Source organism: Tursiops truncatus, chromosome 11, assembly GCF_011762595.2.
Source record: "Tursiops truncatus isolate mTurTru1 chromosome 11, mTurTru1.mat.Y, whole genome shotgun sequence".
In the NCBI taxonomy this organism is placed as follows: domain Eukaryota; kingdom Metazoa; phylum Chordata; class Mammalia; order Artiodactyla; family Delphinidae; genus Tursiops; species Tursiops truncatus.
In genome coordinates this window covers 10,511,816-10,581,461 of record NC_047044.1, presented here as the reverse complement: position 1 = coordinate 10,581,461, position 69,646 = coordinate 10,511,816, and the positions used below count along the sequence as shown (strand labels likewise).

The 69,646-nt window shown below is 55.2% G+C and overlaps 2 protein-coding genes and 1 pseudogene across 10 annotated transcripts; 1 reads left to right on the top strand and 2 right to left on the bottom strand.

Annotated features, from left to right (window-relative positions):
- Positions 1-14,391: 14,391 nt before the first annotated feature.
- LOC117314378 (small nucleolar RNA SNORA11) lies at positions 14,392-14,484 on the top strand (annotated as a pseudogene).
- Positions 14,485-18,255: 3,771 nt separating this feature from the next.
- Positions 18,256-33,548, bottom strand: MFNG (MFNG O-fucosylpeptide 3-beta-N-acetylglucosaminyltransferase). 7 transcript variants are annotated; one of them, XM_033866102.2, is made up of 9 exons: positions 33,060-33,546; positions 28,456-28,504; positions 27,944-28,046; positions 27,377-27,530; positions 24,513-24,598; positions 22,992-23,074; positions 22,478-22,643; positions 20,674-20,759; positions 18,256-19,212 (listed from the first exon to the last, which is right to left on the bottom strand). In XM_033866102.2, the coding sequence occupies exons 1-9, from the start codon at positions 33,312-33,314 to the stop codon at positions 19,139-19,141; spliced, it is 1,056 nt and encodes a 351-aa protein (XP_033721993.1). In that variant the 5' UTR covers positions 33,315-33,546; the 3' UTR covers positions 18,256-19,138. The 7 variants fall into 7 exon arrangements, with proteins under 7 accessions (XP_033721993.1, XP_033721997.1, XP_073644303.1 ...); XM_033866106.2 differs by having other exon boundaries at positions 28,446-28,504; positions 33,060-33,291; XM_073788202.1 differs by lacking the exon at positions 33,060-33,546 and adding an exon at positions 31,303-32,463 and having other exon boundaries at positions 28,446-28,504.
- Positions 33,549-36,413: 2,865 nt separating this feature from the next.
- CARD10 (caspase recruitment domain family member 10) lies at positions 36,414-62,215 on the bottom strand. Of its 3 annotated transcripts, none has more exons than XM_033866101.2 (21): positions 62,115-62,215; positions 61,324-61,575; positions 60,330-60,467; positions 58,520-58,845; positions 54,633-54,824; positions 53,513-53,668; positions 52,660-52,785; positions 51,351-51,542; positions 50,043-50,177; positions 49,582-49,697; positions 48,761-48,789; positions 48,188-48,311; positions 42,682-42,841; positions 42,135-42,243; positions 41,217-41,460; positions 40,985-41,054; positions 39,852-39,954; positions 38,494-38,652; positions 38,285-38,400; positions 37,715-37,830; positions 36,414-37,460 (listed from the first exon to the last, which is right to left on the bottom strand). In XM_033866101.2, exons 2-21 carry the CDS (start codon positions 61,556-61,558, stop codon positions 37,223-37,225), a joined length of 3,084 nt encoding a protein of 1,027 aa, XP_033721992.1. In that variant the 5' UTR covers positions 61,559-61,575; positions 62,115-62,215; the 3' UTR covers positions 36,414-37,222. The 3 variants fall into 3 exon arrangements, with proteins under 3 accessions (XP_033721992.1, XP_033721990.2, XP_033721991.2); XM_033866099.2 differs by lacking the exon at positions 62,115-62,215 and adding an exon at positions 61,748-62,083; XM_033866100.2 differs by lacking the exon at positions 62,115-62,215 and adding an exon at positions 61,748-62,082 and having other exon boundaries at positions 37,715-37,827.
- Between the last annotated feature and the right edge of the window lie 7,431 nt (positions 62,216-69,646).

Below are 69,646 nucleotides of genomic sequence, written 5' to 3'. Positions count from 1 at the left end.
TGGGCTTTGGCACCATCCCTAGGGGCAGGAGGGGACTCGCAGGGAGAATCATAAAATTAACGGACGGGTTTCCTCTTCCCCTCTCCCTTCTCTCTGCCTCCAGCTTTCTGCCGGCCTCTACTTCACTCTGGTCGGGACCCCTTTATAAACACTGATTGAGGGAATGAACTGAGACACGAATGAATTTCTGAGACGTGGAGCCGTGGGTCCCCGTCTGTGGGTCTGGCTTACTGTGCAGCTGAGGTCAGCTCTCGGCACCCGCTTCCCTCAGCCTCAGCGGAGGGGGCTTCCAGCAGGAAGAGGAAGCAGGAAGGTGCCCTTTGTGGTCAGCGGGCCGTGGGGGAAGCTGGGAAAGGAACTCGCAAGCCAGGGGCCCCCAGGGGGTCAGCCTTTTGGAGCCACCACTCCCTAGAGCAGCTGACAAAAGCCGGGGACTTCTGAAAAGGCCAGGATGCACAGCACTGGTTAGTGGCTTGGCCTCTGGAGGCAGCCTCCTTGAGTTCGAGTCCAGGCTCAGCCATTTAGTAGCTGTGTGACCTCGGGCAAGCAGCTTCACCTCTCTGTGCTTCAGTTCCTTTTGTGTAAAGTCGGGTGAGTAATAGCACCATAAGTGAGTGGGTACATACTCTTTTAGAAGAGTCACCGGTGAGCACAGTTACATACCCTAAAAATTAGCAATTGTTACCATAAGTAAAGGCACTGGTGCTCAGACATTCATGTGCATCAGAATCCCCTGGAGGGCTTTTAAAACACAGATTGCTGTCCCCCCTCATCCCGCAGAGTTTCTGCCTCAGTAGGTGTGGGAAGGGGCCTGAATCTGCATTTCTAACACTTTACCAGCTGATGCTGGGACCGCTCGTCGGGGTCACGCTTTGAGGACTCACTAAAGCCCATGTTGGTGCTTAGTATCCGGCTCAGCCCCCCACCCCGTCTATAACTTGGGGACTGAGGCCCAGAGAGGTGAGCTAGTGCCCAAGGCCACACACGGTGAGAGTGGCCCAGGCTTCAGCCTTCCAGGGGTGCGGCTCTCAGCAGGAAGGGGATGGCCCTGGAGGTGAAGGCGGCTCCATTACTACCACCCCCCACCCACCCTAACTCTCCCCCCTCCCCCTCATGGCTCTAGGAGCAAAGAGGCAGAATTTGCCTTCCCTGCCAGAGGTAATCTTTTAATCTCTTTGGCTTTAATCTTGCAGCCCAGCATCAACCGAAATCCACACAGGGGAAGGAAGGGGTGGGAGACACAGATCTCTGTCCTGGGGAGGCTTTAACCCTGCTCCTCCCCACAGATCTCCCAGCCCATCTCTGCCTTCCTCACCCCTTGCTCCTGGGAGGCACTCCTAATAGAGGATGAGAAGGCAGAGAGAGTAGCCAGATGGGGCGGGGCCGGGTGGAGTCATATGTTAAAAAGACTCCTTTGGGAGGCAAAGCTTTCTTAAACAGGACGCAGAAAACATTAATCATAAAAGAAAACAATGTAAACTAGGCTTCATTATGATTAAGAACTTATATTCAGCAAAAGACACTGTTAAGAGAAGGGAAAGCCAATCCAAAGATGCATTAAAGGGCTTCCCTGGTGGCGCAGTGGTTGGGAGTCCGCCTGCCGATGCAGGGGATGCGGGTTCGTGCCCCGGTCCGGGAAGATCCCACATGCCGCAGAGCGGCTGGGCCCTTGAGCCATGGCCGCTGAGCCTGCGCGTCCAGAGCCTGTGCTCTGCAACGGGAGAGGCCACGACAGTGAGAGGCCCATGTACCGCAAAAAAAAAAAAAAAAAAAAAAAAAAAAAAACAAAGATGCAGAAAAGATAATTCAATACATATATCTGACATAGGACTAGTAACCAGCATATATAAAGAACTCCCACAAATCAATAAGAAAAAAACCCACACAAAACAATTTTTTAAATAGGCAAAGGATATGAACTGGCAGCTCACAAAAGGGAATATCAAAATGGCCAATATGCACATGCAAATATACTCCACATTAGCGACTATCAGAGATATGCAAACTGAAACCACAATAAGCTACCATTCACACTCACACAAATAGTCAAAATTAGAAAGACTGATAATAACTGAGACACAGATGTAGAGAACAAAATTAGTCATCTTATTGATGACTAATAAGAACCTGCTGTATAAAAAAAAAATTTAAAAAATTCAAAAATAATTAATTCATTAAAAAAAAAAGACTGATAATATCAAATATTGGAAGGAAGTGAGAATCAACTCTCCTACGTAGCCAGTGGGACTGTTAATCATTCAACCTCTTTGAAGAACTGTTTGGAGTTTCTTACAAAGTTACACCCATTGATCACCCACTTGTAGGGATTTACCCAAGAGAAGTGAAAGCATGTGTCTACACGGAGACTTGAACATGAATCCTCACTGCAGCTTTACTTATTACACTCTGAACAGAAAACAGCCCAAATGGTCATCAACAAATGAATGAAGAAGCAGATGGTGGTATATCCCCACAATAGAATATTACTCAGCAAGGAAAAAGAATCAACTACTGATACACATGCCACAACCTGGATGAATCTCACAGGCATCATGCTAAGTCCAAGAAGCCAAAAGAAAGAAAACACGCTCTATGACTCTGTTTAAATGAAGGGTAAGAACAGGCAAAACCAACCTCTAGTGATAGAGGTCAGGGTAGTAGCTGCCTTGGGGGAGGAGGGGTTAGTGACTGGGAGGGAACATGAAGGAGCCTTCTGGGGGGCTGAGAATATTTGATAAACATGTAAGTCCATCAAACTATACATTTAGAATCCAGGCACTTTCTTTCCTTTTCTGTATGTAAATTATACCTCAAGTTTCTCTTAATTTAAAATAAAAACGAAATGAGGGAATTCGCCCGGCAGTCCAGCAGTTAGGACTCAGTGCTTTCACTGCCGGGGGCCCGGGTTCAATCCCTGGTTGGGACAGCCAAAATAAATACATAAATAATAAAATAAAAAAGAAATGAAGAGATAGTACATTTGGAATATGTACTCAGACCATCTCTCACCCACTTCGGAATCAAAGAACCTGGGACCCATCCCAGCTTGACCACGGTGTGACTTTGAACCCATGGTTTAGCCTCTCTCAGCCTCAACTTCCACATCTGTAAAATGGGGGTGAGACTCTCTGTCAACCTCACCAATATGTGGAGAGGATCAGTGAGGAAATGGAGGAATGTGCCTTGAGCAGTTAAATGCTCCCTCGGATGGTCAGGGCCCAGCAGAGATGGAAGAGCATACACTTGGCCACTGGGTCTGGGTTGCGGGGGGCTGGCTGGGCCTGCTGGAGAGGGTCAGGGGGTCTTCCCAGACAGGGCACCCACATCCTCAAGACACCAGACTAGGGCTTCCCTGGTGGCGCAGTGGTTGAGAGTCCGCCTGCCGATGCAGGGGACACGGGTTCGTGCCCCGGTCCAGGAAGATCCCACGTGCCGCGGAGCAGCTGGGCCCGTGAGCCATGGCCGCTGGGCCTGCGCGTCCGGAGCCTGTGCTCCGCAACGGGAGAGGCCGCAACAGTGAGAGGCCCGCGTACCGCAAAAAAAAAAAAAAAGACTCCGGGCTACCCCATCCTGCCCTCCCAGGTGGATCACCTGGACCTCCCAACTCAGGGCCAAGCTGTACAATAACTGCTGCTTCACAGTTCCTTCTGGAACATACCTGCAAGGCACAGAGCCCCGAGCTTGGAAGCTTGCTCCCTCTCTCCCCCAAAGCCCTCCACGGTTGTCCAGCAGAATCTGCCTCTCCAAGGCTGGTACCACTACTGGATACTATAAAGGGGAAATAAACCCCCGAACTAGTAGGCCTCTGGAGGGCCTGGGAACTGGCACTCACTGCTGGGGCTCCTTCCCCTCACCCTGTCTGGCTGTTTGGTTTGAAACAGTCACAGAACCTGGAAAAAGAGATGGATTTCACCCTGGGGTGCACAGGACTCTGCTGTACCCTGTGGCAAAGACTTACAATATCCTGTCTCCCATTTACCTTAGTGACAAACACTCGCTTGGGCCCAGCCAGAAAATTCCATTTCCCAGCCTCCATTGCAGCTAGGAGAGGCCAGTGAGGGAGCGAGCCTAACTTGTTAGGTGGGACAGAGGGGGACATTCAGCCAGTCTGTGCGCACCACACCCAGATAGTAGATGTGATAGTGGAGATCCAGCAACCTTCTTGGAGCGTGAAGTGACCTTAAAGATGAAACCCACATGCTAAAGTTGGCGGGACTAAAAGAGAGACGGAGCCCAGGTTCCTGATGACACCGTTGAACCCCCCACTAGTCCTGGACGTTTTTCTCCTGACATCCTTTATGTAAGAGAGAGATAAGCCTAAATCTGGTTTAAGCCACTGTCGTTTCCAGTCTCTATTATCAGCAACAGGAAGCAATCCCAACTAAAAAACAAATGCCTTGTGAGGTAGATATTACTGTGCACCCTCATTTTCCAAGTGCACCCCCGGCCTCCCTGCCTCCCTCTCAGATTTCCATTATGCCCAAAAGACTAGCATTCAAATCCCAGCTCCCAGACACTGTGAATAAGCCTTGGCCTGGGGGCTTCCCTGGTGGTGCAGTGGTTGAGAATCCGCCTGCCAATGCAGGGGACATGGGTTCGATCCCTGGTCCGGGAAGATCCCACATGCCGCGGGGCAACTAAGCCCGTGCGCCACAACTACTGAGCCCGCGTGCCACAACTACTGAAGCCCGCACGCCTAGAGCCTGTGCTCTGCAACAAGGGAAGCCACCGCAATGAGAAGCCCACACACTGCCACGAAGAGCAGCCCCCCGCTCACCGCAGCTAGAGAAAGCCCGTGCGCAGCACCGAAGACCCAACACGGCCAAAAATAAATAAATTAAATAAATAATTTTTGTTTAAAAAAAAGCCTTGGCCTGACCTGGAGGGTGCCCCACAACTCAGGGTGAGTGGTGCTCCACGCTGGTCACTGCATCTGGAGCTGTCGAGACAAGTGTAGTTGAGAAAGCAAAGCACTGGGCTGAAACTCATGCCTGTTGTAGAAATAAAGGAGAAGCTGGAGGATATTCGCAAAGAGCAAACAAACAAAACGAATACTAGCCAGGTGGGGTAAAAGTCTCTTTTAAACTTGTCCTCCCCTGTCTTTGCCATGTGAAACTAAGGTCTGTGGGTCTCCTGCAAGAGGGGAAACCATTAAACTCACACCGAGACCACCTTACAGGGCTGTCCTACAATGCATGGCCTAGCGGCTGGGTACTAAGCAAGGGTACCAGCCAGCCTGGGCTCAAGTCCCTGCTCCATGAACTGTGTGATCTCAAGGCAAATTCCTTACCCTCTTTGTGCCTCATCTATAAAACGGGCACCATAGGTGGCTTTGAGGGTTTTAGCAGCTGACCTGGGAAGAGCTCAGTCCTGATATGTAGGAGGAGATATTAAGTATCAGTCACTGTTGACATGTTCGTGCTGAGAACTTTCTTTACCGTGTGTCTGTTACAGGAAACTGAATTTACTCATCAGTTTTGGAACATTTCATTCGCAGACTTCACACTCACTGCTCTGATCATAATTAACCCTGTGTAGAGTCTCCGGGCAGCAGGAAGAGCAACGCAAAGCTTTCCCTCTTGGTGAAGTTTATGCGAGTAAAACTAAGTGGTGGTTATACATGGTTCATTTGTCAAACACAGGGTCAAGAATCTCAACTTGTCCATGTTACTAAGGCAACACCAGGAAGCACCCTATGTCCCAAACCGTGGCCCCCTCTGACACTGACTGAAATGCCACCATGAGAGCCAGAGAACCCCTAGGAAGAGAAGCAATTTAGGAACAGAGCGTCTTGGAGTAAACACACATATCCAGGTCAGGGGGAGCGAATCACAGCAAGGAAAGGGAGGGAAGGAAACACCATGGGAACATTTTTGCAGCTTCTTTGGGGTGGGTGAGCTGTGAGCTCAGTCTCACCCACCTACCCAAGCGTGTGTGCGTGCGCGCGCACACACACACACATGCACACATACATGGATAATCGCTTTACCCCAGCAGCAGGGGCTTAAGCCGCTGTCTAGGCTAGCACCAACCCCCCAAGCTGCACCAGCCACCTCTGTCCCAAGGTGAGGTTCCCAGAGGTTCAGAAAGGAAACCCTGCAGGGCTGGAAGCTGAATCCCAGAGCCAGCAGCTACCGGTAGTAACAGACAACCTCACTCTCTGTCACACACACACACACACACACACACACACACACACTCACGCACAGACACACAGTCAGAGACAAAACCCCAGACACAGATGCACACTGAACTGTCCTCCCAAAGGCAAGACAAATCCAGAAAGACCACAGGGAATCGTCCTGTCTCAGAGAAAGCCACAACTGTGCACTCCCAGAAACAAGGTGGACACGCACCCTGAAACACACTCACCAACAGGCCTGCTCCCCTGGGGTGTCTCTGCCCTGTGCCCCCACTCCTACCCCTAACTAGCTCTGCCCCCCTAGTCTTCTACCCAGGAGTCAAACCCAATCAGGATTCCCTATCCTCACCCATCCCCTTTCCCAGATACGCAGGCCCCCTAGGAATATCCACCCTCCCACATGTCCTCCTTTAACGCAACTCCCAGGAACAGGGCTGCAGGCAGTAGGTGCTCGGCACACCTCCCCCTCCCCCTTGCCTGGGGCTCACTCTTCATCTCCCTTCCTCTGTGGAGCTGGCGACTCTTCTCATTTTCCAGCGAGTGCGTGAAAACATAGATTAGAGCAATGAGAGAAAAATCATCGGAGGGCAAAGCAGGAGCCACCACCGCACCTAATTACCAGCTCCAGCAAGGCGTGGTGAAGCGCAGACTCACTGGCACAGATTACAAATTGGCACAAATTCCAAACAGGAAGGGGTGGGGGGGGCGGGGAGGGGAGGCTCCAAGTTCCATCTTAGATCCTCTTGTTTCTGTTTAAACCTCTTCTTTGCTGTTTGCAGCAGTTTTCACAGCCGTGCTCCCAAGAGAGTCAGGCAGGGCAGAAATGATTTCAGCCCCATTTTACAGAAGGGAAAACTGAGACCCAGGGGAAGAACAGTTGTAGAAGGTCCACCTGGACTGGTCTTCCTGGCTGGAGGTGGGGATCAGTGTGGCCTCAGACCCCAGGAATGGCCTCAGACCCCAGGAAAGGCCCCCACTGACCCCCATCAGCTCTCTCCTCTCCCTGGAAAGAATCAGCAAAGGGTTGAGGTACAGGGCAGGTTCCGGATCGGCCACAGGCGTGCTGTCTGGCGCTCATGGTGGGCAGCGTCTGCACATGGGGTAGCCTTGCCCTTCACCAAATGGCAGGATTATTTAATTGATGGCTGCTGTCCCCAGGTGCTCCTGTGTAAAAAGACGTACTGTGTGCTCTTTTCCCCTGACGGGGAGGAGGGGAAACTTCCTAGAATCTGAGTGCAGGGGGCCCATTTCTATGCCTCCTTATCCCACAAGGCTCTTCCCAAGCCTGGCCTGGTCCCCGCCCCCAGCAGCATCCCAGGCATCCTAACCTTCCAGCTGGGGCCCACCTTGCCGGTCCCTGGCCTGGGGGAGAAGCCAGCAGTGAGGCAGGAGTGCCCCCTGGTGGTAACAGCCTACATTACCCACTGGGACTCCACCCCCAGGTCTAACATCTGGGCCTGAAGACATTGGGGATGGCTCCATTCCTGTTCCAGCCGCAGGGAGCTCGGGGGGCTCCTGGGTGGCAGATGGACACTAGGTATGGTCAAGAAAAAAGGCAGGGGAGGATGCCCGTATCAAGCATGACCCATCAGAGGAGCTCAGGCAACGTGGGATGGATGAATAAAAGAATGAGTGAACAAATGCGGAAATGAATTCATTGTTTCCTAAAAGGTGGTGTAAATATCACTAGTAATATACAAGATACCTTTTAGATAGTAGTGTACTTTTTAGATAATAATTCTTGTTTATTTTAAGAATTATGTACTTATTTTGATGTATGTTAGATATAATAGATCTGGCCCATCCAATCCATTATATAAACTTTCTGTTTAAAACAAAGGTCTTTAGGTACAAAAAGAAAACCATTAAGTAAGTAACATATGGGTATTCTCAGGACCTAGCACAGAAAGTGTTCAATTAATGCTAATAAATGAATGAGGAGATGACCAGCAGGTTATGATGCTCTTTGTAGAGCAGAAGGTAGACAGTCCCAAACTTTGCTGTAAACAGATCACCAGGGGAACTTTCTAAAAAGTATATGTCTGGGCAGGTATGTGTCTTTGAATCTCCGGCGGCTGAGGAAGAAGCCAGTGTGTCCTGGACAGCTCCCAGAGGAGACGAAAGACACGAACCACCCGATCTAGGTGACTTATAAGGAGCAGCATGGCTTCGCTACCATTTGAGATAGTAAAACTCATCACTGGAGGAAGAAAGCTCTGCTTGGGTGACCTGGGACTCCTTTGCTGAGTAAGAGATTGGACTGGATGAACTTGAAGTTATCGTGCAAGGAAAGAGAAGTGAGTTATTCTTTATGTGAACTAGCTTCTACATTGACACACAGTCCAAAGTTAATGTGTGTTCACTATGGTTTTAACATACTAATTAAGTATTTCTCATTTATTCACGCTGCACATCATGTTTTATTTGACATATGTCTTTATTATCAGTTAATATAAATATTACATTAGTTGCCGTACAGAGGATATAGAATTTGCTGTCCTGAGTTGATTTACAAGTTAGTTCATTTACGGGAGTTTTCTCTCCTGAAAAAAAAAAAAATCCCCTTCTTCTTGAAAACTGTGTCTAGTTAATTATGAACATATATTAATATAATGTAGTTAATGTGGCTACAGTCTGTTTATCTGTTTTAATTGGATCCCGGTTTGATCACAACATCTTTCAGTTACTTTCTTAATTAGAAGTTGGAGGAGTGAGGTGTTTGGCGTTGGCTTTGGAAAGGGATGCTGTTTGCTTCTAAATCCACACGTCATCTAAAAAGCGCAGGTTGAGTTAATATTTGGTGTGTGAGTTGTTCCATTATCTTGTTAGATACCACTGATAACACAAAAGAATTTCCCATCATGAATTTTCATGGCTATACCTCTGGGAAAATATTGATAAAAATAAATTGCATCCTATTTGGAAAGATTGGCATGCCTATTGAGATTGAGTCTATTTTTTTATATCATTTTAATAGTATTAAGGAGCAGCTTTTTAAATTTGAATAGATTTTGAAAACATAAAACATGAATAGGGCTTCCCTGGTGGCGCAGTGGTTGAGAGTCCTCCTGCCGATGCAGGGGACGCGGGTTTGTGTCCCGGTCCGGGAAGATCCCACATGCCGCGGAGCGGCTGCGCCCGTGAGCCATGGCCGCTGAGCCTGCGCGTCCGGAGCCTGTGCTCCGCAACGGGAGAGGCCGCAGCGGTGAGAGGCCCGCGTACCACACACACACACACACAGAAACCATGAACAGATTTGTCATAGCACAGGGTCAAAAATCAGTTCTGTTGTTGGCAAGTTATTCGATATTAATTCCATTTTATGAACAAATGCAATTGAGTTGCAAATCCCTTAACAGAGGGCAGCGTTAGGCCAATGTTTTAATCGGTATCAGGAAATGTCAGACTAGCATCCCCAAGGAAGAAGAAATCTTTGGCACAATGCCGAAAACATATGTGTTAGTTTTAAAGCTGCACCTTGCTCTCTTGCATAGCTACAGGGAATATAAATCCGCACATCCTCTCTCAAGGGCAATTGGACAGTATCTACCTAAACGATAAATGCAGCTTCTCTTCAATTCACCGATCCTACTGCTAGGAATTTATCTTTCAATATACTCACAATGAGCATAATAACATGTGTACAAGAAAATTCATTGTTGCATTGCTTGAACAGCATATGATTGGAAACAACCCGAATAGCCATCAGCAGAGGACTGGTTAGTAAAAGAATTTTATAACTCTTCTTTGAAATGCTACGTGGCTGCAAAAAAGAATGAGGGCTCATCTACAACAAAAAACAACCCAATTTAAAACGGGGCAAAGGACTTGAAAAGACATTTCTCCAAAGAAGACACACAAATGGCTAATAAGCACATGAAAAGATGCTCAAAATCACTAACCATCAGGGAAATGTAAATCAAAACCACAATGAGATGGTTCCCACCCATTGACGAGACCTCACATGCATTAGGTTGACTATTATTTTTTAAAAAAACAGAAAACAAGTGCTGGTGAGGATGTGGAAAAATTCGAACCCTTGTGCATTGCTGGTGGGAATGTAAAATGATGCAGCTGCTATGGAAAACAGTATGTCAGTTCCTCAAAAAAAATGTACACAGAATTACTATGTGATCCAGCAATTGCACTCCTGGGTATATTCCCAAAAGAATTGAAAGCAGGAATGCAAACAGATATTTGTACACCAGTGTTCATAGCAGCATTACTCACAATAGTCATAAGATGGAAGCAACCCAAGTGTCCACGGATGGATGAATGGCTAAACAAAATGTGACATATACAGACAATGGAATAGTATGCAGCCATGAAAAGGAATGGAGATCTGATCCATGTTACAACATGGATGAAACATTACAAAGAAGTTTTTGTGGTGATCGCACAACATTGCAAATACAATTAATGCCACTGAAGTACACTTAAAATGATTAAAATGGCAAATTTTATGTTTTATATATATTATAACACAATTTTTTAAATTAATAACGTAATTTCTTAAAGGCAAGGGTGGGAAGTCTAAATCCCCTCTTTGAATATGGGCTGGCTTTGGTTGATGCTGCTGGACTTCCTAAGCTGGGTCACAGGGGGCAACCCAGCTTATACCTGGGACCCTGAGCCAGCATGTAAGAAGTCCCTCTACCCCGCAATGTCATACCAGAGAGGCCTCATAGAATGAGAGCAGCAATCTGAGTCTTCCCCAGACAGGTGTCAGACACGAGGAAGAGCCTTCAGATAATCATAGCCCCAGCCGGAGCTGCCCCAGCTGACACCAAGTGCAGCAGAGACAAGCTTTCCCACAAAATCCTTCCCAAATCTCAGATTCATGAGCAAAATAAGTGGTGTCACTGTTCTAAGTCACAAGTTTTGGGGTAGTTTGTTATGCAGCGATGGGAAATGGAATGGTAAACATATTACTTATGTATTAGAATTTATTTCAATTTAATTTAAAAATAATCACATACAAATAAAACAGATTTGGACTACATAAATATCTCTTGCAAACCAACTGGTAAATTGGATGTTTTCACTCTCATGGTCTGTATCCTGCCTCTGTAAAGTCATTAAAGGTGCAGATATACTTTCTCCCAAATACTGAACAAAGCTGGGGTGGGGGGAGGCTCAGTGGGCTGGAGAGGTGGGAACACAGGTCCATCTGGAGACTCTTTTCCCAGAAGGCCAGGTTACGGGAGAGAGAAAGGTCACTGGAGCTATGTAGCATGAAGGGACAGGTTTCTGACCCAGCAGGGCCAGACTAAAGACAAAACTTGGTCAGCAGGTCCTTGAAATAAAATCCAGAAGGTGGAGTTATGAGTGACATACATCACACAAGATGGGGTTTCAGGAGGCTTGAGAAGGAAGTTATATAGCCAAAGCTAGAGAATTTCAGACCTGGACCATTGAGGGGCTAAAGGTTTATTTTTTAAGCTTAGAAGAACTTAAAAATATATCCATAATGTATCCTGCAAACATTCCCCCACTGTCTCCTTCCTGTGTGTGGCTCTCCTCACTCCATCAGCTTCTAGAACTCCTGCTCATTTGTTTACTTGTTTGCTGTATCTCCCTGTATTATTAGCCAGGGTAGGCTAAGTGCTGTAACAAACATCCCCAAACCCAAGGGCTCAACTCAACACCAGTTTGTTTCTGGTTCTTCTAACACTTCAGTGCATCTGTCTGATGGACAGACTCCCACGAAGAGATTCTGGGACCTGGGCTCCTCCCACCTCCAGGCTCCTACAACGCAAAGTCCTCCCCATCCAGCCAGTGATGAGGACAGAGAGAGATCATCTCGTGGGGGGCGGATTTTATGGGCCAGGCCTGCAAGTGGGGCGCATCCATCAGCCGGAACTCAGTCACATGGCCACCCTCTCACTGCAAGGGAGGCTGGAGGTGGCCCTACCCCCCAGTTTACTCCCCCTGTGTGCCAGTTCTCATGCCCCTTGTTCACAGTGACTGTCACCGTGCCTGGCATAAATGTGGAGTCTATGAGTGAATGAATGGTGCTGGGGCTGCACCGCTGGAACCGGGCTGAGTAGGCATGTTCCTTATAAATGCCCTGGGAGATGGAAGGACGTAGTCACTCCCATTTCTCAGATTAGGAAACTGAGGCTCTGGAAGCTAAACAGCAGGCACAAGGCCACACAGCTAGTCGGTGCGCCAGGGCCAGGTCTCAAATCCAGGAAGCCTCTTTTGCCACGTGTCTGTCCTCTCCACTCCCCTGGCAGCCTCTCCAGTAAGCATACTCACTGACTCCGGGCCTGGTTATCTTCAAGGCAGCTCTGCTTTCTAACAGTCAATGAACCGTATTTGGCAAGCTGCTGGCCCTGAGGCTGGCAGCTGTATCTCACCCATCCCTCTGCCCTCTGGCTACCAGCACAGCCCTTGAACACAGTAGGTGCTCAAACCACGGTTGGGGGATTAATTTGTTCACACCGGCTCAGGCTTCCTGCTTTGCCGCTTGCACAGTATGAGGGTCGCTTACAACTTACAAAAGAAATAGAGGGAATATTTATTATCCTGCCTCTCCCTGTGCAGTCAGAGCTGTCTCCCGCAGCAGGACCAGTGTCCACCCCGAAACGTGCTCCTGAAGCAAAGACAAGGGCTGTGTCACTTGAGGGCCAAGGCCACAGTTGTCTCACAGCCTCCATCAGGGTTAGACCATTAACTCCCGCCGCATACATACCTAGAATGCCCTCGCCCCATCTCGTCCCAGGAAGGAGAGTAGATAAAGGCAGCGGCGTGAGGTTCTGTCCATGGTGCTGAACGCGCCTCAAATCCTTGTTCTCTAACCCAGCAGCCGCTTAGATCCTCTTGGGAAACCAGGTAAAAATGCAGATTCCCTGGCCCCTTCTTTGGAGACTTGCATTCTGAGGATCTAAGATGGGGCCTTGGAATCTGTTTTTACCAAGCACCTGTGATTCTATTGGTACTAGCCTGAGGTTGACTCACCCACCTAAATAGTCATTGGTCTTCAGGAAGCACCTGCTATGCGCCCAGCACTGTGCCAGATACTATAAGGCACAGAGCTGCATCGAGCAAGGTCTCTGTTCTGGGGGGAATTTACAAAGTCATTCGGGAGGAGATGTAGGGAGGGAAGGAGGGAGAGAACTTGCTGTGTTTTACGTGGACACGGTGCCAGGTACGTACTTCATCTTTGTCCTGCAAAGTGAGATAAGTAGGCAGGTGAAAACAGTAATCATAACCGTAACTAACATTTGTCTTTCCTTAGGGTCTCCCTAGATCCATCTTCAAGGCAACATGTGATGCATTCCGTTCCTGCTCACCTCCTCATGGCTCAAGACCCAGACCTTCCTGATTCCTGCTGCCCCTCATACCCCCTAGAATTTAGTCCTCCCTTCTTCTGTCCCACGGTCACAGTTCCTCATCGATTACATGATACACCATGTTTTCAATATTGTCCCAACTGGGATTCGAGTTCCCTATTGAGGGTAGGGCTTACCCTTGACTCCCCTGTGTAGCCTCTAACACCGGGACCTCCCCATGCCCCCACCAGAGGAGGTGAACAGTAAATTCTTATTGGATGGATGACTAGGGGGAGTGGTAAGTGGGTGGAGGAATCTGCCCAGTGACTGTGCCCAAGGAAAGTGCTGCTGGGTTACGAAGCAGTTGGGACAAGTGCTCAGAACCAAAAGAAGTCAGGATGGGCCTCAAGGAAACCAGAAAACAGGCAAAATGCAAATCAGGCAGGGGTCAGCTTCTGGTCAAGGCCTGCCTCTCCTTTCTCTGGGTGTTTGGGGAGAACAGGAAGTAGACTCAGGACAGCAGTGTCTGATGAGAACAGATGTTCTCTGGGCCTGAATGTGGGGCATGGAGGAGGGGACAGGGGAGAGAGAAAGGGGAAAAGCAAAGGGGGAGGGCCATAGCTAGCAAAATGGAATATCCACAGGCCCTCTTATTTATTTAATTTTACTTTTTTTATGGAAAATTTCAAACACACACCAAAATAAAGGGAATAGGAATAATGAACCCCCATGTGCCCATCACCCCACTTCAACAACCGTCCCCATTTTGACATCCTTATTTAATTCCTTCCCCCAAGCATCTCTTTAAAGAAAATTCCAGACAATATATCATTTCAGAATATATTCAGAATGTATCTCTCACACATTAGAACATTTCTGAAAAAGTAACCTCATTATCACACCTAATAAAATGAACAATTTCTTAATACCATATAATGCAAAGTCCACATTCAAATTTCTTCATTTTTATCAAAAATGTCTTTTTAACACCCGACAGGAATCTGGGTTCATTGTGACAAGGGACACAAACCTTGTGGCCTTCCTATGAACAAATACCCAACACATATCCATCCCCCTGCACCTCCACGTGGCTGCTGGGCAGGACCAGTGAGACAGGGCTCAGTACTGGAAGGAAAGCTACAGTATTCAGTGGGGGAGTTTGCCACCTACAGCCTGTCCTGTCCACACGTGGGTGAGCCATGAGTGGTCTTATAGGCATATAGGCTTTGAACCCCTCCCTGCAAAGAAAAACGAAAAACAGATTCCAACTATATGCCATTCTGGAAAAGGCAAAACAATGGAGACAATGAAAAGATCAATGGTTTCCAGGAGTTTGAGGGGGGAGGGGAGATGAATACACAGAGTGCAGAAGTTTTTATGAGCAGTGAAAATACTTTGTATGACATCATAATGATTTTATGTCATCATACTTTTTTTTTTTTTTTTTTTGCCGTACACGGGCCTCTCACTGTTGTGGCCTCTGCCGTTGCGGAGCACAGGCTCCGGACGCGCAGGCTCAGTGGTCATGGCTCACGGGCCCAGCCGCTCCGCGGCATGTGGGATCTTCCCGGACCGGGGCACGAACCCGTGTCCCCTGCGTCGGCAGGCGGACTCTCAACCACTGCGCCACCAGGGAAGCCCTATGTCATCATACTTTTGTCCAAACCCACAGAACGTGCAACATTATTCACTTCATAAAGTGAACCCTAAGATGAACTAGGAACTTTGGTGATTATGATGTGTCAGTGCACTTCAGCCTTGGTTTAAAAAACAAAAAAAGTCTTAAAAAGAATTAACACTGAGGGTAGACGTTTTTGGCAAAACTTTTGTTTCACTTTTCTATATGTATACATATTATATATGTGTGTTTGCTGGATTGTGATGTAAAATGTACTTTTTAGATTAAAAAAGTTTGCAGGCTACTGTAGTTATACTGGCAAATAAAAGAACAAGTTAATTTAAAAAAAAAAAATGTCTTTTTAGGGTCCATTTTTATGAACCAGGATCTAAACAAGCTCCGTGCACTGCATTTTGTTGCTATGACTCTTAAATCCGTTTTAATCTCTAACAGTCCTTCCTCCTTCCCTTTTTTATGTCATTTTACCTGTTGAAGAAACCAGGCTCTTTGTCCTGGAGAATCGTCCTCATTGTTGATTTGGTGGATTGAGCCCTCCTGGTGTCCTTTCACATGTTCCACTGCCCGCGCCCCGCCCATTTCCTGGACACTGATATTTAGACCCAGAGGGTTGATCTGTGTAGAGTCAATTATTCTGGCAAGCAGACCTCCTGGGTGAAGCTGTGTCCTTCCTAGTGCACCATATCAGAAGCAAGTAAGGTCAGATATTCCTTTCGTGCATGACACTAAAAATGATCAATGTTGCCAGCCTGATCCTTCCATTATAAATCTTCCCCATCACCCGGTCCCCAAGGGGTTTTAGCACCTTTCGTAAAATCTTAAAGCTGACAAAGCTGGAATAGCTCTGAGAAACTCATTCACTCGTTTTTCAACTCATCCCACAAATATTTGTTGAGCATCTACTATGCACCAGGCAGTGAGCAGGAGTGAGAAAAACCACCACAATCCCTGGGATCACAGAGCCAACAGTCAGATGGGGGCGAACAACAAATACACGAGCAAGCAGGTACCCCAACAAGAGACGTTGAGAGCCATGCAGAGAGCTACCCCAGAGCAAGGTGATGGTGGTCAGGCAGCCACTTTGTGGTGGGTGATCAAGGACAGCCTCCCTAGGAGAGGACACTGGAGCTTGACAGGAGCAATCCAGTCGTGCATTCCAGGGAGAGGGAGAGCTGGGGCAGGCAGAGGAGCTGCGCACCCATCAGCAGTCACGAGGAGGCGCGTGTGCTCAGCACCGGTGGGCAAGGGTGAGTGGGCCTGAGGGGAGGCCAGCGAGGAGGCTGCTATGGTGACACAGGAGAGACTGACCATGACCCAGACCGGATGGCGGAGTGGAGGTGATGGCCAGTCCAGCGCCCCTTCCACCCCCTTTTACAGCCGAGAACACGGAGCTTGGGGAGGGCAGGGAGACGGTGGTTATTGAGTGACTACCCGCCACAGGAGCTTTCCGTGCAGCGTCTCAAAACTGCCCCTGCACACTAGGTAGAGGCCTTTGTGACTATTTCCCAGGTGAGGCCAGTGAATGGTAGTGAAGTCACCTGCCCAAGGGCATAGAGGCAGAGGGGGAAAGGAGGATAGAGCCCCGGCCTGAGGAGGCCCTCTGACCCTGCAGGGTCATCCCACGCTGTGATGACCACTGTGGAGTCTCAAACCTTGGCCCTGGCACCTGAAAGCCCTGTGACCTGGACCAAGGGCCTTCTCCCTGTGCCTCAGTTCCCTAACCTGTAAAATGGAAATAATACTTGCCCAAGGTGCACAGCAAAGCCTAGACAAGGTGGTCCAACCTTGCTCCCAGTCCCTGCCTGTGGGGCCCACACAGGTCACCTTAGCAGAGCCTACAGGCAGCTTCACACCCTCCCATACGGACCCACAGAGGGTTAAACTCAGCCTCCCTCCTTCCTCCATCCCAATTCTGATCCTTGCTGACTCTGCTCCCCGCCCTACAGCAGCTATTCTGGGACAATGGAGGCAGCAGATGGCCCGAGTCCTATTCCCTCCACCCGACCCTCAGAATCTGGGAGCAACCTGCAAAACTGCTGCTGCTTCTAAAAGCGGTCCAGCCAGCAGCCTTCCGCGCGCAGGGTGGAGAGGACAGCGGCAGTACAGCACACTATCCCATCCCCACTGGGCTGTGGGCCCAGGGCCCGCCCCACTCGGCTCGCATCCCACAAACCCAGCATTAGGTCAACCCAGAAAGAAAGGAAGCCCTGCGCCTAACACGCACAGAGCGGCCTCCCTCTGGGTCAGGCTCCTCCTTGGAAAAGAAGGTGCTAAGCCTCCGGTGCTCGGCGGTTCCATCAGCCCAGACAGAGCTGCGGCAGGGACGAGGCCCTTCGAGGGCTGGAGGACATGCTCCAAAGGAGCCCCCAGCCCCAGCTGCCTGGGTCAGAGCCCCTTTGTCCTCCCTCCCTCCTCCCCTCAGCCCTGAGCCCCACTGTGACGCCAATTACACAACATCTCTGAGCACAGTGCTGGCGGGGAGCAGACAACTTCCCTTCCTAGCCCTCCCCACAGGCACCATCAGGCCTGAAATTGCACCACGATCACTTTCATTCAGTCATGCAGCCTCTCTGGGACATGAAATTCTAAGGGCATTTACCTTTAACTCAGCTCCTACCTGGGCTGTCAAAGTGCCCTTTTATCTGATACCAGAGGCGGAATCCCTTAGCTCCATTCAGCCTGCCTTATTCTCTGGCCACACCAACCCAGGCCCTGAAGACAGATAAAAGGAAGAATCGTCCCCAGCAAACCAGCACCTCATAGCACACAGATATTCACATGCGTGCACATCACACACACACACAGGTGTGACACAGGCACAAACACATCCATACACCCCACACATGTCCTTAGGCACAGACGAGCGTAGAAGGGTGTACGGCACACGCGCACTCTTATATGCCCTGGCATGCAACGACCCAGCACACGCTACTTCCATCACTGTTCACTGAGCCATTCCTTTCTCCATGCTGTGCCCTTTACAAACTGCATCATTTCACCTACAACCCGCGAGGTAGGTATTCCTTTTCTCATATATAAAATGAGCCAACAGGCCAGGGAGACCAAGTGGATTCCTCAAGGTCACACAGCCAGCAAGGATAGGGCAGGGCTGTCTAGCCGAGGGACAGACAGATCAAAGACCCTGCCCCGGTCAGGAACGACTTTGGCTGCATGTAACAGAAAACTGAACCAAGAGAGGCTTAAACAAATAAGGGTTTAATATTCTTACACAACCAGATGTTGGAAGGGACAGCTGTGGATGATTGTCTTGGCCTTTCCTTCATGGTGGCAAAGTGGCTGCCCTAGACCCAGACATCACACCCACATTCACAGCAGGAAGATGGGGTCTGGGGCCGCAAAACCTTCCCCAGAAGCCTCTCTATTGGTTTTGCTTTATTTGCACTAACAGACAGAGCTCTGGCTCTGGCCAGGGCTGGGTCATATAGTAGCTCCTAACAGAAAGGGAAGCTGGGAAAGTGAGCAAAAGGATCATCGTGATTGGCTAGGACCCATTCTGATTCATCATCTGGGTCTGGACATGCGGATGCTCCAGACAGAATCGGGTGGGGAGCAGGGACCGGAGACTGGTCAGCAATAGCAGTATCTGCCGCAGATCCTGGATTCTGCCCTTCTTCCACCTGCGTCCCCTCGGTGGTTGGGGATCCAGCCGAGGAAGCCAGGAGTGGGTGGCCCAGCGCTTGACCCCGGGAGAGTAACTGAGGGACCAGAGGTGGGGGCTCTGACCGCACCAAGGGACCCATGTAATTCTCTGGAGAGTTAGGACTCCTGAGCCCGAGCAGCTCAAGGACCCCTACCCTTGTTCAGTCCAGCCACTCAAGGCCCATGAAGTCCAGCCCCTGAGGCCTCTCTGGCCCTCACATGGTGCACCTGGTCCTGGGCTGTCCAGCCCACCTCCCAGGGGCTTGGGATGCCTTTACCGCCAGCCACCATCCAATCCTGGGCCTGCCCACCACAGAGGCCCTGCCAGGGACTGCTGCCCACACAGGAACTGCCACGGGCCCTCAAGGCCGCCTGGGAGGCTAAGGGCAACCAAAGGCTTCAGCTCAACCTTTGCCCGGAGGTTCAGGGTTCATCGGGCCACCAGCTGTGGGCACCAGGGAGTATCCGGGTAGAGTAGACAATGGAGGGAGCGAAACCTGTGGAGAGACCAGAAATGGACAAGATGGGTCACTCCCACGGGTTCCTGGGGAGCACGTCACAGAGACGCTCTGGAGCACGGGTTTTCCACCTCAGCACGATGAACACTGGGGGCCAGATAATTCTGTTGTGCGGCTGTCCCGTACATCGTAGGACACTTTGCAGCGTCCCTGGACTCCACCCACCAGATGCCAGCAAGCATCCTCTGAGTCTTGACAATCAAAAATGCCCCCACACGCTGCCGATTGTCCCTTAGTGGGGGGCGTGGGGGGGAGTTGCAAAATGGTCCCTGGTTGAGAACCGCTGGTTTATAAAGACTTCAAAAGCCAGAGAAACCATGAAGAGGCCTCAGCTGAGGCCACACCCTCTGACCGCACATATCTGAGTCCCCAGCTGGCTCCAGCCCATTAGGTAGCAGCCTTTAGATTCTAAATCTTCAGGCTTTGAGAGCATTTAACACGAATTCTTAAACGCCTTGGCAGTAGAGCCATAGCTTGCACGCCTCCACGGATGGGGAGTTCACTCTATTAGAAGGCAGCTCCTTTCCTCTTAGAAATTGAGCCAAACTCTGTCTCCTTGGAATGCCCGACTTGTTCAACACAGCCCTGGTCCCGGCAGCCTTGGGATAGCTGTGAGTCCTCTGCCCCCAGCCAGACAGCTCTGCAGAATTTCAGGGGCAGGAGTGCTGGCTCCCCTAAGGACGACCCTACGGATAAATCCGAAGTCCAGACAGAGCCCACAGGGCCTTGGGGGGCATGGGGGAGGGTGTTCCCCGCCACCTCCCCAACTGGATCTGACTCCACTCTCCTCTCTCCTCCCACATTCCAGCCACACTGGCTTCTTTTACTTCCTTAAGCAGGTCTTGCTCCCCTGACACAGTATGTCACTGGCTGTGCTCTGAGCTGCCCTACAGCCATCGGGGCTGGGGGTGGGGCTGGGGGGGGACGGAGGGGGCTGGGCTGAGCAGCCCTAATCCCCCCAGGGAGTCTTTGGGGACAGACCTGGAAGGTGCCTAAGTGGCATTCTAGCCCCCATTCCAACCCTCTATCCATCAAAAAGTATCATCAAAGAAACAAAGAGCCTAAGAAAGATTTTCTTTTCATTTCCCCATGACTGCCTGGAGCTCCTCCATTAGAGCATCTCCTTTGCTCAGTGAAGAGAGCTCAGTCTTTCACAGTCTCCCAGAGGATCAGGCCTGGGAGAGCCCTTCAGATCCACATAGCTCAGCCTCCTTGTGTTACAAATGGGGCAACTAAGGTCCAGAGAGGGCAAGGCACCTGCCCAAGGTCACACAGCAAGCCAGTGACAGAGCGGAGACTGAAATCCACTCCCTCCACTCCCAGCTCTGCGCTGTCAGTCACTGGCCTCTCTCACTTCCCTCCCTCCTGGCTCTCCCATCTTTGGATGCCTGGACGCAGGCCCCACTCCTCCCATCCTACAGTTTCAGCCTCCAGACCCACCTGGAGGAGTCCTCCTCAGGGGAGAAGGGGCCATGGAGCTTAATGACGTTGAGTTTCCCCTCAAAGACGCCATAGCTGAGGGTGACCTGCGCAGAGAGACACAGAGAAGAGAGTGAAGGGTGCAGGGCGTCCCACTGGCGACCCCACAAGGGGGCAGCATTTGGGCAGAAACAGAGAAGGCACAGAAGGCATTCTGAGGGGCACAAAAAGCATTCCTCTGCACCTGAAATTCCACCGTCAGTAATGGCTGTTCCGCTGAGGGCCCCACCCCACTCCCCTTTGACCATAATCCCATTTGTGCCGCCAACGGTCCAGTTTACTAGGGAGGCTGGAACGATTCCCTCATCTACAGATTGGGAAACTGAGGCTCAAGGCGGGAAAGCACCTTTCCAGAAAGTTGCATGCCTGAACGGAGGTTTCCTGAGACCCACTCTAGGGCCTGGGCAATCTGTCTCCACCCGGAGCCTAAGGTCACTCCACGAGAAATGAGGATACAGGATGATGACACCCGTCAAGAGGTAGCCAAGCACACTGGTTAAAGACTGTGGGCTTAGGGGCCACCCAAGCAGGGTTCAAATCCCTCTCTGTCCTCTACTAGCTGTGTGCCACAGTTAGTTCCACTCTCTGGGCCTCAGTTTCTCCATCTGTAGAATGGGAATAATGTTAGGACTCACCCCCACGTGAATGCTGTGGGGAAGCAGAGAGTTAAAGAAGTTAAGGCCCCAGTGTGCTGCCTGGCACAGCGGGGGATCTGAAAACCCCACCTGTAGGGTGCCCTGGTTTTGGCCGTCCAAAATCTGCCCCTCTTTCCTGGCTGTGATCCTAATGGGACCAATCTGCATCCCCGTTCTAGGTCTGGCCAATCAACTCTAACTCTAGGCACTGGTAGGAGACAGGTCATGTGACCCAAGTGGGCCATGTGACCAATGAGCACCAGTCCTGAGATCTGGTGGAAGGAGGAGCTCTCTTCCCATGGGTGGGGTGGAAACCAGGGGCTGCCACCTTGCCAGCATGAGGGTTGAGCCTGCCTGAGAATGAGGCCCACGTGGGGGAGGGCACATGAGAGAGGGGACAGGGTCTGAGCACCCAGACCCTGCCAGATCTAGCAAGTCAGGCCAAGCCCTCAGCTTCTCAGGTACGCGACTTAAACAGACCTTTTCTGTTTAATTAGTCTGTTGCCTCTCTGTCACTTGCAGCCAAAAGGGCTCTGACTCACTCACACCATGAGGCAGAAGATCCCAGGGGCCTCCCAGCCAGGACCCTCTACGGGGCTGGAAACCCATGAGTTGGAGGGCGTGTCTGCAAGGCAGAGCCAGTTGGACCTCAGCAGAGTCATTCCTTGCCAGGTAGTGGGACGGGTCCCTCCCCCTCCCCCAGCCTGACATTACACTTGGATGTCCCTGCTGAAGACCTGGTCCTTCCCAGTGACACCTGTAAGCTTTGGTGAAGGAGGGGGCTGCCGACAGGCAGGTGAAAAGGACTGGCCCCTTCAGAGGGTGCGGGGAGGATGGGAGGTTGAAGAGAGGAGAGAGGGAAGGAGGTAGCATGTGGCGAGCTGGGTGGTCTGAACCTCAAGACGAGCTTCATCTCATGTGTGCAGGTCCCTCCAGCTGGCATTTGGGAACCAGATCAAATAATTTTAGCATCATAAATGCAGACCCTTGAGGGTTAGAGGTGGAGAGAGCTGAGTCACTGCATGCCCTCAAGGGGATCCTTTGCCACCCTGGGCCTCAGTTTCTCCATCAATAGGGGAGAGCCCCCACAAACACCTTCCCCAGTGCCACCTGCCCCAAGGCTGGCTCACCTGCTTTGGGAGCTGGGCAGCCCCCAGCAGCTGCAGGGTCTCCAGGTGGGAGTGGAAGAGAGGGCTGGGCTGCAGGTGGCCGCCCAGCTTGCACTCGACGATGTAGCCCACAGTGCAGTCATCAGGCAGCCGGATGAGGGCAGATGTGTCCACGAAGCGGGGGCCACTGAGGGACACAGTCATGCTGCAGGCACTGGCCTAAGGCCCTCGACACCTAAAGCCCTCCCTGCCTCCCTGAAGACCCTGCCTCCGCCCAGGCCAGCTGGGAAAACGGAGCTTGGCTCTAGCATCTGCCTCTTGCATACTGTGTAGCCTTGTGCAAGTCACAAGGAGCCTCAGTTTCCTCTTCTGTAAAATGGGCATGATAATGGCCCTGCCCTCACAAGGCTGTTGCGAGGATTAAGTGGAGGAAAGGTGAAAGGCAGCCCTTTTAAAAAATGTATCCTTTCTTTCTCTCTCTTTCTTTTCATTCATTCACTCACTCATTCATTCATTCTTGAGTTTGAGCATCTACCTGCTGCCAGCCACCATGACACAGAGGCTGAGGACAAAGAGATGAGAAAGAAATGCTTCCTGCCCTCAACAGCAGCCCCGATTCTGGAGGGAGACAGATAGATGAGCAGGTCATTTCAGAGGACTGGTACTAAGTCAGAGGGAAGCACGAGGCGTGGGGACACAGGGAGGACAAGGTGAATTCCCAGAGGATGTGGCAGTCTTTTGTTTTGCTCTTTACTTAATCGTGGCAGTAGCAGTTTTTAAACAGAGTCTTACAGGATGAGCTGGAGTCAGCCAGGTGCTGAGCAGGGGAGGAGCGGTGTTCCAGGCAAGGGCGTCACCTGACTGCGTACCCCACGAACGCCGCGGGGGTGCCAGGCGGGGCAGCTTGCTCCGCTGTGCAGGATGCCTGACCGAGGGGTCGAGTGGGTGCAGAAACCCAGCCGTTGCCCCCCTCCCCAGGCTGCACCTGCCCAGAGTGGGTACATTTTTCTAATTCACACAAATGTACCATAGAGGTGGACAGAAGCCTCGATGGGGGCAGCCCAGGCACAGGGATGACCCCTGGTTGTGTGTACATGCCTGCTGTCGACAGATGCTAGGACAGCACTCCTGCTCCCAGCCAGGGCACAAACTGGCCCTGGAGGACCCCTCCCGTCCAGGGTAGGGCACGGCAGGCTGGTGTAGTGACAGAGCACGCAGGCCTTAGAGCCAAACCCAGCAGCTGAGCGACCTTGAACCAATTACTTTGCTTAGCCCCTCAGCACCTCAGTTTCCTCAGCCCAGTAGAAATAAGGCCAACACCCCTTCCTCCCCGGGGGCTGTGATACTCTTAGCAAAGCACAGGCCTGGCTCAGAGCCAACCCTCAATTCAAGGTAGCGACACTGATGCAGCTGTTAATAACAGCCTGCTCGGCAGACCTCAAGAGGCTAGACCTCGGCCATGTCCTCTCTAGAATATCAGCACCCCCACCAGGTACTGAGGGCTTCCACTACTCCCACGATCCCCCTCAGTCTGAGCCCTCTAGGACCATCCCAGCTCAAATTTCACCTCTTCCAGGAAGCCTTCCCTCCTTTCCCCAAGCAGAAGGCCCTACTCCCTCCTCTGAGTGCCCTTCCAGTTGGCCTTCACCTCCCCTGTGACAGTGACCAGTCAGAAGAGGGCTGAAAACGGGACCTAATGTTTGCCGGGCTCCTGCCAGGTGCCAGCCCAGACACTTTTTCATTTAACCCTTACAACAACCACTGGCCATTGTATTATCAGGTCCATTTTACAGATGGGGGCACTGAGGCTCCTGGAGATTACACAACTTGCCTGTGTGTGGCAGAGTGCACTAGGCGGTGTACCCCCAAGGGCATGGTGCCAGGTGGCTTGCTCACCACTAACTGTGTAACTCTGTGATGCAGCGGGAATGAGAGGTAGTTTCTCCTGAGCTCGCTCTCAAGTCCTTCCTGTTGCAAAGGCCCCACCCACACACCAGCCAACACCCCCTCTCTGCACCCCCCCACCTCTTCCACCAGTCTCTAGGTCTCTGCTTACCTGGCCCATGGGGCCATCTTCAAAGCCAGTTTGCGGTTGATGCAGAAGCCGGCGCCCCCGGTGGCAAACCAGAACTGTACCAGCCTCTGCGGGGAGAGATGGGGAGGGCCAAAACGTAGGGTGAGCCTGGGGTGGGGGCAACAGCCAGGGCCCCCCTTACCCCCAACAAGCATGGCTCAAAACTTTTTATTTCACATCTCACTAAAGTCTTCCTACAGCCTGACATTATTATGCCCATTTTATAGATAAGGAAACCGAGACCCAAAGTCACATAGCTATTTAAGAATGATGGGGACAACAATTAGACCCCAATCTGGCTGGATTTCAGTTAAAGAGGACACATATCATATTTGTCCACCCAGTGCACCTTATCCCTGTCCTCAGAGAAACATCCCCATGTGGTTCAGGAGGGACTGCCCAACACAGCACCTGCTCCCATAGGTCACAGATACAGGCAGGTGCCCCAGGAATGATGGATCACAAGACCACACCTTTGACCCAGTGACTGGCTCAGCAACAGACTCAGCCAGCCAATCAGAGTCCTCGCCTGAGCTCCATATGCTGTGAGGGAGAGATGCTTTGACAGGGTCACCAGTAAAGGTAATCCTGATGCCATTTACACCGGGCCATGAACACTGGCCTCACCACTCCCAACTCCTGGGACCAAGAAAGCTTTTCTGCAAAAGGAGAGAATGAGGTCTCATGGAGGAAAGAGAGAAGGGCAGGCAGGCCTGTGAGCCCCTAAGGCCAGCAAACCCCTTGGCATTTCAATCTCAGCAACCAATACCACCCCTTTGGGGTGTAAACCACTTTCTGCCCTCACCCAACATCACCATGGCTCAAGGCCTCTTCTACCTCCTCTGTGAGGACCTCTGAATTCACCCATGAATTTCTTTAAGGCTTTTGAGAAACACTGAACCTCTTCAGCTGTATCATCTCTTGGTCAAACAAGTGCCCTAAAGTTACCTTCTCCCAAGTACAGAGTTGGTGCTTCACTGATGCGTGTTACATTGGGTTGGGTCACCTCCCATGATGCAGCAGTGAGAAGAGCCGTGGGCAGGGAGCTGCAAAGTGGAGGGGCCCCCGCCTCCTCCACTGCACAGCTGTGTAACCTTGAGAAAGTTCCTGCCCCTCTCTGTACCTCAGATTTGTCACCTGTGAGTACAACATTGGCTCCAGTTCTGAAATCCGGTGGTTCTCCTGGCCCAGAGGTGTCCTCCTCCTAAAGACCTCTACGAGCTTACTTCTGGAAACTCTGCCCTCTTAGAGAGAGGTCAGGCCTCAACCAGGCAGAATGAATGGTTTCTTGAGGACCTGACACACAGGAGGTGCCCAATAAATGCTTGTTTAATGAATTGATGAGGGCAGGGCTTCCACTCCCAGAGAACTGTAGCAACGTCAGCAGCGACCATGCAAGTGCCTAACCCTGAGCACTGACTATGCAGAGCCCTGTGCTGTAGGTGAGGTGACCAAGGTGCACAGAACTGAGGTCCCAGAGCTGGGACTGACTCCAAGCCCGAGCCCTTGCCCCCTTTGCTGTCCCACCCTGGGGGATGCCAGGGTCTTAACAGACCAGGACACTTTGGAGCAGAGTCCTGGGATCCCGCTGGTGGGGTGTCTGACAAGGAGGGCATTCATGCACGTTGTGAGGTCGGGGACTGGGTGTGCCCAGGACTGGGTGTGTCCTGAACCAGCACGGGAAGAACACAGCTCAGAGATGAGGCTGTGCTGAGTCGGGTGCTGATTGATAACACTCTCTAGTGTCCACCACGTGGCAGATCCCGTTCCAAGTCCTTGGATAGATGACCGCATTTAATTCTTTTTTTGCTCACAACAGCCCTATGAGGTAGTGACTGTTTTCACTGATTTTACAGATAAGGAAACCAAGGCACAGAGAGGTGAGGTGACTTCATTCAAGGTCACAAAGCCAGGAGGTAGCAGGGCTGGTGTGTGAACCCTGGGAGTCAGGTTCCAGAGCGGAGCTCTCAAACCCTTAGGTCAGGGATGAGGAGGTGTGGGAGTCTGGAAGACCCCGCGGCTCACCTGGCATCAGCTCGCTCACACACGCTCCCCCAAGGCCCAGGAAGATTTAATTAGGGCTCAGAGGCTGATTAGCTGCAGATAATTAAGGTTCTGTGCTCCCTGCTCTTGGTTTCCCTAGTGAAGCAGATGGTGACCCTGGGAGGGAGAAAACCCCACAACTGGCCCAGCTCCCGCTCCAGGCACCACGTCTAGAGAGGGGGACCCATGGCCTGACTCTTCACAGGGGCCAAGGAAGCCCTAGGGGCAAAATATGGCGACCTAAACCTGTCCATTCAGGTCTGGAGCTGAAGCCGGTGCTGGGAACCCTGTTGTACCAGGTGTCAACTCAGTTGCTGGTTAGTGAAATCTGGAAAGACGAGGGGTGTCTAGAGGAGAGGAGGGGAGGGGAGGGTTCAGGGGCTCCCGGCAGCCACAATTTACTACCCGGCCCAGCGGATTCAGCATTTTAATAATCTGTACAACTACATGGTGATGCCAGGTGGCTAGGAGCCCCGCCGTGGAGTCAGGAAGCCTCAACTCACCCCCACCCCCATGCTCACTGTGTGACCAGGACGAGCCACTGCTCCTCCGTGGCCGAGGCCCTACTAAGCGCCAGTCTCTGTGCCTTACCTGCATTATCTCAATCTCCCCATTTCATAAAGGACGAGACTGAGGATCACAGGCGAAGCCACCAGCCGAGACACGCCCGGTTGCAGCCAAATCTGAAACCCAGAAAACCCACCGGACCCCTCCACAGCCCCGCCCCCGCATGGCCCCGCCCCGCATGGCCCCGCCCCCGGGGCCAGCGGCCAATGCACAAAGGAGGCAGCGAGGGAACCGACCGTGCGGTTGTTCGGCTGCGGCTCAGAAGCGTGGATAGGCCGGTTCAGGCTGGGCCGGCCGATGTAGACGTCGCGGGTCCACGGGAAGGTTTTTAGCAGCTTCAGCAGCGCCCTCGGGTTCAGATAGTTGTCGTCATCCACATGACAGAACCACCTGTGGGGATGGAACGCGGGACAGTGAACCTGGAGGGGGTTCCCAAGGGCTGCCAGCCAGCCAGACTTCGCCCTGCGCCCTCAACAGACTTATGGGGTGGGGGAGGCTAACACTGAAGGCACTGGTGTGTGCTGTGCCAGGCAGCGTCTGGTGTAAGCTCATGAGGAAGTTGTGCCCACTTCACAGGTGGGAACCAAGACTCAGGAAGGTTAAGACACTTGCCCAAGGTCACACAGCCAGTGAACAGCAGAATTGGAATCCCATCTGTCTGTCCAGAGACAGATCCCAGCAGGCCCTACATGTGATTAAATTCACAGGGCCCGGACAACCTTACTTTTTCCACAAGACACCTCATTTAGGAACTGGCCCGAGGCAAAGGTCACGCCTGCCCCCAGAGACCAAGGTGAACTCACCTCAGTCCGCTGGCCAAGAAGGCATCAAACTCAGCAGCCATCTTGCAGGACAGGGCAGGGTGGCTGTGCTCCGCAGAGCAGTTGGTGACCACGAGGTGGGACCCTGAAGAAGGGAGGACAGGTCAGGGGCCCCTGCCCAGCTCCTCCCAACAGCCCTACGCAGCGTGAGAATGCAGAGGAAGGCGGGGCCTCAGAAAGCCTGGAGCAGTGCCTCCAGTCCCATTTTACATATGGGGAAGCTGAGGTCGGGGGGGCTGACCTGCCCAGGACCCTGGAGCTAATGGACAGTAGGCTGGGCTGGGACCCAGGTGTCCAGGGTCTTGTCTCGCACAGTCCCTCCCCACACCCATACCCGTTTCCAGGGAAGGAGCCTGCTCCCGTCCTGGGCAAAAGGGGAATCCCCCTGTGACAAGGGTGGGCAGCCGTGTTTCCTGGGGAACCCCAGGCCAGGGGACAGCCACCCCAGCTTTCCCTGGCAACAGCCGAGGGGCCCCCAACCCACCCAGAGTTACCCAGTCTCTCCTGGAGGCCTTCATCCAGGCTGTCGGTGAAGATGAACGTCTAGGAAGGAGAAAGGAATCAGGACTGGGGTTGGCCAAGGAGAGTCCCGGGCAGCCCACAGCCCACCACAGCCAAGTCCAGGTGGATACACACATGGCAGACCTCTGTCCTCCTTCAGTGATGGACACACACCCCTCTCACAGTCACACGCTCCTTTAGGACAACATGACTTTCTCAACTACCCAACCCACCCCCGCCATACAACACACACAACCCAGCTTTTGTACAACTTCGCGGTATACACCAGCCCATCAGGCTCACACTCAGCCCCCTTACAGACCAGCACCCACAGGGTCCCTACCAGAGTCACACACCCTTAGCAGAATCGCACCTTCATCAACCACACACACACACACACACACACACACACACACATCACATATCACATCACACACACATCACACATACACACACATCACATCACACATCACATCACACACATCACACACACACATCACATCACACACACATCACATAACACATATCACATCACACACACACATCACACAAACATCACATCACACACACATCACACATCACATCACACACATCACAAACACATCACACACACACATCACACAAACATCACATCACACACACATCACATCACTCACATCACACATCACATCACACACATCACAAACACATCACACACACACATCACACAAACATCACATCACACACACATCACACATCACATCACACACATCACAAACACATCACACATCACATCACACACAAACACATCACATCACACACACATCACATCACACACACACATCACAACACACACATCACATAACACACATCACATCAACACACACATCACACACACATCACATCACACACACATCACATCACACACACATCACTCACACACACACATCACATCACACACACATCACACACACACATCACATCATACACACATCACGGACACACACATCACACATCACATCACACACACATCACATCACACATCACATCACACACACATCACATCACACATCACATCACACACAAACACATCACATAACACACACATCACACATCATATCACACACACACATCACATCGCACATCACACATCACACATCACATCTCACACACATCACAGTCCCGCTTGGCCCCTCCACATATACAGAACCCTAAACACTTGTTCAGTAGACAGACCCACACGCTAGGACACCAAACTACTTAGAGAGACGGTCACGACTTTCACAGCCACGCAAACTCCCTGTGCAAGTGTCGGGGCCCCTGCACATCTGCCAGGTAGGAGAGGTGACCCACCAACAGCATTCATACACCTGGTCCCCCATGACCTCACTAAACCTCCAGACAGGTGTTATGATCTGTCCGCTTCGCAGATGGCAAAACGGAAGCTGAGTGATGGAGCAAGGCGGTGCGGTTGGCAGGAGGAGAGCTAGCATTTGAACCTAGCCTGGACCTCTCCCCGCCCTCAACTCCCACTACAGCCAGACTTTTCCCTGGGGGTCTAGCAGGCACCTCAGACTGAGGGCGACAACACCGAGCACCCAAGCGCCCCCGGAACCTGGGCTCCTCTCACTCTTCCCCATCTTGCTGGAACCCAACACCTTGGGGTCACCGTGCCTCCTCTCTTTCTCTCACACCCACATCCAGTCTGTCAACAAATTCTGTCCACCCAACTTTCAAACTGCCCAGGGTGCACCCTCTCCCTCCAGCCTCCACGGCCAGCCCTCGGTCCAGCCCACCCTCGTCACCTCCTGCCCGCTTCGCTGGTCACCTTTTCCCTGCTCTCCCTGCTCCGTCCTGCCTTACCCCAAGTCTGTTTTCAACACAGCCCCCGGGGGAGCCTGACCTTTCTTGCCCTGCTCCCTGGCAAACTTTGCCACCAAACAGTCACCCAGATAGCGGAACCCTCTCAAGTCTGGAGCGTGGGCCAAATGGGCCAGGGAATGCCTGTGAATGAATCGGTGGGGGGAGGCGGAGGGGAGGGGTCCCCGCAGCAGGGCCCGGGGGCTGAGCAGGGTGCATGAGGCTGGTGTTTCGGTCCCTGGGAATCCTGAGGTTGGCACAGAGCGGCGGGCAGTTTCCTCCGAGCTGAAGGTTGCATGTGATTTGTTCAAGGAGGGACTCTGACAATGGTTAAAACCTCGCGGGAGAACAAAGGGACAGACAGCCTGCTGGGGTCAGGGGAGGGGTGGCCGGGGGCCATCTGCTGCAGAGGAGGGGAGATGTGGGGCCATTGTTCCTCCCCCATCCCCCACCCGCCCTCCTCGAGGACTGTGGGGAAGAGGAAGACCCCCCCCAATCACAAAACGTGCCTTCCCCGAGCCCACCCCCTTTGCCTGGGACAAAGGCCCCACACGAGCCCCAGCTCGCTGCCACAAAGGCCCACCTGCCACCCGGCTGCCTTAACCAGCTGGGGCGGGTGCCCAGCCCTGGAGTTAACCAGCTCAGGACCGCTGCTGATAGCAGAGCTGAAAGAGGTTCCGAGACTCTCCTGCCCTGTGTGGCTGGGGAAGCTGAGGCTGAACGGTGGAAGGCCTTGGCCAAGGTCACAGGAAGAGATGAGCCAAAGGGTGGAAACGAAGGGGGCCCAGATGCAGTGGGTCTCTCTGTCTCCTCTCCTCTTCCTCTGAGTATCTTTCCTTTTTTCAACCCTGCCTTAAAGGACAAGATTTCTAGACTCTGCCCCTTGTGCTAGGGGCAGGGGTGGGGGGGGGTGGGAGTGTCCAACTGAGTGAATTCATCTCCTACCTCTGCTTAACCTTGCTCAGTTTCCTCACCTGTAAACTGAGAATGTCAATACCTACCACTCGGGTTATTGTGAAGGTTCCACAGAGCGATGCACCGACATGCTGTCACTTAGATGCTGAGCAGCCGGTTAGCATCTGGGGCTGAGCTCAGGGCACAGCGGGGGGCTGCTTGCCTCTCCTCTGCCGGCCTGGTCCTGCCAGGCCCAGACACCCAGGCTGGAGGCCCAAGTGACTAGGCAGCTCTGGGATCCCGGGTCTCAGCAGAGAAGGAGGGGCCCCAGCGGGAGATGGCGGCCGGCTCCTACTGGGCTCTGCCCCCTCAGGCCTTCGGGGCAAGCACTTCCTCCTCTCTGGCCTCAGTTTCCTCATCCGGAGCAAGCACACCACCATAGTGATCAAGACGAGACAGGAAAGGGCCTCTGACCACATGAGGCCACGCTCCCGGGTACACACAGACACAGCACCATAAACAGGAAGGTCTGCGGGGAGGGCCAGGCTTGGCGACTTCCGCCAGTGGAACCAGAATCTGCCCAAGACGAGAAGCTGTGCAGAGCCCCAGGGAGGAGCCTGGGGTGCTGGGGGTACAGCAAGGAAAGGGTTAATCCAGGGTGCTAGGAAATCAGGGCAGGGGTGCCCCCTCCCCAGGGGGCCCTGGCCTCTTCCAGGCACCACCTCCCCGCTCCTTGGTCTCCAGGAGCCCCCAACCCCCTCTGAAGGCTCGTCACTTCCACTGAGCCGAAGTGGGGACAGTGTGTGTGTGTGTGTGTGTGTGTGTGTGTGTGTGTGTGTGTGAGAGAATCTCCCTCCCCCAGGGATGACTCCCAGCACCCCCGAATCACTGACTTTGCTTGAGGAGGGCACTGGATGTGAGGAGGGCAAGAGCCAGAAGGGACTCGGCGTGTCACAGCCACCTCCCCAGAACGACAGCAGCCACGCAGCCCTGCGGCACACACGCCTCTTGTCACGGCACATCTAACACTGACACTGGCTCCGTGCAGGTGAGCATGCACGCGGGTGTACACACACACACACACAATCCCACACGCCAGGCAGACCTCTGCCCTGACCTCTCGCCCACCACTACCTCAGCCGCCACCATCACAGCACACGCCCCACCTCCCTCGCTCGGAAAGTGCCCCACAGGAAATGGAGCACAGGAGGTGAGGTGCACCGCCCTGGGCACACCCTGGGCCGCAGAGGCGTGGGGGCAGGGACTCTCAGGAGTTCTGAGAGGATGCCCCCCTGCCGCTCTCCCCGAACAGCCCCCCCCCCCCCCCCCCCCCCCCGCCCCAGACTGTCCCCTCTTCAGCGGCTCAGTCCCTGTGCTCCACGCTCACAGCCAGGGCAGAAGGACAGCACCCAGGGCCTGGACAGGGGGCGGCCTGGCCTGGGCGCATGTCAGAGTCAGGACCTCTCGGGGGCCTCTGTCGCAGCTGCCCAACAGCCCCCATTGCCCCCGATGCCAGGCTGGGCCAGAGTGGGCAGGAACGAAACCTGTGCCAGGACAACCAGGGAATAGAGAGACCACCCCCCAGAAGGGACCCAGGAGCCCGGGGCAGGGGCCCAGCCTGGCCCCAAAAGAAACGAAGCAGTGGGCCTGAGAAGCGCCTGGCTCCGGGGCCAGCAAGGGACACAGTCAGGGCCGCAGGAGCCCCCGGTCCTCCCAGGAAGGAGCGAGAAGACAGCCCAGGTGGGGCAGGTGGGTGAGCAGCTTCTCCCTCGAGGCCGCCAGGGACCCCAGCTCGGTAGAAAGTCCTCTGTGAGTCCCTCAGACCAGAGGCCACTCCTGCGGCCCGCAGTCACCCGCTTGTCACCTGTTCCCTGGTCCTGGAGACCCACGTGTCGAGCAGCAGCTCCAGGCGGGAGCGGTGGAAGGCCCGGGTTGTCTTGACTGCGATGAAGACATCGTGCAGCTGCAGCTCCGGCGGCCGAGGGCTTGGCGGGCTCAGCCCGGGGGTCTCCGGCACGCCCTGCGGGGATGGGCTGGAGTAGTACCGTAGGGAGAGGAGCCCCATGCACAGAAGGGTGAGGAGGACTCCAGCCAGGCCCCGGAGGAGCCGGCACTGCATTGGCCCTGGGACCCCAGACGGCTCAGCCCCCAGATCCCAACCAGACGGGGAGGGGAGGCTGGTCAGGCGGGAGCCCCGGCAAAGGCAAAGGTCTGCCAGGCATGGGGGACAGGCCAGGAGGGGAGAGGTGGCAGTCGGTGCTCTGGACCCGGAGGCCGAGCCATGGCAGCCCCGCTGCCGCTGCCGCCAGCCCTCCACCTGCTCCCGGGCCCGCCCTCCCACTGCCGGCTCTGGGGCGCCTGGCCCCGCCCCTGCCTCCAGGGCAGCCCAGGGGCGGGGCCGGCCCAGGAGAGCCCAGAGGTGGCTGAAAAAGTGTCCCCGGCGGAAGGGACAGCCCGGCCCTGCCCGCTGCTGCAGGGGGGGTGGGGGCAACAGCAACCCCTCCAGGCCGTGGACATATATACACTACCAAACGTCAGGTAGATAGCTAGTGGGAAGCAGCCGCATAGCACAGGGAGACCAGCTCGGTGCTTTGTGACCGCCTGGAGGGGTGGGATAGGGAGGGTGGGAGGGACGGAGACGCAAGAAGGAAGAGATATGGGAACATATGCATATGTATAACTGATTCACTTTGTTGTAAAGCAGAAACTAACACACCATTGTAAGGCAATTATACTCCAATAAAGATGTTAAAATAAATAAATAAAAATAAAAATAATTAAAAATAAAAAAAAGCAACCCCTCCATGCCAGATGGAAGGGAGGGGCCCTCCAGCCTTCCCACTCCCCAGAGACCCCCGGCTAAGCTCACTCAATACCCAGTATCTTCTGGTGTCCAGCCTCCCAGCTTTTGCTCACGCTGTCCCTCGCCCTGGATGCTCTTCGCCAGCCCCCACCATCCTCACCCACGTTCCTTCCACCAGGCTTAATTCTATTTGGACTTCAAGGCTCAGCTCAAGGGTTCCCTCCTCCAGGAAGCCTCCCAGCCTCTGGGGCTCCCACAGTAGTTAGCTCAGTTCCTCTGGTCTTCACAACAGTGTTAGAATTATTTCCAGTTCATAGCTGGGCACATAAGGCTGAGAATGATCTAAGATGATCCAGCAGCTCAGCCACAGGGCCAGGTAGAACCCAGGTCGCTGGCCCTCGTCTGGCCCACCAGAGGCCCCTGAGGGTGCCTGTCCTGCCGTGGCCCAATGCAGCCCATCTTGCTCAGCAGTCTTTATTGCTGCCTCTCTCCCAGCCAGGCCAGTGGACAGAGGACCTTCTGCAGCTACCACCTCCGTCTTGTTTTGTACAAGGTCACTCATATCTTGTCCTCCCTCCGCTAGAACCCTGATGGCTTCCCACCTCCCTCAGATTAAAGTCAAAGATCAGACACCAGCCTACAGGCCCTGTGTAAGGGGGACCCTGTTACCTCCAAACCCATATCCTACCATCTTCCCCTTGCTTCCTCACTCCAGACCCAGTGGGCTTCTGGCCAGTTCAGGGACACACCCACCTCAGGACCTTTGCACATGCTGTTCCTGCCTGGGTCTCTCCCTAGAGATCCATACACCTCACCCTCACCTCTTTCAAGTTTACACAAAAATGTCTTCTATGTGAAGCCTTCCCAGACCACTTTATTTAAGTTGGAATCCCTTCTCCCCCGTCCTTCGCAGCAGGCCCCTTTTCTGCTGTGTTTTCTCCATAGCACTTTTCATCTTCCAACATCCTGTACATTTTATTTATTGTCTGTCTTCCTCATGAGAATATCAGGGCAGGGATTTCTGTTTATTCACTGAATCCCCAGTGCCTAGAACAGTGCCCGGCACATGGTAGGAGCTCAATCAATATTTGTTAATTAAACACAAGAAAGTACCAGATGGCTGGTGAATTGCATTAGCCCCACAAAGGAAGAGGAAAGGAAAAGCAACCCTTTTGAGTCACCCTTCTATGGGCCAGCCCCGTGCCAGGCCCCTTCACAGTCTGTCTTCTCAGAATGGCATCACCAAGGGATGAGCCCCTGCTTCATGCCACACAAACCAGGGTTCAAATCCTGATTGGGGCTCTCCCTAGCTGTGTGACTCTGGGCAAGTTACTTAACCTCTCTGAACTTTACTTTCATTTGTCAGATGGGGACAAAAATAAGACTTGGTGACGATTAAAGAATTGGTGGGCTTCTCCACCCCCATAGAAAGGGCACCTAAGATGGGACCAGCTGCTGGGCTCCTGCATCTTCACCCAGACTCATATGTCCATAGACCAAGCACTAGACCAGGCACACAGCAAGGAAGTAGAGAGGTCTGTTTACTCAAATGAGCGTGACCCAGTCTCCATGGCCAGGGAGCCCAGAGCCACCCACAGAGACCCACCACCCTGCCACAAAGCAGAGCATGGCATGGCCCAGGAGGATTCCCAAGGGCTGGGAGAATCAGGCAGGCTTTGCAGAATTGGTGTCTGAGCCTGGCCTCCAATTTAAGCAGCCCCCGACCCCTGGACTTGGACTTCTCAGCCTCATTTCCCACCACTCCCCAGGTGGCCAATCTCAACCCATTTTCTGCCTCTGAGCCTTTGCTCTTGAGGTTCCCTCCAACTAGTACACCCACTCCCCCAAAACCTCCTAGGAGCCTGCCCAAATTCATCACTGCGACTGAGGACAGTCACAGGAGGACCAAGAACATATAGGCATGGAAGTCCAATAGGTGCTTCCTGAAGAAAGGAATCCCACAACACAAGCACAAGCAGCACCTCCTGCAGTGAGGCCACCTAGATTTCTCCCATTGGAGGTGATCATCCTGTCCAGTGAAGCAGTTTCAGGGACCTGGTAATACACTGAGGGTTTGCCCTTAGTCAGCAGCTGGGCCCCTTAGCCTAAGACCACACCCTGCTGGCTTGGCATCCCCACTCCAGGGGACACTCCTTAGATGATCAGACACGAGCAGAGCTGAGCGCAGGGGTGGCCCATCTGTGGGGCCCTCCTTCAGTCACTCCGGGGCAGGTAAGGTGATGCCAGCACAGATGGCAGGCAGCTCCGGGATGAGTCAGGAGCGAAATCTGACCCTCCCCACGGGAGAGCGGGAACCTGAAAGGTGGTATCAACCTGAGCTCGTGGTGGCAACAAGTGCGGGGGATGGAAAGGGGGCCCCGGGCCAGGGATGCAAGCAAGCAAAACGCCACCAGCTTCTATGACAAACTGTTTAATGCTCCATGATGTGCAGCTTCTAAGTGAAAAAGGCCCGTTAAAAATCTACGAGCTGTACATTCTGATAACGGGGCAGCCGGCCCCCTCCCCGGCCGTCCCTCCAGGAGGCAGGGCCGGGTACAGGCGCCGTGAGAACATGGTCCTGGGCGTGCTCACCGGGAACACACGCGGGTCAGTGCCCAAGGGTCACGGGGGTGGGGGCATGATATTTACACAGGGGAGAACCACAGACACACGTGTGACAGGAAGACACGAGGGGCACAGGTGACAGTGGACCCGGGAAGCCACAACGCCCCCGTGGAGGTATACGCAAGAGATGTGAGCTGGACGGGTGGGCACCACGCATGACGGGCTCAGGGCTCCTGTGAGCAGAAGAGGCTGTGGAGCCCGGAGACCTCGTGTGCCAGGGGGAGGGGCAGACGCGAGCCGGCCCCATGGGAACTTGGGTGTGCAAACCAGTGCACAGGGGTGAGAACGCAGATGCTCCAAGGTGAGCGACGAGGGAGAGGACACAGACGTGTGCATGAGACCTGTGAGATGGGTCCGTGGAGACACGGGGCCACGGGAAGGCCCAGAGCAGCAAGTACAGGGATGGGAGGGAGCTCTGCCCCGGGGGCTCCTCCAGGTGAGAGAGCCCGGAGCCCAGAGCCAAGGGCCCCACGCCGAGTGTCTCAGGGTCTAGGAAGGCTCAGGATGGGGAGGACCCAGCTCCACTGCACACACCAGGGTCCCCGCCGGGGGCCGTTTCTGAAGTGCGTGAGGAACGCACAGGCGTCGGAGGGGACTCCTCAGGCCTCGCTGCTGCTGCCGCAGCCGCCTCTGCCGCTGCCATGCTCCACCCACACGAGGCGGGCCTGCTCCTGCAGGATGCGGCCACGCACCACCTTGGCCAGCTCCTCTGAGTGGCCCCACTCGTGGGCCGCCACCTGCACCCAGGAGCAGGGCAGCCCCCAGAGCACCTGCTCCGAGCCTCGGCATTGCCGCAGCAGCTCTGAGTCCCGCCAGCCCGGCCGGCCCAGCAGACCCCTGCCGAGAGAGAGGAAGGTGGGCGGTGGTCAGAGTGGGGGATAAAGATAGACAGTGAGACAGAGAGAGAGGGACAGAGTAAGACAGGAGAGTCAGGGGGAGAGGATGGACAGCGGGAGACAGAGAGAGAGACAGAAGGCAAGCAAAGAGATGGAGAAGAGGAAGAGATGGAGAGAGAAGGACAGAGACAGAGACACAGGCACCCAAAGAGGGGGAAGCGCTGGGGTCCTTCCCATCCTCCCGGCCCATCTCACCTGACTTCCCGGACATTCTTGTCAGTCACCTCCACGTGGATGACGATGGGGTAGATCTCGTTCTGGACCAGCTCCCGCACGCCCCGAGCACCCAGCTCCAACAGGCAGTGCTTCTTCTCCGGGGGTCAAGGCTACATTTTACTCTCAGGCCAGAGACCCTAAGCTCCCTGCCCCCTGACTGGGCCCCATAACACAGCCCCCTACAGGGTCCTGCTTCTGCATCCAGGGGGACCTTGGCAACAAGGAAAGAACTGGAGGGGAAGGGCCAAGACCCAGGGAAATAAGTCACTTCCCCCCACTGGACCTCAGCCTCCCTATCTGTAGGATGGAGCTGACCCCGGCAGCCCCAGCTCCCAGGGAAGAGGCAAGTTTGAAGGCAAAGACAAACAGGTGAAATGTACCAGCCAAATTCTCCAGGGTGACCCACATGAGGTCGACTGCCCCAGGCCACCCATCTCACAGGTGAGGAAACAGGCCCACGGAAGGAAAGGGACTTGCCCAGGGTCACTCTGCACTCAGACTCTGCTCTTGGGCCCAGAGGGCATTCCCCACCCCACCCCAAGCACCTACCTTCCCGACAGACTCCTGGATGGCACGGATCCTGCTGCCCAGCCCAGGGGTGGCAGGTCGGGCCTTGGGGGCTCCGGGCGCTGACGATGTGCACTGTTCCTCCCCAGAGAGGCTTTCTACAGGCAGGGAAAGGTAGGAACGAAGGGCCAGTGGGCCTGGCTGCCCCAGGGTGCCACCCAGCCCTCCCCTCTCCGGGCGTGCAGGCTCACCTGCTGGGCACACTTGAAAGTCCAGCCGGGAACTGGGCAGGTCTAGGAGGTTGCGGATGAGCCTGGGCGCCAGGCATTCAGGCAAGAGCACCACGGGCCGCAGGGCAGAAACCAGCAGGGGCCGTACCAGGCTATAGGGCTTGAGGCTCCGCTCTGGCTCTGGGCAGGGAAGGCAGTGTGAAGAGATGGGGGTGCAGGCAGGGCCCCAGCTCCTCTTTCCTAGGGCAGCCAGGCCCCTTGATACTCTCAAGGCCCCTAACTTCTTTCCCTTCCTAAGCCCGGCTGCTCCTCCTACACACAGCAGAGCTGCCCCCTCCCTCGCTGGGACCTGGGACCCTCGCAGGAGACTCCGCCCCATCCCCTGCCTCACCCTTGTCCCCTACAGGCCATTATCCTCTCAGCAGCTGCAGGGACGCTTTAAAACTGAGGTCAGATCCTGTAACTCCCCTGCTTTCAACGTACCAGTGACTCCCCACAGCTCTCAGGAAGAAAACCACATCCTCCTCGTGGGTGAGCCAGACCTGCCGGGGCCTGGAGAAGCCGCGAGCCAAGTGCCCCTCACAACAGACTCCATTCCTGCCTCACAGCTCAGCAGCTCTAGTCACAGGGCCTTTGCATGCCCTGGGGTGGCCCAGTTAACTCTCCTTTCAGAGCCCAGGTCATGCTTTCCCAGGTCCCCAGGTAGGCGGGGACCCCTCCCCCTCCCCCTCCCCCGGGGACCCCTTCCCCCTCCCCCCTCCCCTCTCCCCTCTCTCCTCCTCACTGCCACACACATGACAGAGTTATGCACTTGCTGTACTCAGTGTCCTCCAAACACAGGACATGCAGCCATGCCTCTGAGCCTTCACACGAGCTGTGCCTTCTGCCCGGCACAAACTCCTCTTCATCAGTGAAGGCCCCAGTTCAAACAACCTCCCTTCCAGGAAGTCTTCCCTAACTACCCTCTCCTCCTTGCCCCTCAGAATTGCTATTCCCTCATCTGGGCTCCCCCAGCCCCTCTTCCCTTCTCTGGCCCAAGGCCTCACCCTCCTGCCTCCAGAAACTCCCTCTGGGGTCGTCACGGCACCTGCCACCACACACAGGCAAGAAACACAGCTACGCATGCTTTGCAGGATAAGGAGAGGCCCGTGCTCGTGCGTGCCCTAAACTCACCCAGACCCACAGTCACACCTGGACATAGACAGCTCCCTCAACCCTGGTGGCCCATCTCCCACCAGGCCCCTGGCATGGGCCCTGCCCCCCACCGGAACCCAGGCCCTTCCAGGCCAAAGGGCCCACCAAGGCCGAGGACACCCAGATGTGCACACTCCTGGGCCCCGTGAGCAGCACGGGCTGCATCTTCACACCTGCGCACGCACCTGAGCAGGGCTCCAGCAGCAGCTGCTCCGGGGAGTCCCCAGCAGGACTCCCCACATGCTTGGGCTTCACCAGCCGCAGCTGGTCCAGGGCTCGCTTCTTCAGCTGGGGAACGGGTAGGGAAAGAGGGGCACCTGAGAGCTCAGCTCCATCCCACTCTCAGGGAGAGAGGGCCCCGCTGCCACTACTGTCCAGGCTCATGGGTCAGCACAAGAGCCCCCTCCCCACCAGGCTTTCCCCTGCCCCCACCCGGCCCAGCACAGCCCCCGAGGCAGGGAAGGGCAACCATCACTAGGGACCAAGGGAAGCAAGACTGTCAGACCCAGTTAGAGCTAGAGGAGCCTTAGGTCTGCCCCCACTTTAGAGACTGAAAAACCGAGGTCCAGAATAAGACATAAGAGACAAACTCTGGGGTCTCTTCCAATGAATTAGCAATGTGACATTGGGTAGATAGATTACAGAAACCAATATGGACAGCACTAATTATACCAATAGCTGACAGGTGTTGAAAGCCTACAACGTGACAGACACTAACTAGATCCCACGTGCACGAACCCAAGAGGCAGGCAGCATAATCCCCCCATTTTACAGATGAGGAAACAGAGCCTCAAGGGAGGGTCCCGTGGGTGTCCAAGGTCACAGGCTGAGAAGGAGCAGAGCAGGGATGCAAATCTGGGTGGCCTGGCTCCAGAGCCCAGGCTCTCCACCTTCTCTCTAGCACCGTGGGCTCTTGAGACCGCTTTAACCTCTCTGAGCCTCACTCAGCCCAGGCGCACAGTGGGGGCCATCACCCAGCCCAGCCCTGGTCCAGGGATTAGAGAAGGGGTGTGACTGTTGTTCCGTTAAGTGCTCACCACGTGCCACACATGCTCCTGGGCAGCGGGCACACTTCCTCACCTCCCCTTCTCAACTACCCAGACGGGAGCCCTGTTGTTCTCTTTGCTGGACACATCGGAGAGGATCAACCAGTCTGGGTGGAGAGGCAACCAGGAAGCTCACCAGGAAGACGAGCCACCAAGCATGGGGGGGGTCTCCTCCCCCAGCTCCCGGATAATGGAGCCTGTCCGCTCCCTTTTGGGGCCCCCCTCAGTACCCCTTCCCCAGGCCCTCGCCCTGCCCCCCCAGCCCTGCTTACATTACTGCGGGGCCCCCGGTGTCGGCTGGAGGGCAGGCATTTCTCCTGAACTTCTAGGAGCTGCTGGGCTCTGTGTAAGGGGGTCGTGTCACGCGTTTGTAGGGAGAAGGGGAGCCCCTCACCTTCTCTCCTCCAGCCCCCCATTCCTGTCCCAGAGGATGGCGAGGGACTGAAGGAGGGAGAAAGAGTCCCCCATCCCAGTCCCAGCTCCCAGGGCTGCTGGAAGTGTCACCTCTGATAATTGGGCACAGTGCCCCGGTCCAGGTCCCGCAGCGTGAGGGGGTCAACCCGCGTGCAGAACCACTCCTGCCGCCGCTTGTACGCCGGGTCCACCAGCCGCAGGATCTCCTGGGCTTTCACGCACAGGGCATGGGGGTCGGTCCGCTCAGGCAGGGTGAGGTTGGCTCGAATGTAGAAGGGCTCAGCCCCCGGCCTCTTCACCCAGGCGTCTAGGGCCTCATGGAAGGACTGGCAGGCTGGGCATGGACAGGCAGGGGGCAGCAAGGAGGATAAGGAGAGGGGAAAGTCAGGCATCAGCCTCAGAAAGGCCACAAATGTGGCCCTCTCGAGGCCTGAGCGGCCAGGACCGCACCTTCCCCTTCTTTTTTTTTTTTTTTTTTTTTAATATTTATTCATTTATTCGGCTGCGCCAGGTCTTAGTTGCAGCATGCAGGATCTTTAGTTGTGGCATGCAGGATCTTTAGTTGTGGCACGCGGATCCAGCTCCCCGAGCAGCAATCGAACCCAGGCCCGCTGCATTGGGAGCGAGAAGTCCCAGCCACTGGCCCACCAGGGAAGTCCCCACCTTCCCCTTCTTAAAGTGAGAGTCCAAGGCCCAGAGAGGGTGGGGGACTGGCCCAAAGCCACCAAGCCCACTCGGGACAGAACCAGGACCCAAACCCAGGTCTCTGGATTCCTATCCAGTGCTCCTTTCACTGTAAGCTGTTTACTGAGGACAAGACAGAGGAAGGGCACAAGGACAACCGGCAAGAAGGCAGGGTTGTGGGAGGGAAGGGAACTGCCAGGGGTCAGGAGGCGGAGCACCCCCCTCTCAGGCCTTGGCTGTCCCACCCACACTATGGACCAGATGAGCCTTCTCTTGGGCCCTCAGTTCTGACCTTCTAGGTCCCTCCCCCCAGGCCAGATTTACCCTTGAAGTCCATCAGAGGGAGTGTGGATGTCTGGTTCCAGGGCAAGGTTCTCTGCTGGGCCTCGCCTTCCAGGACTGCCCGCTCCAAGCCAGCAGCCTCTGCCCTTGGCTGGGAGAAAACCCAGGCAGGGAGGGAACTGAGTTTCCCAGGGCTTCCGGAGACAGCCCTGGGGCTGGAGGACATCGGGTGTGGGGGTGACCATGTCTCAAAATTCAGCTGCCCCCACCTCACAGGGTGGTGCCCAGTCAGACACTGCTCTTGGCAACTGCCCTCCTCACCCAGCCTGTCTCAGTCTGGTCTTTCCCACGTGTAAGGGTGGGGATGTGTCCAGGTTCAGTCAATCTGCCCCACCTCCCAGTCCCTGCCCAATCAGATTTCACTTGATGCTGGCTGAGGCGGGGCAACCAGCCGCTAGTCACTGAGCCCGCCTCAGCTTCGGCCAATCCGTAGAAACTCCGCCCAGTGACCTAGATCCACCAATCAGAGGGTATCCATCCCCAACTAAAGCACTGACCCCGCCCCCAGCTCAGAGGGGCGGGGCCTCACCTCTCTTGGTTCCACCCTGGCCGATCCTGGCCCCGAGAGCACCCTCCGAACGACAGCCCCAGACCAGCTGTCCCCGAGGAACGACAGGCCATCTAGGCCCTTGTCCTGGGGCTCAGGCCCCCCCGGGGGGCTCCAGCCAGACAGTCGGATGGCCAGAGACCTGAGAAGAGAGAAAGGAGATGGGAATTAGCGTTCAGTATTTTGATTCAGTTCAACATTCTTGGAGAACCATAGTGATTCCCCAAGGATGCCATGACTCCCACCTCGGGCCACTGCACCTGCAGGGAATGCCCACCCCCTTCTTCTCTGCCTGGCAAATTCTGCTCATCCTTCAAAGCTCAGGTCAAAAGCGACCTCTCCCTCCCCAACCCCTGCACATGGTGAGGCGGAGCTTCCTGCTGAAGCCCCGCGTTTTTGTATTTTCCCATTTGTTGCCTCGCTCAGAAAGAACGCCCTGAGAATAAGCCTGCTGTCATGTTCAGATCCCTACCACCAAACACAGTGTCTGGCACATAGCAGATGACTAATATAAGCTTGTTATGCTCATAGTCTAGGGCGGGAGGTCACCTTTAGATCACAACAGATCAGAGATGGTTACTGCTGGCCGTGGCAGCGCACAGGGGAGGGGCTTCCCAGAGGAAGCAGCAGCTGGGCTACATACATCATGGTGAAAACTAGAAGCACTTCGGGACCCAACAGAGAGCACACGGCTCCAGGCTGAAGAGCTGGCATGGGCAAAGGTGTGGAGGACAGGATACAGGATACAGTGTGGAAGAACTTAATAACAACAACAATAATAGTAGCAGGAAACCCTGGGTGCTTCCCATGTGCCAGACACCGTGCTAAGCTCCTTGCCCTAATTAACTCCCAGAAAAGGCAAGCTGGAGCCAGCCTATGGAGGGCTCGGAATGAAGGCGCCTGGCCTTCCTCTCATGGGCAGTGAGTCACCAAACCCCCATCATGGCAGCGCTCTGCGTGTCCCCGGATGAGAAGTGGTGAGGCCCTGTGGCCAGACTAAGTGACAACTGACCACAAGTCTCCCCATGGGCCCCCACAGTTCTGGGGAAGAAGAGAGACCAGGGTCCATGGGTGTGCCCCAGCTGGAGAGGGGGCCCAGGAAGAACCCAGGCGTTCACTCGCCTCCCCACCCACCCTGGCAGCTGCAGCCACAGGGCCACACTGCCCCCTGCTGCCAGCCCGGGGTGGGCAAGGCTGCAAAGACCTTAACCCAATCAGCACCCATGCAGGGGGGGAACCCTGGCCCTGGGGAGTCCGACTTGGCTCCTGCCCCCTCAGTCCAAACAGAGAGCCAGGCCCCAGGGGCTGGGGCTAGACACGGTGCTAGAGGCATCAGGGCTGCCTTTACAGGCTCCTTCAGCCCCGGGACTGTCCTGGCCACATCAGTGTGGCACAGAAAGGCCTCGGCAGAGACAGGAGGCCCGAGGCCAGGCCTGGCTATGCTGCGCAATGGCCCGATGGCTGAAGCCACACAGTCCAGCTCCAACCCCAGCATTCGCTGTGGCCTAGCTTTGGACAAGTGAGCTGGCCACTTGATTCTGTCCCCGCATCCCTAAAGCAAGAACGATGACGGCACCCGTCTCCCACTGTGGGTGTGAGGGTCCCATATAGAGATAATGCAGGTAGAGGTGGAAATCAGAGGGCTGCAGGGCCTTCCAACTAAATGGGTTGTGAAATTCACTGGGTCATGACCAGCACTGTTTTTTAATGGAATGGAATAGAAAACATAAGCCTGCCTCCCTTCAAGTAAATCCAACTATCTTCCTGTAACCCTTTTGCTTCAGGGACATGTACTGGGTTTCTCACGTGGAGGGCTGTGGTCAGAAGAGCTTGAGAAAAGTGGCATGGAGGGCACCAGCAGGAACTCTGGGGCCAGGCGGCCAGGTTGCTTGCCTCGTTCTCAGCAGTCCCACCTGCATCTACCTACCTCATTGTACAACTCAATGAGTTAAAACATGGGACATGGGACTTCCCCGGTGGCGCAGTGGTTAAGAATCCGCCCGCCAGTGCAGGGGACACAGGTTCGATCCTTGGTCTGGGAAGATCCCACATGCCGCGGAACAACTAAGCCCGCGCACCACAACTACTGAGCCTGTGCTCTAGAGCCCGTGAGCCACAACGACTGAGACCGTGAACCACAACTACTGAGACCGTGTGCCTAGAGCCCGTGTTCCGCAACAAGAGAAGCCACCACAATGAGAAGCCCGCACACCGCAACAAAGAGTAGCCCCCACTCGTCACAACTAGAGAAAGCCCGTGCACGGCAACAAAGACCCAACGCAGCCAATCAATCAATCAATCAATAAAATAAAATTACTTTAAAAAAAAAAAAAGGGACGTTGTTGGAACAGTGCCCAGTGAATCTAAGTGCTCAATAATAGATATTCACTGTCATCAGGTGCGATTCAGGACTAGTCACCTCTCTGTGGCCCCATTTCCCCACCCATTTCAAACCCACAGACAACTGACCATCACAGCTTCCCCAGTCGAGGGCCCAGCGGGCAGCCCGCATCCAGGCCCTCCAGGACCGACCTGCTCGCCACCCACCCCTGCCTAAGCACGCCCCCTCCCGTCCCTGTAATTCCAGGATCAGGGCAATTTCTCAGCCACCCCAGGTTTTCAGGCTTTTCTTGCCAATTCCTGCTGCTCTGAGACCCAGCTCAGGCACTGAGACCCAGCTCAGGCATCTCCTCCTTCAGGATGCCCTTGCCCACCTCCCCAAGGGACCAAGTGACTTCTCTGAGCCTCCACAGCCCCAGGCTACTACCTGGCGGTTCATTGGGGGCAGGGTCCAGGCCAGGTCCCTCAGCCCCAGGCCTCAGCAGACAAGTGGGTTCGGAAGAGAAAAGAATGCGCAGGGGGCAGGGGCTGCCTGCTCCAGCCTCTCAGGACTCCTGGGTCTCAGGCAGCACACTCTGATTGACCCCAACCCTGCCTGTGGGGGGTGGAAAGGATGGGGTCCCAGGACACTTCCCCAGTGTCAGGTCAGGAGTTGGGTCACAGGGGAATGGGGCCAAGTCCTTCACTCTGCCAGCCCTGAGCAGTGATGGGCTAAGTGGCCTGGATGAGTGTTGCCCTACCCCAGGGCACTGTGGGAAGATCCCTAGGCAGGCCAGGGACCTTTGAAGTTGACACTTAAGCATGTCACACAGATTGCCTCTGAATCCTCCCGACAACCCTCGGGAGCCGCCTGTTATTCCCCCCACATTAGAGAAGAGGGAAACTGAGGCCCTGGGGAAGTTATAACTTGACAAAGGTTACACACGTGGTGAGTGGTGGAGTCAGGTGATGACCTATCCAAACCCTCCCTGTGCAGGGTCGGCCAGTGCTGGAGACCCAATGTCTACGTGACAAGCGCGGACAGGGGTGGCCCTGCCCGGGAGACAGCACCCCAATACTCTCCCAGTGCCCTCCCCATTCAGCACCTCACTTTCACTTTTTCTGCCTGTCCATCCATGTCTCCCATCCTGCCCTGGGAGCCAAGAGGGGCAGGTGAGAGCAGAGGGCTGAAATGCCCAGAGCACAGTGGGCACTCAACACGGGTGCGAGGTTAAAGCAGCTTCGACGGGAGGAAGGGACAACAGAAGCCCCAGCTCCACCACCAAGTGGCCATGGGACACATTCCTGACTCTGAGCCTCATTTTCCTCATCTGTATAATGGGGCTTGCAGGGCTACCCTGAGGGTTAAGCCACAACAGCACCAATAATAATAGCTGAGAGCTAGCTTCCCGTCACCGCGAGCCAGGCACTGTACTAAGCGCTCTAGTAGGAGGAGCACCGGAACCCCCAACAATGACCCCAGGGGACAGGCACTATTGTGAACCCATTTTACAGAGCAGGAAACTGAGGCACTGAGAAATTAAATGACTTGCCCAAGGCCCCACAGTAGCGAGTGACAGAGCCTGGACTTCAGCTGGCTCCCAAGTCTGTTCTTCCCCCTGTGCTCTGAGCTGTAACCCTGCCTCCAGCCCAGGACACACGCAAACAGCACTCACCAGTCCCTTAGGGCGCTGAAGTCCCTGACCTCCCATCGCTCCACCCCTTTCTCTCCCGGTCCACCTCAGTCTTCGTTCTTCCCCCATCTCCCTCCTCCCCAGGAACTTCATGGGCGGCAGAGGTGGCCCCACGTGATCATGGGGCCCAGGTGGGGGCTGGGCCAGAACCTCCAGCTCCCTCTGCTGCATCCCAGCGCCCCCTGGACAGCAGCCAGGACCCCTGCTGCAGGCCTGAGCGGAGGAAGGGAGGAAGGGCCAAGGCAGGCAGGAAGGGAGGCGCCTCCGCCCCTTCCCCCAGAAGCACGTCCTGCACAGTGAGAAACAATGTCGCACTGGGCCCTGTGCCGGAGGGTGAGAGTGGGGGCAGGGGCCTGGCCAAGCTGCTTCCAGGAGGCAGGAGGCCCCTGGCTCTGCTGTGACCTGCACTCTGGGATCAGTATCCCCCGCATTCCAGCTCTGACACCAGCGCTTCCTATGCCCCCTCCAAAACCCAAATCTGATCAGGTCACTCTGCACCTTGGCCCTGGCACGTCCCAGCTGTGTGACCTCAGGCAAGTCAGTTAACCTCTCTGAGCCTCGGTTTCCTCTTCTACAAAACAGGGGTAATCATAATAACGCCTGCCTCCCAGGACAGAGGGAATGCTGTAAGGCAGCCAGCAGCCGGCCCTGCATTTAGTAATAGCTAAGCTCCCCCAGCCACCACCAGGTCTCCCAGGGTGCAGAAGCCAAAATCCACACTTCCCCATCCTGACTCACAAAGTCTGCCCTAGCCTTTCGCCTTTCCCCTCCCCCACCCTCACGCTCCAGTCACCACCAAACTCCAGGTCCATCCCTGAACAGATTCTGTTCTCTCTTCTTCCACGTCACCCAGCGGCACCCCCATGGCTGCTCCTGAGTTCAAAGGCCACATTCTCAGACCGGCCTCCTCCATCTCCTGCCCTCCTGAGATCACGGACAGTCTTGAGCAGGGAGACCACGCATCCACCGAGACGGACAGAGCACACGGCCTGCAGCACGCTCTGGGCCGAGGCGATGCATGACTTCAGCTGTGGGCCTGGGGCCAGCCCAGCTGCAGGGGCCCCACCCCACCCTCAGCGTGAACTGTGCCGGGAGGCTCAGTCCTGCTGGGAACCCCAAGCCGCGAGGACAGGCAAGCAGCACGAGTAACAGCTACCATCTAACCACCACGCGCCTGGCAAAGTGGGGGGCTCTGCTGCCACGAGTCCTAAACCTCCGAACGCCACCTGTGGAAGACATCACTGTGGCCCTCTAGCCAGTGAGCAAGCTGAGGCCCAGGGAGGTGAAAGGACCAGCCCAAGTCTCCCAGACGATGAGCGGTGGTGACGGCATATGAATCCGACATGTGACTCTGTCTAAAGACCTTAATGGTGTGACAGCCGTGAGGCGAAGGCTTCGCCCCTGCTCGCCCCTCTCTGGGAACCCGAACTAGCCCCCAGCTCCACCCCCCCCCCCACCCCAGGCAGCTGCAGTACCTGTTGAGGAGATCCAGGCCACAGCCTCTGGCCAGAAGGCCCTCCGGCTTTCCCAAAGGCCACACGCTGTCGGAGGACGAGGACGAGGAGAGGCCAGGGGACCAGGGCTTAAGCGTCACACTCCCTGGAGAGGAGGAGTGAGGTTTAGGGGTGCCAGACTGAGCCATGGGGTAGGGCCCGGGGTTGAGCCCCTCAAGCCCTGGGATGGCCCATAGCCCAGAGGCCTGGGGATTTGGCAGGTTTGAGGCCCTTGGAACACGTTGGACTCACGGGGCTCAGGGCTGGGCCCGGGCTGACCAGGGTGACCCTTCAGTTTCCCAGAAGAGGGTGGAGGACAGGCTGGAATTGAGGGGCCCCATAGAGCACAGCCGGGACCAGGAGAGAGGACCAGGGTGGGCTCGGGGTGAGAGGTGGGAAGCAACTCCCCCAGGGCCTCCCAAGCAGAGCCTCCCTGCCCGGCCAGAGGACAGCAAAGCCTCAGGGAGGGGGACGCAGGCCAAGGGCAGAGCAGGCAGCATAGCCCTCAGGTGGGCCCCCAGATGAGCCCTCCCCACGGAGTCCCCAGGCCTTTACCTGTGATGTCCGACATGCTGCTAAAGGACCTGCGCAGAGAGAGGGCGAGAGGGGCCTGCACTGAGCACGGCGCTCCAGTGCCTCCCAAATGTCCCGCAACCCCCAAGCACGTGCAGGCTAGACCCCGGGAGGGATCTCAGGCACAGTGCACTCGTGCCACCCAGTCCCCTAAACACACTGGAGAAGCTAACATCCTGACCTCTGCCCGGCTCTTCCACCTAGAATGCCCTAGCCTGTCCTTTAATGCCACCCCCTCCCGGAAGGCTGCCCTGACTTCTCACACCTCATCTCAGCCTCACTTTCTACCTTCGTCATTCGTGACTCTGGGCTCTGCCTCCCTCCAACACTAGACCATGATCTCCCCATCACACACCTATCATGGCAAGTTCATCCATCGGACCAAGCCCATGACGGGCGACACATGCCAGGAGGCGTCTCCTGCCCTTCGTCTTGCCATCAGTGACACGGCTCAGTTTTTCTGGCCCCCATTTTCTGCTGCTGCTTGAATCTGGGGCCTGACTTTCTTGCTTGAGGTCCCTGACCCCTGGGAACTTCCTCCATGTCTCCTAGCCCTGAACCACCCAGGCTTCCCCCTGGATTAAGGATCTTTGAGGCTTGACCCCCAGTGACTTTCATGTCAAGGTGCTCATCAGGGACTGAGCCCACTCTGCCCTTTGACCTTGTCTTAACCCCTGACCTCATTCATGCCTATGACTCCTGCAACCTGGGTTTCCAGAGCTCCAGCCATTTAAGGGCAGTAAAGGGAGGTGACAGCCTGGACCTGACTCTGGCATCAGGGATCCTGGGAGGAAGCTGTTTACCTCTTAGGGGGTGCGGGATCCTCCTCCCGCTGCCGGCGGAGGATGGAGCCGGCGCTGGGGGGGAAGGGCAGGATGGAGAGCCGGTTGATTTCCTTCTCGCTGTCCGTGGCCTCCTCCTGCAAAGCCACAGCAGGGCCTGATCACCCCCACGGGACCTGCCCACAACTCATCGTACCTAGTTTGTGCCCATTTCACAGATGGGAACTAGGGCCCAGAGCCGAGGGGTAGGCTCTGCAAGGTTATGGGCATGTGAGTGGCTCCCCAGCTCTCCCGTCGCCCAGGCCCAGGCCCAGCACTGAGCTGGCTCTGCGTGCGCTTAAACAAGGCACTTGGCCTTCATGGGCCTCGATTTCCTCTCGTGTGAAACCGAACTGTCAGCAAACTGGAGAGTACTCTACGTGTCAGTAATTCTACGACGGCCATCCATACCCGCCATGTCCGGGCTAGGGCAGGTGTCTTACCGAGGTGTGGGGCTCAGATCCCCCTGTGACAGCCGCCTCCCCCGCTGTTTCAGGGCCTCCCAGCGGGCAGGGGAACTCGCTCAGGCTCCAGGTGCTGCTGAGGTTGGAGCACAGGGAATGGGAAGAGGCGCAGGCCTGGGAGAGGAAGGGGGTGGGGAGAGGTCAGCAGCCCTGGGCCAGGGCCAGCCCCTGCCATTTTCTCAACACCTGCTGGGAACAGGGATGTGGTGGGGAAGGAGGGCTGGATCTCTGCCCTTGTGGAGCTCACACCCTAGTGGAGGAGATAAGCTATAAACAAGCAGATAGATGAAGGAAGTAAGGCTCAGCGGCCAGGAGGGCCAGGCAGGAAGGTAGCCAGGGTGGGGAAGGCACTCAAAGGCCCCACCCAGCCGGGGGCATAAGAGCGCTTTCCAGAGAAAGTGTGGTTGGAACTGAGAACTCAAGGATAAGGAGGTGTGAAAGTTGGGGCGGATGGTCTAGGCAGATGGAACAGTATGTGCAAAGGCCCTGAGGCAGCACTGTGACACATTCCAGGAATTAAAAGGCTGAGACCGAGAGAACCAGGCTCAGGGGCGGAGGGGCACCCTGTAGGGCCTCTAGGGCACGGTAAGGGGTTTTGCCTTTACCTAAAAGCCACTGAGGATTTTTAAAAGTCAGAAATCACAGATTCACACTTCCTTTGTTCTATTTCTTCAAGCTTCAAACTCAACTGATCATCTTTAAGCAAACCCAAGATAGAAAAAGGCAGAGTTCCAGGGAGAGATCTGAGAGCCAGTGTCTGGTTTATAAGGGATCTGGGGGCTCAGCTCCACCGTTGGCTGGCTGTGTGATCTCGGGCAAGCCTCTGACCCTCTCTGGGCCCTGTGCAATGAGGGAACTGGACTAGCTGGTCTCTGAGGGACTTCTAGGGCCCACATTTTGCATTCTAAGATGCTCACAGGCCCTCGGGCAGCCGGGCTTCTCCAAGTATATGCTAAGCCAGGCTTCAAACTATCCTTTGTGCCCCAGGTGCAACTCCAGAAACTCAGAGACTCCCACGCTCCTGTCTTGTTCCCTGATACACCAACCCACAACTACCCGAGCAACATTTTGTCCACCCTGGCCAACAGGGCCCTCCAAGACTGGCATGTTCTTGACCTTAGGTGAGGGCTCCAGCCAAGACCCACGTATTTCCTCCCAGAACCTGCATCTTCCCAGGCCCAGCTGAGGACTCCCAGTGGGTCCCCCCTGTCCCCACCCCCGGCTGAGTTCTCCCACCAGGTCCCGCCCTGGCCAAGAGCTCCAGCTTGGGTTCCTGACCCTGCTCACCTTGAGGTAGGGGCCACCCTGGACCCGCTGCAGCTGCACCTCCAGCAGGGCCTTGGCACCCTCCAGGCTGGTGAGCGCAGTCAGCAGCTCATCCCGCTCGGCCTCCAGGCCCCGGACCTGCTTCCGGTACTGGTCCTTCTCGATGAGGCTCTGTGAGTACTGCAGCTGGATCCGGTCTCGGCTCTGGATGGCCTGGTGAGAGAGGGCAGGGAGGGTGTTGGGCCAGCAGCTGAGGAGCCACATCGGCTCAGCTGTCCTGGCCTCTGACCTCTCAGATGCGGGGGTGGCAACAGGAACAGCAGCTAACGTTTCTTAAGGACCTCCTGGGTGCCGGGCCCTCTGTGTTAAGTATCAGCTCATTTAATCTTCACACTAACTCTCCGACTTAGAGATTCTCACTATGCTCATTTTACAGACATGGACACCAAGCCAGCAGGGACAGAGTTGCAGAGTCCAGGCGCGTACCGTTTCCCCAAAACAACTTAGAACTCTTCTGTGGGACCCACTGGGTGCAGGGGTCTTTATTCCCAGCCTTCAGGGTTCAAATCCAGCCCAGTGCACCCAAAGTGCCTTTCCCCACAGTGAAGACCAGGGTCCCTGAGAGCTGGGCCCATGGCCAGGACCTGCTACCCATTGTCTCAGAGGGAGCTGGGGCCAGAGACCCACAGGCTGGGAGCAGGCAGGTGAAGCGCACATCCCTGAGCCCACCCCAGACCACACGAATCAGAATGTCTGGGGACGACGCCTCAAATCTGCATTTTCACCAGGCCCTCCAGGGGATCCTGAGGCCTATTCTCACGTGTACACTTCAACTCCTCTAGTGGGATTCAAACATGGTCCAAGGACAAAACCTCCTGCCCTTCCCGCATGAGGAGCCTCACGCAAGGAGGGCTGCGGGCCCAGAGGAACTGGCCCGAGGTCCTCAGCCTACCCTATGGCCTCAGGAGATGAGGGCTATGGTACCCAGGGCCTGGGAGCCAGAACTTTTGAGGATTTCTTCACCAGCAAGTATCTGTAAGTACCTCCCACTGTGTAGGCCTTGCCCTTGAGGCAGGGAGAACAAGGGATTCAGATGCGAAGGCCGCCAGGACCAACTTTCATACCTGTCACAAGAGCCCAGTGAGGCAGGTGTGTTGAGGGGGTGGGCTGGTACATCTCAGGCCCCCTGTCTGTTTCTCCTGGCCTACTTGTCCCCTCCTAAACTGATAAGGGTACTGCTCATCTCTGTCTACAATTCCAGTCCCGTCTGCCTCTCGTCATCTTCCCCTGGACGAAAACCAGGGCCGGGCACACTGCAGGCCGGGCTCACCTGGTCCCGCTCCTTCTCGATCTCCTCCAGCTGGGCCAGGACGGTGGCCATGCGGTGCTTATACAGGTCACAGTCTTTCTGCAGCGTACGGTGCTTCAGCCGCAGGTCCTCCATCTCCTGCAGGTACTGTGGGCAGGCGGAGCGGGGTGGGACACGCCCAGGCCGGACCCCAGGGCTGGGGACAGGGGCAGCTAACCAGCTGGTGTCCAGCAGGTCCAGGGAGAGAGGCCTGAGCCCCAATAACGAGTGCCCACCTCCCCAGCTGGGTGGCCTGGGCCACTGACTGACATCACCTCACTGGGCCTCAGCTGCCTGATCTGTAAAATGGGGATAACAACCCCGTCCCAGCCAACCTGGGCCTGCCCATTTCAAGTGCAATCTGCCCCCTTACCCCGCTCTACTCGTTCCACAGCACTCATCGCCCTCTGTGACATGAGGTGATGCACTGCGGATTACGTGTATGGCGTCCTGTTTGTCTCCCCTGCTAGAACCTGCCCTCCCCGGGAGCAGGGACCTTTGTTCCGCTCACCCATCGATCTCGATACATATTTGAGAGCAAATGAGTGCACAGTTCTGGGCACAGGACTTGGCGCACAGCGGGTGCTGGGGGAAGGCTGGCTGAAGCAAACTGGTGATGCCCTCCCCAGGCGGTTAGCAAGAAGGCGGGTGGGAGGGTGGCGGGGAGGGAGACGCCAGAGGGAAGAGATATGGGGATATATGTGTATGTATAACTGATCCACTTTGTTATAAAGCAGAAACTAACACACCATTGTAAAGCAGTTATAAAGATGTTAAAAAAGAAGAAGGCAGGTGGGGGCAAGGCAGGTGCGAGGGGAGGGGGGAGATGTCCTACCTTGTCCCGCAGCTCCTCGGCCCACTGCAGCTCCCCCTGCACGGTGTGCAGCTTCTGACACAGCTCCTGCCTGCTGTCCTGCGCCTCCCGCCAGTCATGCTCCAGGATGTCTAGGAGGATGCGCTCTGAGCCTGGGGCCCCTGGCCGGCTTGCCTCCTGTGGGGTCAGAGTTCAGGGCTGCCTCAGCCCCTGGCTCAGGGTCCACCCTGAGTGTGGGGTAAGGGGGACAAACAGCCCTCAGCCCTCATCCCCACCCTACTAGCTCTGCCACCTTGGCCAAGGGCCTTGACCTCTCTGGACCTCGGCTTCCCCCTCCGTAGAGTGTGTGTGGCGCCAACAGCCCTGCCCACCCTCCAGGGAGCATCTGGGGGTACAAATGAGGTAAGTGGATGAGGGCGTGCTCAGACAAGTTGGACCAGGACCTTATTCTTCAACAAGAACCAGGCCTGTTCTCTCTTGCTCTGGGCCCTACCTGCCACCCAGGACAGCAGACGGGTAATATTTCCAAGGCCTATTCCCCCCACCCCGATAATGGGTCTTCACAGGGTCTGAGCCTGGCCCAGGGAGGTAGACCGAAGGCTTAAGATCCAGCCCACAGACCCACATCCCAGCCGGCACGCCGCACCCTGTGAAATACACCAGAGCCCCGGCTCCCTCTCCCACTTCCTAGGAGGAGCAGTGGCCAGGTGGTAGGCCCACAGTGCCACTGACCTGCCACAGGACCCTGCGCAAGCTCCAGGGCCACCCAGGGGTCTCAAGCTTTCCAGGGTCAGACTCCTCTACAAAGCCAAGGAAAGCTGAGGCCCTCTCCCCGGAAAAATGCTCACACACAAAATCAGGTACCCAGTTTCAGGGAGTTTAGAGGCTTCCTGCCCCACCCGACCCCACCCCCCTATCCCCCGCAGACCCCAGACTCAACACCCAGCGCAAGCTGAGCACTGAAGGCCCTCCACTCAGAGCTTAAGACAAGGGGCCAGCCAGGATTCCATCCAGATCTCAGATCCCCGGATCCAGAATCCTCATTCTCCAGGCCTCAGGGGGACGAGTGAGCAGCAGGAGGGTCTGGCCTCCCCCCGCCCCCCGGCACTGCCCCCACTCGCCCCCACCCCCGACCCCGTACCTGCTGCAGGCCCTCCTGCAGCTCCTGCAGCGATGCCACCAGCCGCTGGTTCTCCGCGCGCAGCTCGGAAACCAGGTCCGCGCTGTCAGGCTCTTTCTCCTTCTCCTCGGCCCCAGGGAGCGGCCCCCTGGCCCTGCGCAGCAGTGTGCACTCTTCTTCCAGCCGGCTCACCTTGAGCTTCAGCTGGTCCACCTGGGGCCCAGGACAGGGGTCAGCTCGGGGAGGGAGTACCAGCCAGGCCAGAGAGGAGAGGTCCTGTCCCACATTCCTGGGTGCCTCCCCGATTCCCAGAGAGGCCCAAGCAGGTGTCCTCCCCAGACGTGTCTAGGAAGAAGGGACAGGCTGGACAAATACAATAAGGAAGGAAGGGAGGCAGCAAGGCCAAGCCACCCTCCCAGGGGAATCTGCCTCAAGGACTTGTGGGTGGAGGGGCCGTATATAACACGCTCTTCTGTCCCACACTTCTGACACTGTGCCCAGGACCAGCATAACGGAGGGGAAGGAGGAGGACCCAGGGGCTGGGCCCAGCTCGGCCTCTGACTCAGTGTGGCCTTGGGCAAGTCACAGCCCCTCTCTGTGCCTCAATCTCATCTCCTTGTGGGGGGAAGAAGGAGGAGGAGGATTCTGAGGGTTTCACCCAGCCCAGGGGCCAGGATGTCCCCCTCTCACCCAGCCTCCCCACTCAACATACACTCATGGAACACATGTGCGTCTCACCCTCCCTTAAAGATATTCCTACCAGAGCCTCCACTTGGGAAGATTATGAGGTTGGTTCACCCCAACGTGAATTCCAAGTCCCGGATCCATATTTCAATTGTACCATTTTACCCTCTGTCATCCTGAGCAAGTCACTTACCTCCTCTGAGCCTCAGTTTCCCCATCAGGAAAATAGGCCCATTCAATCCCCCTGCTCCACCACCTGCCTCCCAAAGTCATTGCAGGAATCAAACAAGACAGCAGGTGGACGGAGGCCTTTAAACTATGGAGCTGCTGAGGGTGTGACAGCAGCTATCTTTACAGCTTTAAATAAAATCCTAGGACCCCAACTGTCACCGGTTCAGTGTGGGCAGCCAGAAACTGGCCAAGGGTGCTGGGCGGGCGGCTGGGTGGTGGCCGCCTGGCAGACGGCAGATATGCACGGCCAGTTTGCTGGATTATGAATGCACTTGGCCGGAGTGATTTTCCAAATTCATGCGGGGTCTGGTGTCCAGCAGGTCCAGGTGGCTAGACCTGTGATGGCTAGACAGTGACAAGAGGAGAAGCAGGTGGCAGGCCACAAAATGAAGTCACTGTTGGAAAAAGGGCGCAATGACCTCTGGGGCTATACTCAGGCATGCTGACATCTGGTGCCCTAGGAGTGCCCTGGCCTCGCTTGGAAAGGACTTGCAGCCCCACACCCCCAGAGCCTGCATGGCAACCCCCTCCTCCCCCCCCCGCCCACGACACACACACGCAAGGGTCTGGAGGCTGGGTCAGGCCGTTCCACGAATTAACACCCCCACTCCTCCTCCGCAGAGGACTCAGAAAGAAATTCATGACTCTCACATTCCTTTCCCCTCACAAAACACGCTTTGTGAACTGCCAGAGAAAGACAGCTAGTTACAAGGGCAAATGTGGTCACACCCTCTCCAGCAAACCGCAGCCACACACCATGGCCTCCCGCCCAACCCACGGCCAGCAGGCTCCCCCGATGAGCTCAGGGGACGGGGCACCTGGGAGTCTCCGCTGAACGCCAAGAAATACGGATGCATTTAATCCTGGTGCACAAACTCACTTAGCACAAAATTATAGCATTCGTTCCTTTAAGTTTATGTTGCTTAGGAATAACAGCTCATTACATTTGCACCTTATAAAACACAGTATTAAATCACAGCCACTACACACCCGTCCACAGGGGGAGGGAACCCAAGCTGCCGGGAAAAGCACCATCAGCTGCTCTGTTCATTTCCATCGGCAAAGCCTTTGTTAATTTGTTGCCAAAAAGCTCCAGTAAGTTAAGGCAAATGTAGGGTAGCTACATTTAAAGAAAAGCTTATCTATTAATTGAATTTCATCCCTTACCCTCCATCGCTAAACTGGCAAAAAGCAGCTATTATCTGCCTACTGGCAGATCTCCATACCCCTAGGGCCATACTGTGCGCACCTACAGCTGAACCGCAGACACACAGAGAACCTCTGACACCTCTTCTACATCCCCCTACCCAACCCCAGGAGACTCCAGGCAGCTGCACACGCACACAGGGCATCCCCCACCCCAGTCACAAAGGTGAGACCAACCGTGCAGGCCACAGCCCCTCCCAACACCCAGGGGGGCCGGTGGCCATCGTGCTGTCCTCTCTGAGCAGGCTCTCCCCACCGGCCCCCAGCCCACCCCACCCCACCCCACTCCCAGCAGTGCCCAGAGCAAAGTCAGAAATGCTCAATCTTCGAACCTTGGGAAAGCACTCCAACCAACCTCTCTGTGCCTCAGTTTCCTCATCCATAAACGGGGATAATAACAGAGCTCCCCCCCAACCCCCATTCCAGTGGAGTTGCTGGGAAATTAAAGGAGTTGATGGACGGCAAGCCCAGAGGACCATGCCTGCTGCACAGGAGGTGCTGTCTTGCTGTGATGTCATCTGCATCCATGACCTTGCGCTTCAAGGATGAGGAAGCTGAGGCTAAAGTAGGCCTGGCAGCCTGGGCCCGTCAACCTGTGGCCTCAACACCCCCAGTCAGGACTCATTTCCCCAGACATCAAACCCCCAGCACGCACAGCCGCAGGCTCCAGCGCCCCAGTGCACCCGCGCTGACAGCCTCACACGTGCCACCCATCACCCACGGGCACCTGTCACCCCCTGGGGTGCTCCAGCCACAGCTGAGGCTCATGGGGTCAGGGGGCTTCAAATCCCACAGTCAGAATCCCCCCTGCGGAACCTCTCTGGGTATGACTGGGGAGAGCCTACTGTGTGCCGCGGGCATTGTCAGATCCTTGGGACAACTCTCTGCAGCAGTAAAATCCCATGCGAAGCCCCGGTAAGGAACCAGGAAAGAGAGGCTCAGTTTCTCAGCCTGTACGAGGCATGGCCTCACTCGCTGATGGAAAAGAATTAGGTGAGATTTCACCTGGACAGGAGCAAACAGAACAGCATCATGGGGCGGAGGCCAGCGCTGGAGCCAGGTGGACCTGGTTCAAACCCAGGCTGTGCCATTTCCCAACCTGCAGCCTTGAGCAAATCCCTTTACAGTCCTAAACCTGCATCTATTTCAAAATGAGAACCTGGCGCACGGTGCCTTAGTGAGATTACATGACAGGATGCACGTAACCTGTGTGGCATCGAGTAGCACTTAATAATGATATCAATAACAACGGCTAACGATAATCCAGGTTTTGAGCACTAGCTCTGTACCAGGCACTGTACATGTCTTAAATCCTGTGACTTAAACTCAAGGAATCCTCGTAACCCAAGGTTGCTCCGGCTCAGCACTTGCTGACATTTTGGGCCGGACAATTCTGGGTTGTGGAGGGCCGTCCTGTGCAATTCAGATGTTTAGCAGCATCCTGGGCCTCTACCTGCTAGATGTCAACAGCACACTCCTGGTTGTGACAACCAAAAATGTTTCCAGACATGGCCAAATGTTTTTTTTTTTTTTTTGCGGGAGGTGGGAGGCAAAATCGCTCCCAGTTGAAACCACAGTCATAATTCAATGAAATAAATGCTCCCGTAATAAATCAACACTCCCACGTTACAGATGAGAAAACTGAGGCACAGGGCAGGGAAGGGACTTGCCCACAGTCCAATATGCAACAGATGGTGGCTTTGGGACACCGGCTGTCGACCATATGACCGTCATTTTTTGCAAAGCTGCCCCTTTCCCACAGCACCCCCCATCTCCCCAGGGCCTACCGCCAGCTGCAAGTCCCGGCTGCGCAGCACGGCCGAGTTCTTCTCCTCACTGAGCTGTGCCAGACGCATGGCAATCATGTAGTTCTCGTCCTTAAGCCGCAGCAGCTCCAGGCTCCCCGCCTCCCAGTCCTCCCGCAGCCGCTGGCAGCGCTCCTGAGCCTGCTGTTGCTCCCGAAGCCGCTGCTCCAGCCCTGCCCGCTCTTCCTCCAGCACCCGGCCCCGGGCCTGCAGCTGCTGCTCCCGCTGCAGCTGGCTCTTGCGAGCCTCCCTCAGCCGCCGCACCTCTGTCATCAGGAATTGGGTCAGGCCCTCGGGCCCTTCCTCATCTGCCAGGGGCAGGGGAGAGAAAAGACATAAAATAAAATCCAAGGGGATTTTATAAAATTGAAAAGTCAATAAATAAAATCCAAGGGGATGACAGACTGCACAGAAAAACCCAAACCAGAAGAACACTAGAAGGAAAACCGGAACCAATTTTTACAATTTGGAGACAGGGAAAGCCTTCCTAAACAAGGCACAAAATCAAAGAGCTATAAGAGATTTCTAAATGATTACAGATATAAGAAACAAAGTTAAAAGACAAGTAACAGAGTGGGAGAAAATATACCAAATATAACAAATGACTCAGAGCCACAACATATAAAAAGCTCCTACAAATCAATAAGCAAACAACCAAATAAAAATGTGGGCAAAAACTATCAATAGGCAAATCCCAAAACAAAAATGGCTGGTAAACATAGGAAAATACGTCCCAACTCACTAGCAATAATAATAACAATAATAGGAGTACCACTAACAATTGACTTTATACTTTGGCCTACATACATATATTAATTTATTTAATCTTCACAACAACACTTAAGATAGGTACTATTTATTGTACGCATTTTAAAGCCAGAAAAACCGAGGCACAGAAATGTCAAGCCATTTGCCCAAGGTTGACTAACTAGCAAGCTGTGAACATCTCTCAACAAAATACAAACTTAAAACAACAACATTATTCTTCACATATCTGACTGCATAAAATGTTTTTAAATGATCCCCAGGATGAATGAGGGTACAGCAAAATGGGCACTCATACACTGCTGGAGGGATGTATGCTGATTTAACTTTTAAAATACACATTCTCTAAGAAATTTGACTTCTCAGAACCTCTCCTCCTGAGACACACATTTGCACAAAGATGCACCTAGAAGGATGTTCCCAGCATTGTTTGTAATGGTGCAAACTGGAAACAACCTAGATGTCCATCAACAGGGGATGGGTTAAATGACTGGCACGTCACTAATAAACACTACGCAGTCATTTAAAACAAGTGTAACAGATGTGGAAGAAACACAAACATCAGTTGTTCTGAGAAAAAGTGAAACACAGAGCAAGACATGTAAGATGATTCCCTGCGTGTATGTCTGTGTGTATAACTGCAAAGAGAAAGGAAACTCGCCACACTGATACCGGCAGAGCAGAGCTGAAGGAAGAAGTAAAGATCTTTCCTATTTACTTTCAAGTCTCCTGGAGTGTTTGAATTTTTTACAGAAGAAACTGCAAACTGGCACATGCCTGACACATCTTTGGGGGAAAGAGCTGCATTAAGTGCGTGGGCTCTGAACTTAGACTATAACTGCCTTAGAATCGCAGTCCCACACTCAGCCTGCTGGGGGGACCTTGGGCAAACCGGTACAGTTCTCTCTGTGCCTCAGTTTCCCTATCTGTTCAACAGCGACAATGGGAGTGCCTCCCTGACAGGGACGGGGTAAGGAACCTCTGCACTGGTGTCCGAGGCGCTGGCACCCACTGCGGACCCACTCACCGAGGATCATGGAGCAGCGCTGGGCAGGTTCTTGGCCCGTGAGCAGCGTGAAGTGCTCGGGGTAGTAGAACTCCAGGGCTTCCAGGAAGGCCTCGTAGCCCCTCTTCCCGCGGCAACGCAAGATGTCCATCAGGCGCCCTGGGAAGTGGGGCGGGGGCGGTGCCCAAGGGTCAAGGTGAGGGCTTCTCCCCGTGCCTAGTTGCTTTCTCCCCCCTTCCCCACACCCCGCCATACTCCAGGGCCCACGTTCCCCAGATTTCTGAACCGGTGACACACACAGGGGCCTGACTCAACACATCAGCGGCGAGAGCCCGTCTGCCACGGCCAGGAAAGCCAGGACCCACCCCCTCCATGGCACCCCAAGCCGCTGCCTGCGGCCCCCACAGATATAGGGCCAGCAAACGCAGCCTGCCTTTTCAATGGCACAGGGAAGCCCCCTCCATCCCCAAACGCAAAGAAAAATGTTTCTCTCGTTGACCAACGCCTGAAATTCCACCATTAGACCCTCATCCCTCTGCCAGCTCTGTTCAAAGGCACAACTTATGGGAGAAGGCACCCTCAGAAAGCTGAGACGGGCCTTGAGCACTTGAGGAAAACGCTCCCAGGAGTGTGTAGCGCACAGAAGTGGGGGGCGGGGGGGGGGAGCAGAGAGAACAGAAGAGATCAAAGGACACAGGAAAGCTGCCGAATCCACCCGCTGTGATCGGGAGGTCCCAAGCCCAGCCCGCACCGGCAACTACAGCCAGCCCCGTGCTCTAAGGGGGGCCCAGGAAATGGGAGAAAAATCCAGACGCGGTCTAGGCACCGCGGACACGCTGGGTCACGCTGTGGTTCAGGAGGAGGGAGGATGGTGGGCACACCAACCATCCCACTCTACCGATGTGGAGACCGAAGCCCCGGGGATCGCAGCCCTTGGCCCGACGGTCCCGAAGAAGGCCCCAGGGAAGGCCGGCACCGCCAGCTCAGGCCCGACCCCGCGCCCCCCACGGCTCACCGGTGCGGTTGACGCGGCACGGGAAGCGGTAGGTGCTCAGCACCTCCTCCTCGTCCTGCTCGTCGATGACCCGGCATTGGCGCAGATACGGTGTGAGCTTGGCCGGGTTGAGGGCGCGCGTCAGCCGGTGCCGGACGCCCTCGATCCGCTCCCACAGCGCGTCCTCCTCCGCCTCGGACCCGGAGCCGGCCCCAGCCTCCTCCTCGGCCTCCCCTGCCTCGGCCCCGCCCGGCATGACCGCGTCTTCGGGGTCTGCGGGCCAGAGGCGAGCGGGGGTCAGCGCGGGCGCCGGGCGCGGGGTGCGCCGGCCGATCCCAGCACTGGGCGTCACCCGCAGGACCAGCCGCCCGTCGCCGCCGGAACCCCCTCCTCCCGCGCCCGGTCCGCCCGGCGGGTGCCCGGCCCCCGCGTCCCCGGGACTCACCCCGCACGCCGGAGCCGTCTCGGACTCCCGGGTCAGCGCTCTGGCGGCGGCTCCGCCGGCGCAGGGGGGCGGGGTCCGCGGCGCCCCGGGCCCCGCCCCCGGCCCCGGCCCCGGCCCCGCCGCCGCCCGGGCTGCCCCGGCCTCCCGACATCGCCGCCCGGGCCCGGGCCGAGGAGCGTCCGGCCGGCCAACCACCCGCACGTCCGCCAGCACGCCCGGCTCCCCGCCGTCCGGCCGCCGCGCGCCTCCCCCCGCTTCCTGTTTCCCGCCGGCTCTCCCGGCCCTGGCTCGGCGGGGTCCCGATGGCCCGCCCACACCTGCCTGGCCTCGGGGCCCGGCGGCGCGGGCGGGACATACAAGCTCTCACCCTCTCGCGTGCGCGCGGGGCACGCGGCGTCGGCTCCCACGGCACACCGCGCGCCCCCCGCGCCCTGCCCGCGGCTCCCAGCTGGCACCTGGCGCCCACCTCGACATACAGCCTGCACGGTGGCCAGACGGCGCACACATCACATCAGCAAGAGGAACACCGGTCACACCGGCACACGACGTCACACCGGCACACGACGTCACACCGGCACACGACGTCACACCAGTGCAGTGTACTCAGGACTCAAAGGTCCCAGACAACCCACGTGTCACACCAACCCTGTGCAGATGCCACGCACCCGGTCACAATCTTATCTCCTCCGTCTCTCAGGAAATGACCATGCAGTGTGGGGCAGGGCTCCCATGCTTCTGAGAACTCCCCCAGATCTCTCCCCCAGAGCTGTCCCAGGGTCAGAGCACTTCTATGGCCCAGCTCAGCTGTGGGCCTGCTGGGACCCGTCGTGTGAGAGCACTGCCTGGGAGCAGGAGATCCTATCCCAGCCAGGCCTCTGACCTGCTCCTGACCCGGGCGAGTGCTTGCCCTCCCAGACCTCAGTGTCCCCAGGTAGACTGCCAGCTCTCGCACCTTCCCTCAAACTAAAACGCAGCCCCTGGGTGGGCCGCAAAAGACGGAAGTATGGCTGTGTTCTCAGAGATGGGAGTCTGAACTCTCAGGGCACCACTGCCAGATCCCCTTCTACCTAAAGTCTCACGGCAGAACACGAAGACCAGGGATCCATTCCCCCAAAAGAGTGTTCCTCCAGATGCTAGACCCAGAAATGCTTGGGAGTGGTTCTGTGGTCAAGTCAAGAAAGTTTGAGAACTCTGCCTGCATCTTCCCCCTGCCACCTTGGGAAACTCGTAGTCACTTATCATGATAAAGTGTGCACCCACTTCTGCTGGCACCGCGATAGCGTCTCTCCATGGGTTAGAAACTGCCAGTGGGGCCTGCTGAAAGTGAAGAGCGGAAGGAAGGAGTTCTAAGCTCCCCAAACTCCTTCCATACCATCTGACTTAAAGGCCATGTGCATTTGTGTTATTTATCCAAAGAAGTAAAAGTTTTCAACAAATGAAGGCCCTGAAAAGCCCTGCAATAAAGAAACTGGTTTAACTTTATAAATCCTAGTGTTCTTTCCCAAACTTAATTAACCATTTTTTGTTTTGTTTTGGAGATCACCAGTTTACATGGGGGGAAATGCTTTGGAAGTACTGGATTCTAGTGCAAATTCCTCAGTTCACAGAGGAGGAAGCAGATGCCCAGTAGGGCAAGGAACTTGCCCAAATTCACACAGCGAGGAAGAAATGGGACCAGGCCAGAGCCCAGCCCAGGCCCCTCTGTCTCCTCAGCCAGGCTCTGAGCCCAGGCACACACCAGGCCTTCCTCCCAGTGGCCCCAGGTACCCTCGGCTTCCTGTAATCCTCCTGCCAGCAGCCCTATTCATTGTCAATATTTTTAACTTGGCCAGGATAATGGGATGAAAGTCTTTGAAAATCTTTCTGTGGTTAATTATTTCCTCATCAAGAAGCCTAAGCAGGGCCTGAAGATAAGGCACAGAAACCAAGGGGCCTGCAGGTAAGTAGACGGAGAAGTGATGGGACACTAACCTGAGCAGGGGGTCGCTGGATGCCCAGCAGTCCTGGAGAACCTGCAATTCCCATGGGCACCGTGCTCACATATTCACATGCAGTTATACACACTCACAGGCACACTCACACACACTCACCCACAGAGGGCATCCAGCCAGGTGGGAGACAAGGGGGCACACACCTGCCCTCCCCACAAGGCAGAGCTTCCTTGAGCGTCCACAGCACCGAGGGTGGAAGAGTGCAATTAAACATCACCTCCTCAGGATTTCCCTGGTGGTGCAGTGGTTAAGACTCCATGCTCCCAATGGTGGAGGGGGGGTGGGGGCCGGGTTTGACCCCTGGTCAGGGAACTAGATCCCACGTGCATGCCGCAACTAAGAAGCACACATACCACAACTAAGGAGCCAGCAAGCCATTACTAAGGAGCCCACCTGCTGCAACTAAGACCCAAAGCAACCAAATAAATAAATTAAATAAATATTTTTTTAAAAAATCACCTTATGTCCTCTTGTGGATTCTGCTACATTCATCTCTCTACAGCCACACCAGGAAGGCAGGAACTGAGGCAGGGAGACAGAGGGTCTAGACCTCGCATCAGGGGCCCTGGGTCTTATCCCAGGCTGACTGCCACGAGTGCTGTTCTGGGCCTCAATTTCCTTGTCTGAAAAGGCAGGTGATGAGTAATTCCAGCCACACCTAGAGAGGAAGACTGTCTAGGAGCAGAGAAAGTGCCCTAGGGACTTCAGGGCACATTTGACCTTAGTTATGTCTCCTTGGACAAATTCCTTCCCTTCCCAATTTCTGGACATAATTCCCAATTTCTCCAAATGGACATAATGGTCACCCTATGCAGGGACTGCCTCTGAGCTACAGTTCCTTTATTTGTGAAATGGGCACTGGGCAGTCAGTCCTCTTCCTGCTTCAGAGCAAAGCATGTCCCCATATCGCAAACCAATCCATGTCCCACCACCTCTGACCCTGCTGGTCCAAGCAACTAACCTGCCCACCCACAGGGCGCTGGACTACAGTGTGCTCTGCAGCCAGAGGGATGGCTTTAAAAACAGTTAATACCCTCCAGAGGTTTCCCGCCAAACGGGAATATAAAGCAAGTTGCCCCCCAGACCCTGCCAGCTGCCCCGCCCCAGCTCCTCCCACTGCCCCCCTCACTCACCAGCCTCATTCTGTTCCTGGAACCGGTCAGCTCTTCTCACCTCAGTGCTTTCATTCAGCCTGTTCCCTCTGCCTGAAACGGTTGTCCCTCAGCTCCTGGCATGGAGGGCTCCTTCTAGCTATTCAAGTCTCAGATCAAAGGTCACCTCCCTTGGGACTTCCTCGGCAGTCTAGTGGTTAGGACTTCGCCTTCCAGTGCAGGGGCTGCGGGTTCAATCTCTGGTTGGGGAGCTGGGATCCCACATGCCTCGCGGCCAAAAATCCGAGACATGAAACAGAAGCAATATTGTAACAAATTCGATTAAAACTTTTAAATTGGTCCACATCAAAAAAAAAAAATCTTAAAAAAAAAATTGGGCTTCACTGGTGGTGCAGTGGTTAAGAATCCACCTGCCAATGCAAGGGACACGGGTTGGAGCTCTGGTCCAGGAAAATCCCACATGCTGCGGAGCAACTAAGCCCGTGCGCCACCACTACTGAGCCTGTGCTCTAGAGCCCGTGAGCCACAACTACTGAAACCTTCACACTCTAGGGCCCGTGTGCCGCAACTACTGAGCCCACGTGCTGCAACTACTGAAGCCCGCATACCTAGAGTCCGTGCTCGGCAACAAAGAGAAGCCACTGCAATGAGAAGCCCGCGCACCACAACGAAGAGTAGCCTCCGCTCACCGCAACTAGAGAAAGCCTGTGCGCAGCAACGCAGCTAAGACCCAATGCAGCCAAAAATAAATTAATTGATAAATAAAATTTAGTTGTAAAAAAAGTCACCTCCCGTGGGACAGGAGCATCCGCACAGGCAGAGCTCCCCCTGCACGGTTCCCATGCACGCCCTCAAGCCACTCTGTGCTGTTTTCTCCATTATCAGACACTTCCCCATTCTTCGATTACTTTACCTGTTTGTTGCCTGCTTCTGCTCCAAGAACAGAAATGTCTTAGTCAACAGGAGTGGGCTGGAATGTTCCAAGAACAGTGAGGATGAGATGAGGAGTCGGACAGGAGAGGAGATTGGAGAAGGCAGGAGGATAGGGGAAAGGATACAGAGCAGAAGGCCATACAGGTTACTGTCAAGACTCTGGCTTTCCCTTTTATCAGTAGTAATACTGGGGGCCCTTGAGCAACACAGGTTTGAACGGCACAGGTCCACTTATTTGCGGATTTTTTTCAGTAAATATGTACTACGGTATCATCCTTGGTTGGTTGAATCCAAGGATGCGAAACCTGGGATACGGAGGGCCAGCTGCAAAGTTATAAGAGGATTTTCAACTACACGGGGGTTGGCGTCCCTAACCCCCATATTGTTCAAGGATCAACTGTACCAGATTATTATTGTCTCCCCCAAACCAGCCTCAAGGCCCACAGAGGCGGGCATCTACTTTTTCGTTCACCCCTTCAGGGAGGCCCCCAACACTGGCACCTTCTCTGTTCCTCTTAGGCGGCCTCTGATTGCATCCCAGGAATCAGAGCCTTGATTTCTCTCTCCTCTAGATTTCTCTCGCCTCCCCGACCCCAGCCCCCAGGCTGATCTCACCTTGTCTGGCCATCTCTTCACCAAGAGCAGGGCCTGGGTCCCATAGGTGCATATGTGACAGCACCCAGCATGGGACCTGGCACACAGTAGGTGTTCAGTAAGAGACTGGGGAATGGACCTGGCACTGGGGAGAATTCCTTTCGATGGGATGCACGACACCAGAACCAGACCGCCCCAGGGTTCAAATCCCAGTATAACGCTCGCTTGTGGCCCTGGGCAAGTCACAATTTAAGTTTTCTCTACCCTTCATCTGACGGGCCTAAATGCGCATGGTCAATTGAATTCATCTAACAACGTCTCTTTCTGTCCCACTGCCCAGTGTCCCCCTAGGGCCACTCTGTGCAGTAGGCCAGGGGGGACCTGCTTCCCTGGGACCTGTTCCACGGAGATGGGGAAGGAAGGAGGAGGCTGGGGAGTCTTCTGTGGCCAATCGCAGGAGTCTAGGCCAGAAGGGCCTTTAGGACTATCACCTTTCATTAGCTGGGAAAAGGAAGGAAATCCTACCATTTGCAACACCATGGATGGACCTGGAGGGCATCACGCTGAGTGAAATAAGTCAGACAGGGAACACAAGTACCGTATGATCTCACTTATATGTGGAATCCGAAATAACCAAACTCATCGAAACAGAACAGATTGGTGGTTGCCAGGGATGGGGGCTGGGGGCATGGGAAATGGGTGAAGGGAGTCAAAATGTACGAGCTTCTAGTTACAAGGTAAGTGCTGGGGATGTCATATGCAGCAGGGTGATTATAGTTAACAATACTGTATTGTGTATTTGAAAATTGCTGAGACAGTAGATCTTTAAAGTTCTCATGGCAAGAAGAAAACAATTTGTAGCTATGTGAGGTGATGGATGTGAACTAAACATATCTTGGTAATCCTTCACAATATATACATGTATCAAATCATTGTGCTGTACACCTTCAACTAATGCAGCATTGTATATCAATTATATCCGAATGACACTGGGGAAATAAGAGTACCATTTTACAGAAATTGGGGCAACTGAGGCCCGAGGCTTTGGTGGCCTGGGTGAGTCCTGGGTTCCCCAAAGCAGGAACAGCTGGGCACCCTCCAGCGTCACGGGACTGAGCTAGAGACTCCACAGGGGTCAGGAGGAGAATGGGTGGCCGCGTCCCCCCTTCTCTTTCCCCCATGACCACCTTCAGCAGCCTCGGCAGCAGCAGAGCAGAAAGGCGACTCACCCTCATTCCAGTTCAGATCAATTATGGAGAGATTTGTGCCTGTCTGACCTTGGGCTCCCAGGGGCTGGGAGCTGGGCTGGGCTCCTCCTGAGAGAAGATGGAGACCCCAAGGGGGACACACCTGAGGGACACACCCGAGGCTGCCATGGGAACATGAGCCGCCTGCCAGCTCTCCAGGGAGTGCATCCACGAGAAGGCAGCCACTCAGGAACGTTGCCTGGGGGCCCTGAATTCCACAGAAAAGCCGGCAGAGTTGCCTGGGCTGAGTCAGTAGGAAAGGGCGGGCCAGGGGACCTGCCAGCTCTGAGTCACTGGGGCCCCACTGGCTTGCGTGCCTTCCTCTGCCGCCTGCCAGGACCAAACGCAGGATCCTACAGACCCAGGTTCAAAGTCCAGCCCAGACACTTCAGTGAGGTCATGACCCTGGGCAGTGGAGACAATAATGGTTGTATGTCATTAAATGAATGGCTTTATGGAACGTGCTTGGCACAGAGTTGGCACTCAATAACAACAATAGCCAACAGTTTTGAGCACTTGTATATGGGACATATTATGTACAAACAGTTTCCAAAATTAGCTCCTTAAAATCTTAACAGGGACTTCCCTGATGACGCAGTGGTTAAGAATCCGCCTGCCAGTGCAGGGGACACGGGTTCGAGCCCTGGTTCTGGAAGACCCCACATGCCGCAGAGCAGCTAAGCCCGTGCGCCACAACTACTGAGCCTGAGCACTAGAGCCCGCGAGCCACAACTACTGAGCCCACGAGCCACAACTACTGAAGCCTGCGTGCCTAGAGCCCGTGCTCTGCAACAAGAGAAGCCACCGCAGTGAGAAGCCCGCGCACTGCAACGAAGAGTAGCCCCCGCTCGCTGCAACTAGAGAAAGCCCGCGAGCAGCAACAAGGACCCAACATAGCCAAAAATAAATAGAATAAAATAAATAAATTTATTTTTTTTTAAAAATCTTAACAAACAGCTAGACATGTGGAGTCACATGGGTGATGTTGTTGGTGCTGTGCTGAGCATGGAGGGGAGAAATCTGCCCCCCCCTTCCGTGTGACCCTCCTTTCCCCCTCCCCCAGGTCCACCTACCAGCACAGTTCCCTGCACAGTCTCCCTGCACGGCCCTGTTTGGTGCCCTGGGTCAACCACTTTAGGTTAAGTTGCTCGCAGTGGTAAGAAGAGGGAGTCCTCTGCCCAGGGGCATCAAAAACTAGGGCTGAGGAAGAGGCAAGAGAAGGAAGGGCAGTTCAGGCAGAAGGAATAGCCAGTACAAAGGCCCAGAAGCAGGAAATCTCACATTCTGCTCCCAAAGGGCCCCTCGTTTCCCTCACCTGCTGGGACTTGCACCTTTCTGAGCCATCGGTGCTGCTCACCGTAGGCCCCGTGACTCAGACACCAGCCCAGGGCGGGGAGGTGAGCTGTGGGGCGGTCCTGCCGGCAGGCTGGTGAATAATCATCCCACTGGCGTAGAACTCAGACCCAGGCAGGGCGCTGAACTCCTCCGTCTCACACAAGCCCAGGGGGCAGGGCCTGTTGATATCCCAGGCGGGGTGAGGAAGCCAAGGCTCGGGTAAGACCACAGACAGAGTTGCCTGTCCCAACCAGGAACTTGCTGACTCAACACGCTCTTGGGAGAATGAGCAACCTCAGTGTGGACAAGAAAACCCGGTTTACATCCCACTCTGCCTCTCATTTGTTACCAGACTTTGGGGAGCCAGAACCTCCTTTCTTGGCCTCATTTTCTACCATCTGTGCAGTGGGGGTGGCCTGATGAAATGAACCTGCAGCATGGCGCAGGCTCTGGAGCCAGACTGCCTGCATTTAAACCCCTCTCGGTGCCTCAGTCTCTCTATCTGTAAAATGGGGAGGAGAATAGTACCTATCGGATAGGGCAGTTCTGAGGATGAAATAAGTTAGTATACGTCAAGTGCCCTGCACATAGTAGGCTTTCAGGATAGTGATGGCTGTTGCAATCCATGAGGGCTCTATCTGCTGGGAAGATTCTGCCTGCCTCCCTCCTCCCCCATGTCCACACTCA

Coding starts and splice junctions, on each gene's coding strand:
- CARD10 (XM_033866099.2), bottom strand. CDS start 61,898: ATGTCGGGAGGCCGGGGCAGCCCGGGCGGCGGCGGGGCCGGGGCCGGG. Junction 58,846..60,329: donor GCGCTGCTCCATGATCCTCG/GTGAGTGGGTCC, acceptor TGCCCCTGGCAG/ATGAGGAAGGGCCCGAGGGC. Junction 49,698..50,042: donor GATCTGAGCCCCACACCTCG/GTAAGACACCTG, acceptor GTGGCTTTGCAG/GAGGAGGCCACGGACAGCGA.
- MFNG (XM_033866102.2), bottom strand. CDS start 33,314: ATGCAGTGCCGGCTCCTCCGGGGCCTGGCTGGAGTCCTCCTCACCCTT. Junction 24,599..27,376: donor CGCAGCCGAACAACCGCACG/GTCGGTTCCCTC, acceptor CTCTCCCCGCAG/AGGCTGGTACAGTTCTGGTT. Junction 23,075..24,512: donor AAGATGGCCCCATGGGCCAG/GTAAGCAGAGAC, acceptor GTCTCCCTCCAG/AATCGGGGCTGCTGTTGAGG.